The 72,089-nt window shown below is 35.6% G+C and overlaps 2 protein-coding genes across 2 annotated transcripts; one reads left to right on the forward strand and one right to left on the reverse strand.

Annotated features, from left to right (window-relative positions):
* Positions 1 to 23,014: 23,014 nt before the first annotated feature.
* Positions 23,015 to 31,241, forward strand: LOC120338228 (gap junction delta-2 protein-like). The gene is made up of 6 exons (XM_039406177.2): positions 23,015 to 23,206; positions 23,603 to 23,720; positions 24,422 to 24,821; positions 27,902 to 28,085; positions 28,866 to 29,016; positions 30,067 to 31,241. Exons 1-6 carry the CDS (start codon positions 23,063 to 23,065, stop codon positions 30,288 to 30,290), a joined length of 1,221 nt encoding a protein of 406 aa, XP_039262111.2. The 5' UTR covers positions 23,015 to 23,062; the 3' UTR covers positions 30,291 to 31,241.
* A 1,641-nt stretch (positions 31,242 to 32,882) lies between these two features.
* LOC120338225 (uncharacterized) lies at positions 32,883 to 52,312 on the reverse strand. Its single transcript, XM_039406175.2, has 14 exons — positions 52,067 to 52,312; positions 50,594 to 50,738; positions 49,394 to 49,515; positions 48,328 to 48,469; positions 44,698 to 44,764; positions 43,534 to 43,894; positions 41,163 to 41,257; positions 40,450 to 40,562; positions 39,890 to 40,118; positions 39,403 to 39,513; positions 38,386 to 38,557; positions 36,831 to 37,012; positions 35,954 to 36,049; positions 32,883 to 33,802 (listed from the first exon to the last, which is right to left on the reverse strand). Exons 1-14 carry the CDS (start codon positions 52,095 to 52,097, stop codon positions 33,632 to 33,634), a joined length of 2,037 nt encoding a protein of 678 aa, XP_039262109.2. The 5' UTR covers positions 52,098 to 52,312; the 3' UTR covers positions 32,883 to 33,631.
* Between the last annotated feature and the right edge of the window lie 19,777 nt (positions 52,313 to 72,089).

The raw sequence follows: 72,089 nt of genomic DNA on the forward strand, positions 1-72,089 counted from the left end.
CAATTTGCAATACGTTTTGGATTTGTGTCTATATATTTGAGCATCGCTCTCTTGTTAAATCCAACGAATATAGATACTGTATAGTTATGCATATATAGATCAGCGCCAATCACGCAATCTTGGAACTCATTTTCGTATACTCTATAACTGACATGGACAAACGGAATTTGTCGAGATTACGATTAAATTTAGTTTTGACGCGAGGCTTATTGTTTTCTAATTTTGCTTTTGTAACACTGTAAATATTGTTTATAAAATGTAACTTTTTACGTCACACTTACATGGCCCTCTAGTCTACGTATGGAAAATTTTAGCCTTAGTCCAAAAACTTGCCTACCCCCTGCTCTATAAGTATGTCCGAATGATAAATTGACCAATTTAGAAAATGAATTGACCACTTGTTGCGCACAAAGATCTATTTCTCGTACAAAATGAATATTTCGAATGCTCTCGTGATACAAAAGCCCAAGTTGAAAAGTCGGTACTCCCGTAGTGTAGTATGTGTACCAGGTTGGGGTTAGGCTATCATTTTATTCTGATTTTTCCTATTTTAGTTCTATTACGAGTTCGGGGACTGTCTGTGTTAGCCAAGTGCCTATAGGTTTCAGCCCCTTCACACAACTTGATGTAAAGTAGGCGAACAAAATTAGTTATCTGCATATTGATACACATATTCCTGGAGCGCCGAAAAGTCAACCTCTGATAGAAAAGCACATCGCACAAAATTGGGCACGTTTAATGCAAAGTGGAAAAATTTCAATGGATAGATATACCACGAAATGCTTGTAAGTTATACGATTTTTTATAGTAATGAACACAAATAGAAGTAAGTTAAGAGAAGTCTTTCAATTTTGTCGATCAAACTGAACGGTCCTGCGATGTTTTCTTTTCTCGCTAAATATCACTGTACAGGCATACTTCGCAATGCGTATAGATTGTAAGATTTTTTTATAGCAGCGAATACAAATTTAAGTGAGTTACGTACAAGTCATCTTTCACTTTTATCATCCAAACTAAACGTTCTTGCGATGTTTTCCACTTCACTCGATAGGCATACTACAAAATTCTAGTAAATTGTACGATTTTTTATAGCAATGAGCACAAATTGAAATAAGTTACGAGTCTTTGTCTTCGCTCTTAGGGTCCAAACTGAACGTTCTTGCGATGTTTTCTTTTATCGCTAATATTCACTGTATGGCCTACTACGAAATGCGTATAGATTGTAAGCTTTATCATAGCAACGGACACAGATTGAAGTGAGTTGAGAGTCGTCTTTCGCTTTTGTCGTCCAAACTAAACGTTCTCGCGATGTTTTCTTTCTCGCTTAAATTCACTAGATATGCTTACTACAAAATGCATATAAATTGTAATATTTTATTTATAGCAACAAGAAGAAGTTGAACCTAGTTGCGAGTCGTCTTTCACTTTTGTCGTCCAAACTGAACGGTCATGCGATGTTTTCTTTTCTCGCTATGAAAGGAATTCGACGTTCCGGAGCTTAAGTCGCTAAGATTTAAGTTAACCGGTTAATGACAACCTTTCCATTGAATAGTAGATTAAGATCGGTTATGGCTGAGTTGGGAGAAAGTTTAAGTTACTTTAGAGATGGGATTCTTGAAGCGTAAGCTTAGGCTTTATTGGGGGTCTGTATGAAGGATAGGAAGGTCGCTATGGACGATTATGGTCGATAGTTTCGGGACAAAGAGGCTGATGTTGGAATTAAAAAAAAAATTGTGAGCACGTTGTATAAAACGTTTAAAAAGAGCTGAAAAGTTGTATTTTTTCTCATAGTTTCATGGTCTTTCCATAAGAAGGCTCGATGCCAGCCACTGTTATCGATCGCAGTGGGCCTCCAAACTTAAGAATAGAATAGTCGCTATGGACGATTTTATACGATAGTTTCGACACAGAAGGGCGAATGTTGAAATTTCAATTTTGAAAAAATTAGGGCAAATGAAATGCGCTTCAAGATGCTATTCAATCGTAGTTTGAGGCAATATTTTTCAAGGAATTTCAGTAATAGGTTACAGTGGTTGAAAAATATATACATTTTCGTCATTTTCTCAAAACTTACTATTCAAGTTTCGCTTTTTTGAGTTAGCAGTTCGCCTCGTGATGTTGTAAATGTTTGTAAAAGTTGGAAATGTAAATTCTACTCGTTGTACGGTTTATATTATTAAATGTAGTAGATATTCATAGTGAAAATATGGGTAAGTTTATGTTCAAAATTGTAAATATCCCTAGGTGTGTGATATTTATTTTAAATAGAGGTTGGAAGCTTTTGAATATATGTCGTAAATGTGTTACAACACTGATATTTCATCTCATTCAAACCTTATTACACAGACAGCATTAACAGTATAAATGTGGATACGTTTGTATTTAAAATTGGGAATTCCTCATTGTTGTATGATATGAAAATAGAGTTCGAAAGCTTTTGAGTATGTGTCGTGAAAGTGTTTACAAAACATTTCATATGTCAAATGGAACCATTCGTATTATACCGGCTGTATTGATAGTGGGAATGTGGTTATATATTCGTATTTGAAATCGTAACTAATGTCGTAAAAGTGTTATAGCAGTTCAAATTGAACAAATCGTACTACATCGTGGTGTTGTTGGTGAAAATGCGGATATAAGTTTGTATTTGAAACTATATATCATAATATCTCTTGAGCGTATTCATTGAGTAGGGTATTTTGGAGTATGTGTCGTGATGTGTTATAATAGCTCACATCTGAAATTAAATCCTATTGCACCGGCGATATTGATAGTGGGAATGTAGTTATACGTTTGCATTTGTACTACTTCTTGTAGTATGGTATGTACTTAAATTGATTTTCAATGGTTTTGGATATGTACCGCGAAAGTGCAATAACATTTCATATTACAGGTTGAATGAATGTTATTATACGCAAGTATTCAAAATGAAAATATTGAGGGGTTGCTTGCGAAAATTGATTTATGAATTATATATGGAAACTCAAATTTCTATTGAATTTCATATTCGTCATGGACGAGAGGAAAGCCGATATGATGGCTCAATATTTACATCAGGATTTGATCGATTGATTAGTTAATCGTAGCAGAATAGGATTGAAATCAAAGTTTGGGTTTTAATTAAGTGAATTTTTGAGTCAGGCGAGGTTTAGACTCGTGTAGAAGATTTAGGATTGATTTTGTAGAGTTACTTACAGAACGTTCAAGTTTCGGGACTTGAATGAGAGAGCGATCGTATTACTGAATCGTTGAAAGCGAATTGATAAAAAAGTGGATTAAATGGCCGTCATTTAAAATGGTTAATCCGATTATTACTCAAATAATGGTTCTAAGGATATGCGCGTGTTTACTTGAATATCTTCCTTGGGTATGACTGCTGTGAAAAATCGTCAAAACCACCAAAAACCGTGAAGATATAACGCAATAATGAAATAGATTTCATATTTATCTCAGCGTAATAGAAAGCGTTAAGGTTGCTCAATTCTGGGACGAAATGCGGCGTTTTGACAAGTCCGGCCGGTTAAAAGAATGGTACCGGTCATTTGGAGATCGTTTTGTTCGGCCAGTATTGGGTTCTCTTTTTTATATAACATATATACTACAGTTTATACAACTCAGACAATGAACTATTGCACAAGAGTTTCATCGAGCCTATGGAATTTTCCACTAGGGTTCGGTCCGTTTAAAAACCACTGACGTAAGGCTATTGACTATAGATATGTACTTCTTACTCCTCAAATGGTTAAATCTTGCCTACTTTATTAGCAATTCTTTATTGCTAGGAATCTGTTGTTTGACCGGTACGGTAGTCACAGACCTACCTTGGTATTGTACCGGTGCTATGTGAGCGGATCCTGTAATCGTAGGTGAAGAAATTTGTGAAGCAGTCAGCCGGACATATGCTGATATATATACAGAAGCTTGATTCGAAATCTTTAGTTTATTTGGTAGTTTATGAATAAACTTGTTCGAAACCGGAGTCGATAATTTACGCGGAAGTTCAAATTCGTGTAGCGAGATATCGTGGGAAAGGTCACGTATTATTACGTCGCAGTTAGTTAGGAATGTTTATGTTGTCATATTCGTAGATATGCTTCATTGAGTTTTGGGTTTTGACGGTCAGTTCAGATTACGGAATGGTTTAATCAGAACAGTCTAGATCAGGCGCGAGCCGTCGTCACAGAATGTCAGAAATCAGTAGCGTTTAATATGATTTTAGGTTTCCGATTTATATGAGTAATTAGACCGTAATTGTTCAACAATGGCTGAAAATGGATATTAAAAAAAAACTTATGCGTGGATTTTAAATAGTTTATTTTGTAAACTCCATAACTGAAAATGGGGAATTCTGGAGAATGAGCAAAACCTTTAAATAAATTTTAAAACATGAACATTTTGGTTTAAAAATAGGATAGACAAGTAAGTACTTCAGAAAAATATAATTTTTGCATAAACATATTCATATGTATGAGATATATTATCGCAAAACGTTTAGGAGGGGAGATCATTGTCGAATTCCCCTTAGATTTTATAGGATGCGACTTTGTTAAACAAATATCGCTATGTTCAGTGTCTGCTCTTGAATATTTTTGATAACTTCCGTCGTCATCAAACTCAATACTTAAGTACTATGACTTATAGTAAAATAATATTTAATCGTATGGTTCCCCAAGTGTTCTCCCACCATATGATGATTATTCCAATTTAAGTATGTGATTGCTAGTAGTCGTTTTACTAATTGCAAGTTGGAAACGCATTACTCCGTGCTGCTAGGTTGCATTAGGTATTGAAGTGCGTTACCTGATTAATTAATTTTAATACAACCAAATATCTTCTCGCACCCAGTGTTTTCCGTGCATGTCGTATCGTAATGCGTCAATGGTTAAAGAGTTTTACTTCACTGTGAAGGCATTGCAGATTAAACATGTCGGGTTCTAACTCATGTCCAACAACTCGTCATGTGTGTAATGCGTAGGCGATGTCGAACCAGAAAAATTTCGGTCTTTCTAAAAATATAATCTTCTTACCCACCAGAAGCTGCCTGTTCAAAGGCTTGTTCAAAGAGGAATGCATATAAAAAGAACAAGTATTCACATAAAACACTGTAGACTGTACTTAATCGCACATTTTGTGTACCTGACTTAAAAATCGCACATATCGTCTATATGGCAGTCTTGTGCGGAGTAGACCACTCAATTGGCGATTGGAACAAGAATCCATCCTTATTCTTAGCCTGCTTTGTGTACGATAATGAACTCGCTTACGAAGAAGGCATATTTCACTGATGATTAGTACCTTATTTATTAGTACTATTATTGCTTCATTCTATGGTTAGCTTGTCCTTGAATACGCAATCGGCTCATCTATAACATAAATACTCGCTTTCGAAATATGGCCTTAGTAGGAGAGACAGTGCAACACCACTCTCTGTCAAATTTTTGGATCTTTATATGATCTAGCCTTTGGGCAAAGAGTATTTTCATACCATCAACCATAACCCTATGTTCTTCATATGAACGCGACTCTGTGGGGGGTTCTCAGTTAAGGGGGAGATCTTTATATTTTCCGTTTTTTTTTTCGTGAGGCGTTTTCAAACTGTAGCTCCGACGAAGAAGCCACAGAAGAAAATACTGTTTTTGTGTTGTCCATGAACTGAACGATTCGACTATGCCTAAATTGTTACACTCTGGTGCGGTGAACATGAGATTTGAAATCCTTGACCATTTCTAGGACTGTCCGCCCACTATCATGACTGTTTAACCAAAGGCCGTAAACGAACATTTTTAACAAATATCGATATTATCTCCAAAAACATTCAAGTACCAAAAATAACAAAAATTTGAATAGCGTGTAATTTACCAATTTCGAATAATAAGTCAAGTATTTGACAAATCTTAGATTTATTTTCATCCGCACCTGCGTTATTTTCATGAAACAGCGTGAAATTTTGTCACAAATTAACGAATTTCCATATTATTTTTGACGTGTAATATTGGCATAAAAATGGCCGCCTGCGGGTATTATGTCTCGTTATTTCAGATTATATCGCATTATTTATTCGTTGAATATTGTTCAAAAGTTATTATTGAGAAAATGTTATTTGTTTATATTTTATCAGTTTAGAAAAATATACTAAAAACGTTGAGTGTGCCCATATTTTCTATATATCAGAGAATATAATAATTGAGCACTTTTGTTGTTTAAACAGTGGTTCCCAAGGGTGGTGGCTTCCGGAGGCTTTATCACTCATGGCTCCCTTGTTTTGTTTTATCGTTACTTTTATCGAAACCGTGTGTTAGAAAATACCGATTTGCCTGAGACTTCAAGTCAGTACGATCAATATTTTGAGTTAGCAATTTGACCATGATTATTATTATTCCTTGTGGCTACTATGCAGCCCAATAGTCTAGGGCTGGGCATTTTCGAATACCTTGTTATTTCAGAATCGAATCGAATAATATTTTTCGAATCGAATCGAATCTCGAATACTTGAAAATATATAATTGTAAGCGATTTTATTATAGTAATTGGTCCTCTCAACAAATGAATTACCTAAGACATAGAATAAATCACCCAGATAGATTACTGAGCGCTCATACAGAATAACAAACACGTTTTATCGATAACTCACTACAGAAAATAGTCATATGTTAGAATTTCGTTGAAAAAATATGACTCCAATGAAAATAAAATTGGGGAATTCCTCTCGACCATTAGCGGAAAGACAAAAACAAGATGGCGGCGATTCGAAATTTAGCTCTGAACCGATTCGAATAATTTACTATTCGATTCGATTCGAATATTCGATTCGAAATGCCCAGCCCTACGCCAATACCCTATTACAAAAAGGTCATTCGACGCCGATTAGGGTAATATATCCACATATATTACTAACAGTTTGCCTTCAATGGGCGACTGGTTCTCTATATCTTTTCCTAACTTCATCCCTAAATTCTTTTATGTGCAGACGCTAACAGATAATATTATTACAGTGTGTTTATAAAGTAAAGTTTTGTGGAGCTCCAGAAGTATGTGCACCAAGATGGCGCACAACCTGAACACAGTGTGTGTACCAGGTCATGGTTCAGGTTGTGTGCCATCTTGGTGCACATACTTCTGGAGCGCCAGTTTTGTTATGAAGTCAGTTCTCAATATATTGTAAGGTTTGTTTTATTTTATTCATCGTTTTATTTCCTTATCCAATACACCTTTAAATGCTCGACATTGGTTGTACAAAGCACATCAAAGTCGTTTTACATAATTCAAATATTGGAGTCTATAAACACCCAGTATATCATCATTATCTCTTAGATCACTTTCATTTTGCAATATTTTTATCATTCTCGTTAGGAAAATGACTTCTTTCGGAGCATGAAAGTGTTGTCGCACAGCTTCATCAGTTGGCACAATTATTATATTACCATTAACTGTTAAATCACTTTTATTTTGCCATATTTTTACATTTGCCTTAGAAAAATGCTTTGATTTCACCCCATGAATGTGTTGCATTGTTTCATAACCTTATCAGTTGGCATCCGTCATGGTAGCTGCATTTTTTAATGAATGTAAGGCCTGGTGTCAATTACAGTAACCAGCCGCACTAGATCCGCAGCAATTGGGGATTAACTTGTCACTTCGAGAGTTTCAAAAATTACTTTTATTGAGGCATTTCTCATGGCCTGGTTGACAGAAATATCGATTCAATTTTAATCTGAACATTTTTGCGCGTTATCATTTTTACAATTATTTTGAAATAACTTCAGCATTATATATGCCAGATTTCACTTCGTGAGCTTTAGCCGCAAATCACTTCACTCGTGAAAGTTAAATTATGTATTGTAAGCCAGAGGTGCAACATTTTTTGTTGGGGGGTCACATAAACAACTTCAGACATCTAGCTGAGCCACAAAAATTTAGCTTTTTCGTGTTCACAACGAATAACAGTATTGAAATCACCGGGCAAAATGGCGAAAGATTTAACGCAACGACAAGAGCAAAAAACTTAGAGTATGTAATTTTACCCCTGTATAGGATGAAATTGATATGTAACTAGTATGTTTTTGAAAGGACCAGAATATTGCAGATTCGTCATTGGTTATTCAAATTTATTACACTCGGTGCGTTTATTATTGTTGTTCAATGAACTGGGGTTGCCATGGTTACACCATTCACTCGATAACTATCACTGGTTCATCGCGTCTCCCGTCATAGTGAAATGTATTTTTTTTTATCTTAATTAATTATGTTTGTACAATATGTACTTTCGGCATGTAAAAAAAAACTACTGACAGACTGACTGACCATTATTAGATGGTATTCTCGATTATTTGCACAGTTCAGCCTAAATTTATTTTTCGCATTTCAAATTCCGTGAAAAAGAATTTCAATAATATACATGCTACATGTCACACCAATTTGCTAAAGTGTTTTCGGTTCAGGAATATCAACTTACCGTGGCTTACTTTTAAAAAACACACAAATTTAACCCGACTTTTAAGTTCTAAATTAAAAATTTATATTAACGAACGTTTTATATTCTAGTTCCCACGCGCCAAGGTAAATGTTTGTCTCCGCGTATGTTTTATTCATTAGTACTTTTATACAAAGTAGCCTTCAAGTGGTTCTGACGAAAAATACTTCAGACGTTGAGACGATAGAAAATAGATTGAAACGGTCAGACGGGGTAGAGGCGTTTTTCCCGAACCTCACATTTTTGCAATAAGGGTGGCGGTTTTTCCTAACCATAACAGACAATTACTCAAAACTTCTGCAGTACTCGAAACGTGACGGATTTATTTTTTTCAAATCTCACATTTCTATAAGTACTCCGACGTGGAGAAAATAAATTCTAATGGCCAGACATGTGTAGGTGTTTTTCTCACAGTATTTAAATTGTGGCCACGGCTTTTCCTAACCCTAACTAGAACGTGGCGAGCGCAATCTGCAGAACAAACGTACCGGGGTTGTTTTTACTCAAATCTTATATTTCTGCAACAGTGACAAGACTTTCTACAAAAGACCCTTCACTTTAATTCTTGACTTCAATATAATTGTTTTACATACCAGTGCGAATGGGCAGCCAAGTACATAACACGTATAGGTTACAAATATGCCCTTATGCGATTGGGATACAAAACGATTAGATGTTATTTTCCGGGTTATCGCGGATAGACAGTTGGTTCCGCATAACCTCGACTAATAACTAGGTTTGTACGAAAGTTACGGGCCATATTGTGTCGAACCTGAAGGTCTGGCTTAATTAAACGCTACCTCATTCAAACATCATTTCATATCCTTTGTAGAGATTGTAGCATGTAGATTGTAGATTGTAGCCTTCATTGCCGTTTCAAAGCAAAGGAATAGATGTACTTGGGTCGGTTATCAAAACTAGGGGGTTATGGGTCGCTTCCCTCACTTTTGTTTTTTAAAAATTGAAAAAAGGACATTTCCGTATCATATATACAAGGCATACATTCTCGTAGCTTAAAACGCTTTTCAGATCTTCAAGACTCTTGAGAAATCACGTTTTCTGGCTTCCACCGGACCCGCTTGCTGATACGGTCTAACTTTGAAATTAGGAATTTTAGACCCTCTGAATATTCCTCGCTGCGCCCCTAATCACAGGGATCAGACTTTATACGTGATTTTAATTTTGACAAAGTTTCATTTTGCGGCCATTTCAATAATCATATACACTGCAATTCAACTAATAAATAACATTTCATTTCTAAATATTTTTAGCAGTGAAACGGGAATATTGCTTAAACCTAATTAATATTGACTGTAGATAATATAATGGTCACAAGTGGACAAGCGGAGGTAACACTTTTGAAGCAATTCAGAAAATACCTCGCCATTTTGAAGTTAGTTAGGTTTAAGTGTAAGAATCAGAATAAATAGCTATTGTGTATAGATTCAACGGTGTGTTTTATGGATGGTGTATGCTTGCTCCATACACAAAACTTATTTGAATGTATGAGTTGAAAAACTGTAAACGCTTGTTATTTTACTTCGCCTTGATAACAACATATTCACTGGGTTTGTGGTTAATAATATTGGAACAAAAACGCTGTTTTCTGTCATAATTACTAAGACTTATTACAAAATATTCGTTATGTTTTGTTTCAATTATATTTTGAAAATTAGATTGCGGGATTTCAAATGTTAATGAAGGCGTAGAAATGTGAGGAAAGGCTTCAATAAAATGAAAGGTTTAGCAAAGTCAAATATTTGAGACAGTAAAAAATCGGACCGGAAGTTCAATAAACTAGGAAAATTGATATGTAAATTTATTGTATTGCGACAAAAATTAGGCGGAACAGAAAGTTTATTACGTGACAGTTCTTCAATGTACCGGAGCAAAAAATTTTGAATATTTGAAAGAATTGAATATTTAATATAAACGAAGACAGAGTATGGGATTTTACGTGACAGCGCTTCCCGTAAAAACTTGAGCAAAAAATGTTTCTCGGTAAACTGATTCTTCGAAATGAGATTTTGTATTTGGTGACGAGCGTTTTATCTCTTCTGGGCAGAAATAGGCAATATCTGGATGAAAACCTAACCAATTAAAGCTGAATGAGATTGAAATGAGATTTTATTTTTGTTGACGAGCGTTTTATCTTTTCTGAGCAGAATTAGGCAATATCTGGATGAAAACTTGACCAATTAAAGTTTCATAAAGATCTATAAGTCAACTTTCTGTCTAAAAGGTATCGTTATAACCATTAGTAATACTCACTCACAAATATATTAACCGCTTGGCATTTCAGAGAAGATGGATGAATATTAAATTAAAGTTTCTGAATTGTAAATGATCTTAGTCACTGAAATATTTTGCCCGCGTGCCGATGGTTTGTCTTGCCATGCATTATTTAGCTGTTGTTTTATTTGGAGTCAGTGAAAATTGTGATGTATAAAACAAAATGTTTTATTCATTGTGTGGTCACAAAGAAGGGAACTTGCGGATTTTGTGAATGAATGAGGTTTGTTTGTGGATATGCCTGATTGAAAATTGTTTTTAATACAAGTTTTCGTAAAGAAACGTCCCCGCGCATCAACCCGTAATAAGGGAAATCGTACAGGGTGATAAAAAATAGAGCCCAGACCATTTGTGACATATCCCAGCGAAAGCATAACTTTTATGTAAACCGTCCTAGATTATTGAAACGTTTGGGTAATGTTTCTTCATTTCCGAAGAAGTAATTAGGAAATTTTTGGGTACTCCTGAAGTATGCGCATCAAGATGTCGCGTAACCTGAACCCTAAACTGGTACACATCCTGAGTTCAGGTTGTGCGCCATCTCGGTGCGCATACTTGAGGAGGTCCAATTTTTGGGTTTTGTTTTTGAGTCATCTTGTACTATTGGAACAGTTGCGGCCACTGGTGAATCAAAAACTATATGTTAATGTTCATCCTTGCAATATTATGACAGTATATAGAAGGTGACTTGAAGAAAATCAAGTGACACTGTGTGGGAAACAGCTAAGCTATCAAATCAGTCATCTTCAAGGAAAATCGTTTATTTTTTAAGCAAGTGAGAACATCAATACAGAGTCTATAATGTGTGAATTGGAGCTAATCATAGTGTAATAAAGGGGACAGAAAGTTTGGATCAGGGGTGTGCGACATTTTTTGTCGGTGGGCCATATAACCAACTTCAGACGTCTAGTTGGGCCACACAAAAAATTTAATTGAAGGGCAAGAAAAGAGAATGCGTCTATCGCTTGGCCTCATAGTAATAAATGCAGCGGGCAAAACGGATCTAAATTTAACGCAGCGACAAGAGCAGAAAACGTTATGTATTTTTACCCATGTAAGCGCCCTTTTGAACATAAACAGCCTGGTACGGATTTTATGCTTGGCGGAAAAATATCTGACTGTTGACAAGGGCCACACAGAATTGTTACGCGGCCGCCTGTTACACACCCATGGTTTAGTTTAGATCGAGGGTCACCAAACTACGGCCCGCGGGCCAGATCCGGCTCGTGGCGTCCTTTCATTTGGCCCGCAATAACACACGCTACAATGGTGAATTTGATATTCAATAGTTCAGAAATGTAGAATTTATATTGTTGAAGAAATGGTTTGGATTTTCCAACTTTTGGGAATTTATAGTATTGCATTGACAAAAAATATTTGTCAGGCCCGTTTCAACACAGTTTGAGTCGGCCACGGCCGGCCCGCGGTAAAATAAGTTTGGTGCCCCCTGGTTTAGATTATCAGAGCGAGAATTATCAGCGAAGTATGGAGTAGAATGAAGATCGTTTTTTCAACTTAATAATAATTTCCAAGACTGAAGACTTTCAGTTTTCATAGTAAAATCTGTTAAATATTTAATCCATCCTTGTCAATTCTATGTCTCATTGACTACTTAGTGAGTGCGCGTGGCCTTGCTTTGTGCAAATTCTTTAAAATAAAACTGTATTCAGTGTCGTACTCTAATTTCTTTTGATGATTAAAACTTTTCAAAGCAACGACATGAATGCCTACATCTATTAGTAAAAATTTCCCTACAAACATTTGCAAGCGACCATGGTCATCAGAACAACGAATAAATTTATAAACGAGTTTCTTCAAGTCGATGTTCATTTCTAAGACTAAATACTTTCAGTATTCATAACCAAAAACTTTTGAATATTTAAGCCATCCGTTGTCAATACTATATTTAGATTCAAATAAAACGTCTTTTGTCGAATCTCACACGTTATCTGTTAAGCTTGTTATGAATAAGCCGTCACATAAAATTTAATTGTATTCGGTTGGCACAAGCACAAGAATTTCGATCAAATCTGATCTATTCATGCGAAACCACGTAATTCCTGTTATACCCAGCCAGAATTTGTTCTTAGTTTGAGGTCAAAGGTTGGATTGATAGAGATTTCAAAAAATTTGTTTGAAATGGGATTACTGTTATTGTCCATGAGAGTGTTAGTAATTTAGGCGCCATATTAGTGAAATCTGTGAATAGGTCGCTCCGGAAGTATTCGTACCAAGATGACGCACAACCTGAATAACCCCAACCTTGTACACATACTATGTTCAGGTTGTACCCCATCTTGGTACGAATACTTCGGGAACACCATGAAAAGTACTATGTTAGTGTGCCAACCATACCACCCAAAGTGTAATGAATTGTAGGCCGAACCGGAACGATTACGCTCTTTCCGAGAATAGTAGCGCTTTACACATCTTCAAATATCAGAGGAAGCGCTTGTTCGAAGTGATAGGAGTAAAAACATCATTTATCTTCAAATTTGACAGCTTGCAATAAATAGATATTTTAAAAGAGCAAGATCGGAGACGTATTTCCGTAGTCAATACTAATTTCTAAGACTAAAAACTTTCAGTATTCATATTAAAACGTTAGACTTTGAGAATTCGTAATAAAAGTTTGAATATTTAAGCCTTCCGTTGTCAATACTATATTTAGATTCAAATAAAACAACTTTTGTTGAATCTCACACGTTAGTGGTTAAGTTTGTTATGAATAAGCCGTCACATAGAACTGAAAATGTATTCATGTATCGGTTCGATTGGCACAAGCACAAGAATCTCAGCCAAATCCTTTCTATTCACGCGAAACGGCGTAATTCCTTTTATACCCGATCAGAAGTTGTTCTTAGTTTGAGAATGAGTATTAGATTGAAGCGACCGGCTGGTGAAGTAAAAGAAATAGTTTAAATTAGCTTTCTGTTATTCATTAAAAAGGCACTTTCGAGAATTTAAAGCAAATTCTGTTGTTGTTTTTTGTTATATAGCAGTGAATGTAAGTAATGTCGAATTGGCTATAAATGAACGTGGCGTGGAAAGTCCGTCGTTAAAATGACAATACTTGACGAATCACCCATTCGACGCCTTGCCGGTATGTAATTTGAAAACGAACCGGGTGTGGCGACAAACAATTCATATTAATGATGGCATTGGATCAGGAAATTTCACAGTGGAAAATTTACTCAGCTAAGTAAAGGATCTCAAATATGTAAAAAGTTACGTGCAATCACTGAAAGCCCAACTACTGTGGCAATTATACAATTTACAAACATTCACCCGGTGTAAGGCAACGTGCACTCACTCAGAAATAAACGAAAAACATCTTTGTGAAAAGTTACATTTAACCATTGAAACGCCACAAGCTATTGTAACCATACATTCATACAACAATATAGTGTTGCAATTACATGTACGTGTTTATAAGAACCTGCTCAACGTAAGGCCACAAGCACTCACTGAGAAGTAAACGGAACTAACATTTAAGAAAAATTTCGGGCGATAACTGAAATGCCAATAGTTACCTAAACACACAAGATACAACAATATAGTGTAGCAATTTTGCAATATTCTTTACAAAAATTCGCTCAGGGTAAAGCCACGCACACACTCAGAAGTGAACGGTACACACATCTAAGAAAAATTAAATTACTGGCGGGCGAAAACTAAAAGAGACAAAACTAAACCCATTTTGTCCAAAATCTTTCAATTTGAGTAAAGCATAAAATTGTTTTGATGTTTAATTAGATTGGTTGATGTTTTAGTTGCCACAATGAAATGAAATGTGTCTGGACCATGACGGTGAAAATGAAATTAAATACAGTAATTACATTACTTTGGAATAGCAGATGTTCAAATCACCTTGACTAACTGAATGCCGAACTGATTATATTAACTGAAATCAACCGCTCAATCTTTTTTAACTGACGCGTATTCACGACTTACACTCCGAAAAATTCTCGGAAAAAGCATCTACTTACTGTTGCTAACGACGAGGAGCTTAAATATGAGTGTTTCCTTGTCTTTGCCCTTATTTGAGCACAAGGCGGGAAAAAGCGCCGTGGAAAAACTAGGAATAAATTGTTTGAAAAACTTTAGTGAGCAAAACTGTAAAAAAAATTGACTTTCCTGATCATACGCTCTACGTTGCTTATATCTTCCGGATCGCAATGCAATGGATTTGTCGCTCAGTGGTCAATCTGCTTCATTTCGGAATAAATGCAAGCAACTTTGCTTTGAGCTATTTCTTTTTAATAAATAAAGAATACTTGCAAGGAGTAGAAACGACAAGAACCATAAACGACCAGAATCTGAGTCGCGATATCAGACTGAAACGATTAAAACGGACTTTCTCACATCTCGGTGTCAAAGTGTTGCAAACGAAACTTGACTAAAAAAGGTACAGAATATTTGTTTGAATACCGTTTTGAAATTTCAATAAAACAAAAGACATTTCAGATTTTTTTGACTTCAAAGGAAAAATAGATGTATTTTGAATATCACTGAAACCTTGTATAGAGCCCTGTTAAGAGCAACGATGTGTGAAAAAAATCTTGAATTAGAAAAATTTGATGGGCAAAACGTAGGCAAAACTGGCGTCAAAATAACCATTTTTATAACAGTACGAAAAGTAAAACAGTGTTTAGTATTTTGTTGCACTTGTTTTAGATTAAAAAATACTTCAGAGATTCCGCATTTATAAGTAAAAATAGTTGAGTTTTTGTAGAAACATTTCATTATAGAAGGTACTACCAAAGATAACTAATACAAAGTATACGTGGCATCCTTATCCTTGTTCTTCTTTGTAACAAAAAGTATATTAATCACCAGTTGAAACCCTTTGTGTTGCGATTTACAGAGTGTAAAAAGGATTAGCTGTATATTTTAGATTAAAAATACTGATAAAAATGGATATTTTACTGGCAAATGTCGGTGATTCCGCTGAAATTTTATCCTGATCTCAAACTTGAGTCAATATTCAACAAAATTTCTTTATTGTTGTGAATTACAGGGCCAATACCCACTAAGAATTACCAATCTTTTCAACAGTATGAAAAGTATTTTTTGCACCCGTTTATAATTATAAAAATACTTCAGAGATTCCGCATGATTAATAAATAAAAATAGTCTTGTAGAAACATTTTCATTAGGAGGTAGAGAAGTAATCTTATATAAAGTCTACGTGCCACTCCTATTCTTGTACTTATTTGTGGTAAAAAGTATATATACCACCAGTTGAAATCCTTTGTGTTACGATTTACGGACAGTGAAAGAGGATTGTATATTATTTTAGATTAAATATACTTCAGGAATTCCACATTATTAAGTAAAAATAGTTTGAGTCTTTGAATCAACATTTTCATTAGAAGGTATTACCAGACGTAATCTTACACAAAATATACGTGACATTATTAATTTTGTTCTTACTTGTTGTGAAAAGTATATTAACCACCAGTTGAATCTTTTGTGTTGCGATTAACAGACTGTGAAAAGGATTAGTGGTGTATTTTAGATTAAAAAAATGGGAAATTTGGATATTTTACTTGAAAATGTCGGCAATTCGGCTGCATCCTGATCTCGAACTGCAGTCAATATTCACCGAATTTTTTTATTGTTGTGAATAACAGGGCAAGAACTTTCAAAATTACCAATCTTTTCAACAGTACGAAAACTAAAATAGTGTTTAGTATTTTTCGCACTTGTTTTAGATCAAAAAATACTTCTGAGATTCGGCATTTATAAATAAAAATAGTTTAGTTTTTGTAGCAACATTTTAATTAGGAAGGCATTACTAACAGTAATCTTATACAAAGTATACGTGACATTCTTATCTTGTTCTCATTTGTTAGAAAACATATATTTAACCACCATAACCACCAGTTAAAACCCCTCGTGTTACGATTTACGGACTGTAAAAAATATTTTTATATTATTTTGGATTCAAAAAAAAACTCCAAAGACTCCGCATTTCTAAGTAAAAATAGTTGCATTTTTGTAGCAACATTTTCCTTGGAGGTATTACCATCAGAAAACTTATACAGAGCACACGTGACATTCTTATAGTTGCTCTTATTTGTAGGAAAAAGTATATTAACTTACGGTTAAAACTCTTTACGGACTGTGAAAAAGGATGTTAAAATGTTTTAGATTAAAAAATATATCAGAGATTCCGCATTTATGAGTAAAAATAGTCGAATTTTTATTAGAAGGTATTACTTACAGTAATCTTATACAGAGTATACGTGACATTCTTATTCTTGTACTTATTTGTGGGGAGAAGCACATTAACCACCAGTTGAAACCCTTTGTATTACGATTTACGGACTGTGGAAAGAATTGGTTGTATATTTTAGATTAAAAAAGGGGAAATTCGGATATTTTACTTGAAAATGTCGGCAATTCGGCTGCATCCTGATCTCGAACTCTAGTCAATATTCACCGAATTTTTTTATTGTTGTGAATTACAGGGCAAGAACTTTCAAAATTAACAATCTTTTCAACAGTACGAAAAGTAAAATAGTGGTTAGTAAAGTAAAATAGTGTTGAATTTTTGTAGCAACATTTTCCTTAGAAGGTATTACCATCAGAAAACTTATACAGAGCATACGTGACATTCTTATAGTTGCTCTTATTTGTAGGAAAAAGTATATTAACTTACGGTTAAAACTCTTTTATGTTACGATTTACGGACTGTGAAAAAGGATGTCATAATGTTTTAGATTAAAAATACTTCAGAGATTCCGCATTTATGAGTGAAAATAGTTGAGTTTTTGTGGCAAAATTTTCATTAGAAGGCATTACCAGAAGTAAGTTTATACAAAATATACGTGACGTTCTCATTTTTGCTTTTACTTGTGGTAAAAAGCACATTAACCACCAGTTAAAACCTTTTGTGTTACAATTTACGTACTGTGAGAAAGGTGGTTATTTTATTTTAGATTAAAAATACTCCAGAGATTCCGTATTTAAAAGTAAAAATAGTTGAATTTTGTAGCAACATTTTCATTAGAGGGTATTACTAACAGTAATCTTATACAAAGTATACGAGACATTCCTATTCTTGTACTTATTTGTGGGGAGAAGCACATTAACCACCAGTTGAAACCCTTTGTATTACGATTTACGGACTGTGGAAAGAATTAGTTGTATATTTTAGATTGAAAATACCGAAAATTATGGTTAATTTACTGGCAAATGTCGGCAATTTTGCTGAAATATTACCCTGATCCCAAACTGCTGCAATATACACAAAAATTCCTTTATTGTTGTGAATTACAGGGCGATTGCTTTTACAATTACCAATATTTTAACAGTTCGAAAAGTAAAATATTGTTTAGTATTTTTCGCACTTGACTAGTTTTCAATAGATTTCTCCTCTTAAGAATATTACCAGTCTAAACTAAACTGTTTTCCAAGCGCCAATGTATTTTTATACTCACACAAAGTCAAGGATGGCCTAAGATGGTGCGCGCCAACGATGCGCGGGCCATCTTGGGGCCACCTCTGACTTAGTATTCTGAATCAAGTGTCGTTGTGTTTGTTGAGCCTACGACCGTTACGATTCGTTCCAATATTATTGTTATTATGTCGCTTGTTCACAAGCGCGAATAAAGAAAAGTTACCATAACTTGGTCAGTAAAATTCCATCCCACGAAGAAAAATTATTGGTTGTGAAAATCCCATCCCACGCAGAAAAATTACCGGTGTTAACAATTTTTTTTTTATAATAATTTGGGGCACGATTTTACATTTGAGATGTGTTCTCTGGTTAAAGTGAAATTACTAGTTTTGAATTTAAATCTTTTTCAAGAGAATTCGATCGAAGTGAGGCCACCCATAGGCCACTAAAGAAACTCATCTATGAGCTGAGGCAGGTATGCGCAGTCTTTAATGCAGGAGGGCCAGATACAAATAACTGGGTGAAACCACGGGCAGCACTGTTATTTAACGTAGGTATTCTAGTAGTTACACGTAGCCTCTTTAGCAGATATGATAATTGGACTCAGGTATAAGCTTTGCAGCGCACAGGTATTGGAATTACCACCAAATTGAACTACGGTAAATCAAAAACTCGCTTCTCGGGTCGCACACCATTCAAAATTGGCACTTTTCTTCATGGGCCACACAAGTTTCACATCCCTGAGCTGTGGCACGGGGCCACAGGAATGCCAAAAGAAATGTACATAATTAAGGTAGAACACCGCGCGTAAACAAAAGGCCGATCAACGTTTGAGACTTGAGGCAAATCATGCCAATAGCATCGGAAAAGTATGTATTAAGTAGTAAGTTCCACAAAATTGAGTAAAACCTTTGCAGTGTAATTTTTTTTTTGTCTGGTGTAGAAAGACGTAAATATTCAAAAACCATCTTTGAAAACTCATAAATATATATTTTTGAACAAAAAATATCTATTATTGATTCAAGTGAATAACTTATATTATTAAGAAATATATGACATTTGCCTAACGTAGTCATAAACCAAGATTGAAATTAACTACGATCAAAAACCCCAGTATTTACGGGTCCTCGCTTCTGTACTTTCTAATTGGTTAATATATTGCAGTTATAAACATGTTTTTGTATATAGTCTACACCGAACGAACTATATTCCCCATATTAAGTGGATGTTGAGATAACAATAGATGCAATTTCAATGTTTAGAAAACACGCATAGGCTTTCGTACTATTGAAAAAATCGTCAGTTTGAGTTTGAATTTAATGTTTTTAGTGGCGAATAATTTTCACAAAATAAACTGTATTCCCTCATTTTAAAATGAAGAGACAACAATAGATGCGAATTCAATGTTTAGAAAACACGCATAGGCTTTCGTACTATTGAAAAATCCGTCGGTTTGAATTTAAATTGCAAGGTAATTGTGTCTGGCAAACTATATCATATAACAGATTGGAATGATCTGGACCAGGACTGTGCGACCTTTAATACGGGAGGATAAAAACAACTGTGTGAAACTGCAGGATGCATCTTTATTAGCATGCGCTTTCTAGTAGTTGCAGGCACAACAATTCTAGTTGTTGATCTTATTACTTATCGATTTTATTATTTATCGATTTTAATCGGTAAGTATGTTGATAGGTATTTGTCTGTCTGTTTGTTTGTCTGTTAGATGCACGCGATATCTCACGAAAGCGAGATTGAATGTGCTCCAGATTTTGCATGTGCATTTATCATATGTCGTACCAGACGCCTATTGATTTTGGATGAATTAAGTCGTATATTTAGCGAGTCATTAATTAATTAGTGATGGGACACAAGGTGTCACTATGGAGTAAGAGCGCTGTTTTGGGGGATCCCCTAACTTTCCCCTTATATAATAAATTGGACTCAGCTATAGGCTTCGCAACGCGAAGGGATTAGAATTACGCACACGACACTCATTAAACTACCGTGACAACTCGTTTCGTTTCGGCCCGCACATCATTCAAAATTGACAATTCTCAGCGGGCTGCACAATTATCTCCTGTGGGCTGCATTTGGCCCGCGGGCCGCATGTTGCACACCCCTAATCTAGACTGGTAAACAGGCCTCTTAGGTTCCTCATAAACCCTAATTGAATTGGTACTTGCTGTATATACAACAGAATCCCAAATTACAGAACCCAGCAACGTGGAACTTACTGATATAGACAGAACTGGATTGCTCGACCTTTTGGGTATACAAACAGAAGTTCAGGTGTTCAATAAATTTACTTCCTTTTCGTAGAAGTAATTGAGGAAGTTAGGAATTCTGTATTTTGGGGTCAAGCGGTGTAATCGATGTGTTAGAATCACTCTGTTAAATATTGTTTGTTAGCAACCCTGCATGCAATTCCAAAGTTTAATTTTTCGAGCTATCAGTACCTTGTCAGTAAAATTCTACAACCCTGGACCACGGGTTGGCAACCTTTAGCATTAAAAGAGCCGTTTGGCATTTATTCCGTCGAACTCAAACCTACTCGCAGCATCTACTCTAATGTCAGCGGTTTTTAAAACTCACTAAGAAGAAGACAAATAAATTACTAATGATGAAATAATTCAGTTTACGACGAAATGAAAAAACTTAGAAAATGGAAAAAAAGTTTTGAATCACCTTAATGCGATCTAGTTTCACCGCTCTCGGCTTATACTTGCTGTGATGCGGAATTAGTGAGTAGTAAGCGACTTTATGCTCTCGACTTTCTTTGAATTTCCACTGCTTCGAACAAAAAACTGCTGTAGCCACTTTGATTCACGGGAGGCAGAGCTCCGAGAACAAAGAGCCGCATGCGGTATTTCCGTATTATGTGTACCAGGTTAGGGTTAGGGCATAATTTATTTCGATTTATTCGATTACGAGTTCGGGGACTGTCTGTGTTAGCCAAGTGAATGTACCCCTACCCATAGGTCAAGTTGTGTAAAGGGAAACTTGATGTAAAGTAGGCGAACAAAATTAGTAACCTCAATATTGGTAAACACACTTTTGCTCCGGAGCTGACCTAGACATTTTTGAAATTACACTTAAATTTGCTGTTTGACTAGCAGTATATACTCCTGAATATTTAATTCAAAACTGTCTTAACTTCGACCAAAACTGGGTAAATAAAATATTCTGATGCATAACACGTAGACGCTGTCAGGTCTTGACAGAAAGATATTCATCGGTTTAGTGAATTTTGTAAACAAGGAAAGTGGTCCCACTCGACAGTAATTGATAAGATACCATGATTAGGTGTGTTTTCGTATTTGAAGAGTTTTAATTTGAGTTCTTGAGCAGGTGCGCTCCAGAAGTGTGTGTACCAATATGGAGGTAACTAATTTTGTTCCCCTACTTTTGTAAAGGGACTGAAACCTATGGGCAGGAGGTATATTCACTTGGCTAACACGGACAGGCCTCGAATTAGTAATAAAACTAAAATAAGGAAAATTGGAACAAAATTATATCCTAACCCTAACCTGGTACACATACTACGAGAGTACCGGTTAAGGCAGTATGGCCGTTTACACGTCAAGATGGGTAGAGGGTTATTTTTGAATGCGAGAGTAAACAAAATGATATCTGTTGTAAACTTGTCTTGAATTTCATTTGCCATGGTTTACACATAAAATGTAAAATAAAAAGGATAAAAAAAACATTGAAAACTCTTAGTACGTAGTCAAGCAGGCGCTTTACAAAGATTTCAGAATTGTTAGTAGCGTTTTTGCATGGATTCTCTCACATAAGCGTATGAAAAGTTTTAATTTGAGTACGTAATCAAGCAGTAACAGTAATCCAGAGTTGTTTTGCAGATTTTTGCATTGACTTTCTCATATGAGAGTATAAAGAGTTTTAATTTGAGTTCTTGAGTAGGTTAATGCAGCAAGGTCCATGCACGGTCGTCTACGCGTTAGGATGGGCCTCATGGAAACGACCACCGTGAATCCAGCAAAGTTCGAACAGAAAATTATTCTGCAAAGGCGAGCCGAGGACTTTGATCGAGAAATCTTATCTAACAGTTTACACCGGTTCTCATCGGTCATTTTTAAGTAAGAGTGAATAAAACGATATTTGTTGTAAACTTGGCCTTGTAGTGAAATTCATTTGCGATGGTTTACATATAAAATGTAAAGTGAAAAATATAAAAAAAAACATTTAAATTTGTCAAGCGGTCCAAAGTCAAACAGGCGTGTTAAATGGATTCCAGAGTTGTAAGTTAGGCAGGTTTCAGATAGAGCTGAGGGTAATTTTTTCGGATTTTTTGTACGAATCCCCGCAACTAATACAAAAATGTGAGATTTTAGAAAAAACGTTTTAAATTAGGGAATTAGTTTTTATTTAGTTAGGGTTCGGGCTAGGAATGATTCGAAAATCTGAATTCCTGAACCTAATCTGGATAATTACTAATTTTTTGGTACTCCCGAAGTATGCGAACCAAGATGGCGGACATCGGAACGTAACATGGGTAACAGGTTAGGGTTAGCGATAATTTTTTTCCAATTTTCATTATTTTAGTCCTATTATCAGTTCGAAGACTAGCCAAGAGCCTCCCGTAGTATTTATACCTAAAATTATGGCCTAACCCTAACCTAGTACACATATTACATTCCGATGTCCGCCATCTTGGTTCGCATACTTCGGGAGCCCCGATTTTCTTAATTTTAGCGTTGGCGGGTTCTTTGTACAAAAGATCCATTTTTTCCAACTTGAGTCGAACTTTTTATCAACCGGCCCAATTCCAGAGCCTTTAAATATAACAATACAATGAATTTAATATTTCTCAATTTAGATTTCTAAAACTAATAAACACCCACGCACTGTGAACCTGCTATGATTATATCATGGCTTGGCATATTCTTCACGGACTCCTAGAGCAAGTTCGTCTGCAATCTACCTTCCCTGGAAAACTCTGGATTATAACGATGTTTATATTCAGGATTGTTGTTGTGGCAAGGATCGGTGATAATGTCTACCATGATGAGCAGGTCAGTTCAGAGATGAATTTATGCATATATACCAGACATGGTCAAAATACGGCCCGCGGGCCAAATACGACCCGTTGGGATAGGCTAGTCAGGCTGAAGCGTGGCCCGCGAAATCCACAGGGGCTTCGACATTCAATTTTAAGCTGACATTCTTTTTTCATTGTATTTTCAAATTTTATTTTAAAGCCGTGTTCCAGAATTACCCAGTTTAAAATCGTTTAAAGTGAAATTGTCTCATTTTCCAATCAGATTATTTTTGATCCATATTCACGTTTAAAAGGCTAAGGTTGAATGAATGAATTTCTCACCGGCAAAAGGCGCTTACAAGGTACCATTCGCTAGGTACGGAACACAATGTTTTAAAATCGTTTACTAAAAATACTGTTTCTTTTTCAGTCAAGTTTCGTTTGCAACACTTTGACACCGGGATGCGAGAATGTCTGTTTCAATCGTTTCAGTCCGATATCGCAACTCAGATACTGGTCGTTAATGGTTCTCGTTGTCTCCACTCCCTGTAAGTATTCGTTATTTAAAAAAATCGCTAAAGCAAGATTGCTTGCACTCATTCAGAGGCGATCCAAAAGTATGTGTACCAATATGGAGGTAACTAATTTCGTTCGCCTACTTTACATCAAGTTCTGTGTAACTGTAACCTATGGGCAGGGAGTACATTCACTTGGCTAACATAGTCAGTTCCCGAACTCGTAACATAAATAAAGTAGAGACTTGAAACAGTTCGCGTCAATCAGGAAAACAGCTTTGAACTCGTGAATTTTACATCACTTAAGTTCGTGAAAAAAAAAATTTGTGGATGAAATTGTTTCGTCTGTTGTGTACACATGAATATAAGCGGGATTTGTAGCACGACCTTACCATTGTTTCTATCACTAAATACTGTCATAGGCTCTGAGTAGAGCCTATGAGTAGAGCTTCCAGTAGAGACATGCAATAATGATGCCACAAAGTGAACGAAAAGAACAAAGCGAATTCCGCATTCGAGCGTAATATACGAGTTGTCAATATGGCTAAGCAAAAATGTTCAGGTCTCTTCAAAAATTTTGCACCTTAGTACATATTAGTGTCCAAACTCAATTCCCGCCATCCCACTGAGGTGCATCGTATAGGATAGTCTGTGACACTGTACACTGATATTCAGGTCGTAGCTCGTAGGACATGCTAAGTTCTACTTGTTATATATTCGTGTTTCTATTTCAGCAATTCTGTTCTTTCTTTACGCGATGCACAAAATCTATCACGCCGGTATAAAATATCCAGTAGGAGAGAAGACCCAGAACAATATGACGTCATCACTGACGTCACAGCAACCTCACACAAACTCAGAAAATTCATATTTGCATCCGCCAAGTTACAAACGACGACGAGAAAATGACTTAAACGTTGCAAATGGCCATGTTCACGCCCCGCTTTATGAAGTCACAAAGATACCTGATTCTGGCGGGCGATTTCAAAATTCAAAACTTGGCAAATTTCTAAGGAAACGGAGACGTCATAATGCATATACTGAAAACAATGTTGACGTCATAAGTCCGGTAAAATGCTCTGTGTCCGATAACAATGAGATTTTTATGGAACAAGATATGAATGTCAATTACAGGTAAATGTTATTCAAAGAATTTTTTTTTATTTGCAGTTTACTCAAGATTTTAATGAAATGAATAATAATATGAAATCAGGATAGAATAGGATAGAATTTACATATTACTGCCGAGGGAGAGGAAAGTCTATAAGACGGCTCAACCATATGGCGAACCACGGCGTCTCGTCCGGTTACCATTCCATGTCGGGTATGGGATTAGTCAGTTATTTGTTATTACGGAAGCATGAACTTGATGATGGTGGAGGAAGCCGTAATCGACCAGCGGTTACGTGAACCACCCTACGGCCGGGAGGAGTCCAGCAATTCTCTTGCACCTTACCATGTCCGCATGGGATTTGAACCCACACAGAGTAATCAGAGGTGCGGTAGCGAGCGTATTCCTAACGTTTAGCACGATGAGTCACACCCTCGCGCTGAGGTCTAGAATTTCGTCATTTAATCCATTATGACGTCTTAAAACCATGTAAACGCTCTAGGTCTAGGCAGAGGACCATGTATAGTGCTATCAATGCGTAAGGCTTAGAATAGGGGTGTGCAACACTCAGATTTTTCCCACCAAGCATTAATTCCAAATCCGACAGTTTATGTTTAAAAAGGCGCTCACGTGGGTGAAAACACATAAGCTTTTTTGATCATGTCGCTGCGTTTAATCTTTCGCCGGTTTGTCCGGTTGCCCTTATTACTGTGATTCGTTGTGTTCGTGGAAAAACAATTTTTTTTGTGTGGCCCAGCTAGATGTCTCAAGTTGGTTATATGGCCCGTCGACAACAAAATGTTGCATATCCCAAGCTTAGAACTTTGCTCTGAAAAAAATGGTATGAAAAATATACATAAAAGCTAGTTCTGGCTGCATAGAACTCCAGATTGAATAATTTTACTATCTAGTCAAAAAAGTTGCACACCCCTGGCTTGGAAGAACCTTGCTTTGTCAAAAAGTGAGAATGAGAAATATACATAAACGCTGCAAGGGACTCCAGGTAGTCTATTTTACTTTCTAGTCCAGTGAAAGAATAAATTTATTATAAATAAATTGATTTGCAATTGCCGAAGGAAGTATGCAAAATAGAATAAACAGCAAAGATATCGTTCCATTGAGATAAGAGATTCACTTAATATAAGCGAGAGATTCGCGTAATATATTTCTGGCCCGAAATTGTGCAATAATTCTAGGCAATTTATTCATAAACTATGCAGCAAATAAATTCCGAAAGAGATCGATTCCCTTTTTTCCCCATATACCAAGAACTGGCCTCATCAGTAGTGAACCAACCCCATTTAAAGTATACTGACATTATTGATTATCGCTCACTATTTAGAATTCTAGGAAAAAATACGTCGGAAAAGGCCCAGTTTACCATTTCTCCCCTGTATAACAAGACCTTATGTCAAACGCAGCAGTAATGAAACCCATTTAAAGTATACTGACATTATTAATTATAACTTACGATTTAGAATGCTATTGCCTATTTACACATATATATAATACAGGGTGTCCAAAAAGTCCCTTTATGATTTTAATTTCGTTTGGAAGTCAGTTCCCAGTATATCTTAACCGAATTTGTTGTTTTTTAATCAGTAATTGTTTATGTATTTTTACTTTATTTAATATATTTACAAAAACAATATACGGTATTGATAATTTCCCTTTGCAATTTTGAAAAATTTTGGGATCTTATGGACACGCTATATTTATACCATATACAAAAAATTACGTCGTGGAGGCCCGATTCACCATTTCTCGCTTATATAACATGAACTTATGTTTAACGCAACACTTATTGAACCTATTTGAAGTATACCGTCATTATTGATTTTGACTAACGATTTAAAAAGCTATTTCCCGTATGCATATATAATATAATTTATATGTTTAATATCTCGACATTACAAAAAAAAACTTTTTTTTTCAATTCTATGATAAACATCTGAAAATAGCAATGGCATATTCTTAATCCCATAAGTTTACCGTTATGATTTAAAATTCACAGAGGCATTTATCGTCTGTTATAATTTATATATTCATAATCCACCACACTCTGAAAAAAAAAATTAGGCATTCTGAAGACAGTAATGGCTGATTCCTGATCCTAGAACTCTATAAGTTTACCGTTATTATCGATTACGACTTACCATTTAGAAAGCTATTTTATGTTGCCGTGTTTGTTTTTAATCCGCGACAGAGTCGGAATCAATAAAGTTGATGCTCTACATTAGAAACCACTTAGGCCTTAACCTGGCTATTTATTATTCATCTGTCGCCAGATTTTGGGGTTGAAAAACAAAACACCAGACATCGATTGGTGCTTTTAAAATAGATTAAAGTTAAGTAGAATTTTCAGGTAAATCACATATTTATAAGACTGGGTGAACAAAGTACGACCCGCGGGACGACTCCGGTCCACTGAAATGTTCTATCCGGCCCATTGTATCTGCTGAAATTACGACTATAGTTTTTATGGATACAAATTCGCGTTTAAAATATCGATGAAAATAACGTCATAATGACTCCGATTGGTACATTGTGCTTATTATTATTATTTAAACGTTTACCTAGCTGGGTAAATGAACTGTTTTTTATCCATAGTTTTTCATATTCTTATTCATATCATTACTTTTGGGCTGAAAAACAAAACAACATATATCGATTGGTGCTTTTAAAATTGATTAAAGTTGAGTCGAATTTTTAGCTAAATCGCGTAATTATGAGCCACTGATACCCCCAATGGCATGTGAGGCGCTACTAGACTTAGATCTAGACCAATTTGTTGATATTCATTTCTTATTTATTTCCTTTTTTTAGGGCCGATTAACAAAATCAAAACATCAATTTTTGCTTTTAAAAATAGTGAAAATTGAGTGGAATCTCCATTTAAATCGCTTAAATATTTGGCGGGGTTTTATACAAAAGATTCGATTCCGGTCCTTACAAACTGCCTGTGCAGTTCGGAAGTTCTTTCTTTACTCATCAGTGGCTGCTGGGGGACAGCCTTGTTCGGAGCGAAGGAGGTATATATACGCCGTAGAAAAATCAGTATCCATCCGTGTATTTGGTAATGCTATACAATGTGTAATTTCAGGCATAACAGATATCCAATATACGTTGACGCCCATGGTCGTCGAGTTGAATTCATCAAACAGACTCGAAGACCAACACAAGAACAGGCGGCGATGGATGAACGTAAATTTAAAGCAGAAATGTTGCAACATACGGAGTTATCAAGAGCTTATTGGTGGCATGTGTTTGTCAGGACACTTTGCGAGGTAGGTGGAAATGTTGCTAAAAATCAGCTAAAACAATTGCTCAAGGAATTTGTTGAGATTCCGATTAAATTAAGTTTTTGCATGAGGCTTATCTTTTTCCACTTTTGCTTTTGTAACACTGTAAATATTGTTCATAAAATGTAACTTTTTACGTCACACTTAATGGCTCACCAGTATAGGCGGGCAAAATGTTTGGCCCCCGATCAAAAAACCGTGCCCACGTCTGGGTTAGAGTAACTCGGAAGTCCGATTTTTCAACATTCTCACATATTTAACATTTATCATCAGATCGTAAAGTGGCCTTATTTTTGACGCGCTTCATTTTACCTCGCGATAATTTTCTCAATGAGGCTCAATATATCCATGAAGTCACTTCAGCATGACCTATTTATTTATCTACGCTATGAATCACGTTGTTAGCATGCGCTGTGTCCCCATTGGCGCAATGTTTCAATTTTATGAAGCCTAACTAAGGTAGGGTACTCTTGCATGGCCTACCTATTTCACTAAAAGTATTTAAATTTACTATCTCGGAAAGATTACTGATGATGAGACAGCTCCTCAATTGGATAACAGTTTAGGACGGGTTTCAAAATTGCTAATCATTTATCTGTCCAGATTAATGAATATTTCCGACCGACAACTTTCAATGGCAATACTTTTTTCACCAGTAACTTCTATTGAATCATGTTATGGAAAACACTTTTCAAGATTAATCGAACGTTCCAGGGGTTCTCGACTCGAATTGAACAATCTCACTTGTATTTTTTTCACTCACAGGTCGGTTTCATCCTCGGTCAATACTACCTCTATGGAATATCAGTTCCAGAATTATTCGAATGTCCATTCTGGCCTTGTCCAAAGACAGTGGATTGTTTTGTATCAAGACCTCAAGAGAAAACCTGTTTGTTATGGCTGATGTATGGCTTAGGTATGTATGATCAACACATTGATTTTTTGGCGCTCCCGAAGTATGTGCACCAAGATGGCGCTCCACCTGAACATTGTATGTGTATCAAGTTAAGGTTCAGTTTGTGCGCCGTTTTGGTAAACATACTTCCTGAGCTCCGATTTTTTATGTAGCCTTTAGTTTTGCGAGCTTAACGAGTGATTTTTAAAGGAAAACTGACTGGGCGGTGTGGCTCATCGTGCTTAGCTTTAGTAACACGCTTACCTCAGCTCCTCTGATTACCCTGCGTGGGTTTGCAGGTTCGAATCATGCGGGGATGATTATGTGCGAGAGGATTGCTGAACTTCTCGTCGCTGTAGGGTGGTTCACGTAACCGCTGATCGGTTACGGCTCCCTCCGCCACCAAGTCCATGCTTCCGAAAACCAATGACTGGCCACTAATCCCGTACCCGACATTGGCTGGTAACCGGACGAAAAGCCGGGTACGCCATCTTATTGCCTTCCCTCTCTCCGGGGGTAAATACTTAAATCCTATCTATTTGGCGATGAGAGACGTACAATCAGTTAATTTGATTCCTTTTCTTGTTGAAACTAGTGGCATACATTATAAGTCGCTTGGGTGGTTGCCATATATTACGCTATATTTGGTGTGACAGCCCGATAACCAGTTTTGGTTCCCCTCGGCACTGGAAGGCCTCATCTAGGATCTGGTTTTATTATGTACCAATTTACGGTCCCGTTATCCTATATGGAAAGAGTAAATTTACCAGCTCAGCGTATCAGCCTGTAAAAGCGACGAGCCCAAAAATTTCCCTCACTTGATTATCACCTAAGGGAAGTAATCAGCATTGATATTTCAAATATATATATATATATATATTTAGCGTGTGGCACCAACCGTGGAGCACAACATAACATGGAGACCAGTATTAATCTCCAAGGTTATTTTCGCCTACAGTCAGTATTTTAGTAACATGCGGTGCCATTGACCGAATGTGCCGTCAATCGACATCATTCATACTTTATTCATATTTAATGCGTTCGTTTAAAATTGTCATCCATGTATTTCAGGTGGAATTGCATGTCTATTTAGTCTAGCAGAATTTTGGACCCTCGGGCTTGACCGGGCAAAGACAGCGTTTCTGTGCTGCTCAGATAGGGAGACGAGAGAGGAACGTAAACGTAGACTCGCTATGTTGGATATACAATCGAAACCGTCACACCCAAGGCGAAATTTAAGAGCAGTCGTCAGTATGGATAGCATCAGCAGCGACACCACTGTGGAAAGTGTTTGATGACGTCATTGGCAAATGAGATCATGGTTGGATGACGTCATTCCAAATAAAAATAATCAAAACGAAGTGACACTGATCACCAACTTAGTCGTATTCTATACGCAAGCGGGCGGCAATCCTAATATTTTTACATCCAAGTCCATGCATCTGAAACCAATACCTTGCTAACTAATTCCATACCCGGAAATCGACTAGTAACCGGACGAGAGGCCGTGTTTTGTTATATGATTGTGCCGTCTTCTAGGCTTTCCTCTCCCCGAAATAAAAATGAAATCTGATATTCGAAGTCCACACTACGGGTTTTCCGGTAATCTTCTAACCATGTGCGGTGATAGCAATTGTTTTGCAGCGACAGAGTGGTGATTGAGGCAAGCGTTGGCAAGACCAGTGGCATTTATTCAGAGGATTTGCTCAAACTGGTTCGTATCATGACAGCGAACCTTCTCTTTTTTTTAAGTTTCACTTCGGAATGATTCTCAGAAAAGAGGGGATGTGATAACTACCTGTCTGCCAAATACAAATACACCTTTTTCGCCACACGGAGTCTTCCCGTGACAAAGTTCGAGTTACATTGGGTTTACTTTGGGAGTTGTTTAAAAATACACTGATAATACATGCGGGTTGCAGCGTTAGGGCTGTACTGGTACTACGGGTTACTAGTATATGGTGAATAAATATCCGCGACTGAAATGCCTAACTCAAACTGCCTATGCCACCTAGTGGTCGAAAAGATCCGAGTAGCGAAGTTTGTAAGTGTGAACCTGATACCTCAAACATTGTTCCAACATAAAACATGAAACAGTCAGATACAGTGATTTCTATTTAAAGTGAAAATAAGTGCATTTTGTTGGATTCGAATAAAAATTGAAATATAACAGTGGTGATATTGCTTGGTAAAAACTAGCTAAAGCTGCAGAATGAAAAGCGCATGTAGGTCAAGGATTCAAGTTGTTAGTGAACTTTGACTTTTGAACCAGGAACTGACGAAAGCAAATGATATGGTGAAAAAAATCGGAATGACAGGATTTTGTCCTGATTGAGGAGTCACATTATTCGCTAAGATGAAAAAAATACAAAATCTGCGTTTGCAATCAAAATATAAAATAAACTCAAGTGTAATACAATGGATAGAATGAAAAATAGAAAATTTACTGCTGACAAAAAAAGTATGAGGATGGCTAATATTTCCCATAAGGATATAGAGCATCGGAAACCACTTATGTATTCAGAAAGGGTAACAAACTCTGAGACTTCATAAGGCAGAAATGTATTAACATCCTGTGTAGGTGCCCTTACAAATCAAACCTTCTGTCAAAGGGCAGCACAATAGCGCTCTACAAAGAGGCATCAAATTGAAAATTATTACCCTAATTCTAACCTGCTGTTTAAGGGAGACCCAATAGCCACTCATAAAGAGGAGTTTATTCAAATAACTATTAAGATTCTAAACCCATCTTTAACGATTTTCGACGGAGTTTCATTTACCGGTAAATGCAACTTAAATAGGCTGGTGTCGTGAACAGATTGAAATTCAAGAGTCTATAATATGAAAGGGGTAAATGGGGGCCACTGATTATAAAAAATATATATATAAAAAATATAAAATAAATAAACTTTTTTTCTTTTCAATAAAAACTAAAAATAAAATTATTATTTATAGTAAATATCATCACATATTACATCTAATTTGGATTCCAACTTTGGTCATCAAATTTTGGAATTGTGAAGATATTTGGATATTCTTAACGCAATAAGTAGCTTTTCAATTGCTCAAAAAAAACAATCAGAAAAATTTAGCAAGAAACATCATGTAAAAAAAATCTTATAACAGGTTTAAAATCAATTTAAAGTCATTTAATGGTTTTTGCGGAAGATTTAAGCTAATTAAAAATAATTGTTAGATGTCATCTTGCTTCCCCTATTTTGTATATTTAAATTTATTTCATTACTTACTTTCCATCCACGTATTTATACTTTTACCTTACTATCTATTATTTGTAGGTTATTGTTAGCTAATTATTTTTGAGGTGGGGCGTGGCTTAAAAAGTTTGAGAACCAGTGGTCTATTGAAGGGCTACTCAGGGTTTATGTGCAGAATGGCTGTTTTGTAGAATTGCTGTATATGCAAGAAAAGTTGTATATACCGAGTGGCTGTATCCGGATAGTGGCTGTTTTTGCAGAATGGCCTTATATATATATTGGCTGTATCTGCAGAATGGATGTATCTGTAGAGAAGCTGTATTTGCAGAATGTTCGTATAAGTAGATTGGCTATATGTGCAGATTGGCTGTATATGTATAGTGGCTAAACATGTAGGAAGCTGTATCTACATAGTGGCGGTATTTGCAGAATGGCTCCATCTGTTGAGTGGTTGCATCCGGAGAGTGGCTGTAACTGAAGAATGGCTGTTTGTGCAGAAAGGTTCTATTTGTAGAATGGCTGTATATGCAGAAACGTTGTATCTGCTGAGTGGCTGTATCCGGAGAGTAGCTGTATCTGCAGAATGGCCATATCTTTTTACGAACGATCCGCATACAAAACTTCAAAAATATTTGGGTCCGGTCTTTCTAGAAATTATAATTCGGCATCCTCAAACACGCACTTCCTTGGCCGACTAATGATTATCAGCTAATCAAGATTGTTTATTATGGCATTATAGTTTTTTTCATTATATTTAAATCTATGAAAGTGATTTTATAAACGGAAAATTCTGAAGTGGGGATAATGTCCAAAATAAATAATTAGACGCGGTCCGAATCAAACACCTGAAAGGGCCGGATTCGGAACGCGGTCCGCCAGTTGAGTAGCCCTGGTCTATAGTAAGATGTCCCTTGTCCCTTTTGCACTGCTCACATATAGAAGTAGTAATCTCAAATGGACTACTTGCTCAGGGCCTTCTTCTGAGTAGTACTGAAAACATCAAATATTTGACAAAATAGAACTGCATTAATACTGTGAACTAAATGAAAATATAATAATGTCATGTAGAGCATTTAAAACTACTGCAAAGCTAAGAAAAGTTAAAAAAAAATTATTAAATGAAAATGAAACCTTGACGTGAATAAAAGCAATAAGCAATAAATTGAAGCAGTGGGTGACTTTCTCTAGATAAATTTTAAAAACTTCAAAGTTAGATTCGAAATAGCAAATTGCTGTGAAATTTTGTAAAATTCAGGCTCAAAACAGTGAGCTATATTTAAATTGGGCAAAATTAGTCTCAAAACAGACGGTTTAACTAAAGTATTGCAAAACTTAGCCTCAGATCAGCAATTTTTTCAAAAACTTCGCCAAAATTAACTCAAACTGGTGAGCTTTCCAAAAATTTCAACCAAACTTCAGTTTCAAAACAGCAAAGTAGCTTTAATTTTTCCTGCAGATTTCTGCACAGATTTTCTAGCTTCTTGTACTAGTTCTGCAGTTCCTCGAAGTCTGGCTTTGTCCTGAGCGATTGTTGATAAAATACGACGAACTTCGTTATGAGAGAGACCGGCTGCTACAGCAGTTTCCCACGCCTGAATGAATAAAATTAATAAAAATATTTTGTACAATTTTGACTACTTGATCAGTAGAACAGGAGGTGCAAGAGAGTAAAGTGAACCGTAACTATATAAATATATAAATTTTAAAGGAAAGGTCCATGTCGGGTGTGCAGTTCGTTGGCCAGTTATTTGTTTGCGGAAGCATGGACTTGATGGTGGAGGGGGACGTAACTGACCAGCGGTTATGTGGACCACCCTACGGCAGCGAGGCGTCCAGCAATTCTTTCGCACATCTGGGTAATCAGAGGTGGGGTTGAAAGCGTATTCCCAACAACTAGAACAATGCGCCGCAGCACCGAGCCAATCGTGACAAAAATAAAAGCAGGCCAGCTTGAACTATAGGATAGACCAGGGGTCGGCAACCTCTGGCACGCGTGCCAATTGTGGCACGCGAGAGGATTTCTCATGGCACACCAAGTGATTTGATGCAGATCAGATATTTATTTTAGTAGTTCAACCAAAATTCTACATTTGAACAAAAATTTACAATTCGACAAATCCTTTGAAAAAATATGTAATGTTTAACTGCCGAAATTGTTGCCACTTTTCGTTACTTTCGGAAAAGCGATGGATCAGAGGCCTAAATCTGTACGTGAATTCAGTGTATTCAAAATACTAAAAAATAAAACCGTAAATAATTTGTTGTACGAGGCCCGTGACAGATTAAAAACGCTTCTTTAGGCATTGTAAATTGCAAAATTTCGTGTGCCTATTGCACACATAAGTTTGAGCGGCATTGAGAATCATAAGGCTATTAGAATAAAAACACGATTAAATGTTGCGCGGATTTACCTTTTTATCAATTACTTTAAATTGCCGTCGGGAATTTCCGTGTTAATATTATACATTTCATATTATAAGGTTGGAAACGTGACTTTTTCCCGATCGAGTCGTGTTGAGATATAAGATAATTAATTAAAGTATATTTAATCAATTTTTATTGTACCAAAATAAATTTTACTCCGTGAGCTTTTATAGCAGAATTAGGGATTTTTCTAACGGTTTCATCATCGAAAACAAAATCTGAGTGGCAGCATTGCGATAGAACGGAGTCATTTTTGCAAGTATAGCTCCGATTTGTCGAATTCGCAAAATTGGTAAAATACGGATCAAAACTAGATATAACCGGGAAGTTTACCACACATTTTTATGTCCGCGGATGGATGTGGTATTTTAGGGTAGTGATGCGTATGCGTTTATATTGTCGACGCAACTGCAGGTTAAATTGAATACGAGTAAACTATAATATGGCAAGACATTTAAATATGGCCGTATCTGTCATGGATTGATTACTTTGCACAACAGAAAAATCATTCTATATTATCCGTCGAAAAAGCCGCGGGGATTTCGAGGCGATAAATATGTATTTTTGATTTACTGATATATATACTTTATATGTATTCAATTGTACTCTACGAGATTTTTATTACAGATCTTGAGATTTTTCTAACGACGATAACGAATTCGCAAGATCACAAAAAAGTATCGAAACTAAATACACTCAGGCATGTTTATCTCATATTTCTATACGTCAACAGATTGAGCGGTATTTTAGACTAGTGATCTTTATATTTTGATGCAAGAAGACGCAGCCGCGAGTTACGTTGGATCCAATTATAGCAATATAGAAGGAAATTTTATAGATTCTCGTAGCTGTCATGAATTGATTATTTTACGCGACTAAAAATTCGGTATACGCTAAAAAAGTCGGCTATTTTTACGAGCGTATAATCACGGCGACTGTTTCAGATGGGAAAGAAAATTTCAGATTCCGACTATTCAAATCAGGTAGTTGATTATGCAAACCAAACACATAAAAATGTTTGGCACGCGAAGGTGCTCATTATTCATAAAATGTCACGCGAAGTTCAAAAGGTTGCCGACCCCTGGGATAGACTAACTATAGGTAGGGTTTTCCAGGAGATAGGCAAACATCAAATTTTCCTATTATGTTAGTTGTGTTTCTGGGCTGTGTAATTTGTGCATTGCCTGTCCTTTCTAATATTCCTGGACCAAAAGGATGCTTGGATATTAGTATGAGATTTCCATATAATATATGTTTTACCAAGATTATTATAAAATGAGCATTTCCAATACCAATAAGAAAACCATAACTTCACTTACTTTTTCTTCTTTAGCTGTGAGTTCCATTGTCCTCTTTCCCAAAATTGTTTCAACCTCAGCTCCATATTTAGAAATTGATGAAGATTTATGAAGAAACTAAAGAAAATGACAAATGTCAGTCCAGTAATGATATTACTAAAGTGCATCAAAAACCAATTTCTTAATAGGTCAACTCTACAGTACTCTGGACAGTACTATCTCAGTTGTCAAATATCATCTGTTCAGAATTGATTTTTTTTGTCATAAAAATGGTGATTATTATGATTCGATCTAACGCATTCTAAAAATATATACCCAAAATATTGATAAAACAACAATAATGGCGAAACGAAAAGGTGTTTGCAAGAAACAAGCAAATACCACGACCTAGTCCCATCATGCCATGAAAACAAAAGAGGCAATGTGATGGGTATATAATTATATATTGAGAAGTTTAAACAAAAGCGTATTTTATAGCACTAACACCAGCACAGCACATGTTCGGGTATCATCAAGAACAGACAGCTGAACGATCTGTTTTTGTAGTTGCAACCAGTGGAATATAGCACAGCAATAAAGTAATCGCTAGAAAAGCGAAAAATTCATTTCTTTTTCAATACGTTTTTATTTCTTACAGATTCTAGGTTGTTTTAGGTTGATACCTTTTAGGTTCTATTCAATTTCTATATAACATATGCCTTTGAAACCTTTGTGAAAGTGATTCTTTGTAAAAATAAACACCGTAGCTGTTTGACAGATTTTCATGTTTTTCTAGCGATCATCCCGTTTTAACGCAAGAGGCTGCCATATATAGTTAAGTATTCGGGCACAAAATTATTACTTTGCAGGGAATAAAGTAAGAAAATGTTTTATTTCGAAATGTTTCATCAAAACTTACATTTTCTCTGTATTCTGTTAATACATTCATAATTTTTGGTTGAACCCTGATAATATCGTCCTTATTTTCATCTGTTTCTTTCATTTCAATCCTTTCATTCAGTTTTTCCACGTCTTTCTGTTCTGTGTTGACAATCCTCAAGTCAGGGAAACCGTCAGCATCTTCAGATATTAAAGTTAAAGCTGAAAAATATTATAATCAGTCTGGGTTAGGAAGTTAAGATTTATATATGGTGTCCATAATTTTTTTTTAAATAATTAAAGAGAATGGACCAATATATTGACATAAGTATTAAATGAAGTAAAAATACTTGAACAATTACTGATTAAAACAACAAACCTGGGCAAAATATATTGGGAACCGGCTTCATACAAAATTGAAATTGTAAAGAAACGGTATGTATTGACACCCTGTTTATTTACCTGACGAGAGGAAAGGAGGAATGGCAGGACACAGCTTCTCGTCCAGTAACCTCTCCAAGTCAGGAGTAATGGACAATTTAATTGTTCCAAAAGTATGAATTTGGGGCTCAAATCCTCAAAAGAGCGAAATGAATTAGTTGTATGAGTATTCACTGAACAGTCAATGGTCAGAAGAGTAGTAGTAATTTAACAGGGGAACCTCGGATACATGATCAGATGCTTCATACCATGTTTCCCCGAGAAAAAGACCTAGCGTGAATTTTAAAAATGATTTTAATATATAAACCATCCCCTTTAAATAAGACCTAGTCTCTTTTTAAAATAAAATCGTGTTATTTATAAGTGAATGGATTTCGGTTTCATATTTTGTATATTTGAAAATCTTGAATTCTCTACTTTGTAATTTTGTTTGTGATAAATAAAATCAGAGAAATCCCCCCCAAAATAGGCCCTAGTATTATTTTTCGGAAGAAAATTGAAACAGGGCCCTGTCTTATTTTCGGGGAAATACAGTATTTACAGAGTCCAGAAGAAAGCTGATAGTAAGGCTTAATCATATGGCAACAAACGCCTTTTGTCTTGTCAAGCTTGTCACTTGGTTGTTTTTGATGAACAGATAAGATAGAATTTACATACGGTATTTATCCCAGGAGAGGGAAGCTGACAAGGCTGCTTAAGCATTTGGCAACGTGCAGCATCTCAGGTTCGAATTCTGTGCCCTCTACCTCACACAGAGTGTGATAAATTGGATAGGTAATGTCAAACCAAAAGATCCAGGTCCTTTTAAACTTAGCAGCTCCTTACATAACAGTATATGCTATTACAGAGCCTGGTTTTTAGCAAAAAGCGTGTACCCATTAGTGCCGTGAATAAAAATGAGGGCGTTCCAGAAGTGTGTGTACCAATATTGAGCTAACTAATTTTGTTCGCCTACTCTACATCAAGTTGTGTAAAGAAAAGGTTTATTCACTTGGCTAACAGAGACAGTCCCCGAACTCGGAACATAACTAAAATAAGGAAAATCGGAACAAAATTATAACCTAGTACACACACAATGGGAGTACCAGAATAAGTGGCTGATTATATGAAAAACCTCAATTTCTATTTCAAGTTTATGCCTACCATATACAAACCTTTTTGTTCTCTCTCTGCTTGTTTCTCAGGAGTCATCATCATCAATTTGATGTTTTCTCTGGGGTCAGAGTTCACAGGGTCAAAGTTTGAAGCAACAGCTTCCTTAAGTGCTGCGATACAAACTTCCAGACTCACTCTGGTACCAGATGTGAAGCCGTTCTTGAAACAAGCCTGGTTGAATTCAAATTTAAGTTGATAAATAATTTATAGGCAAATCATAGTGTGGTTTGTCTGATAAAAGTCGGGTCAATAAGTTTGAATGACTGGTGTCACTCTGAACATTTCAGAAATGTTAGGACAGGATTTACTATTTTATTTTTATACTTTTGACATTTATTTTGGGAGTGTTTTTGCGTAAAATTATTGAATAAAAATAGCTAGATGAGAGCCATAACTGACCAGCGTCTGCGAGGAGCGATCTGGCGATCTTTTCGCCCATAACTGTTCTCACAGGATCCCTAACATTCAACATGATGTGATTATGAAATATGGTCTTTTTTGCTTGGCATATTTCGATCCGGCTAAATCTTGCAAGCTAGTATGTAGGATAGGACAGATAGGATAGGATTTACATATTTATCCAGGGGGAGAGGAAAACCGGTAAGACAGCTTAATGTTCCACTTACTTCCTAATGGCCGCTTTTAGTTTAATTTATTGCAGCTTTTATGAAACTGATTTTTAATTATTACAAATAAACTAAATTTCATCAGAAGACATACGGTAATAGCAATCGAAATATTTTATTTACAACTAATTTCAAAAACACAACCGAAAACTGACAAATAACACGCAAAATCTCGAATATGAGGCAATGTTTACAACCGTGCTTGAATACCTGTCTGAGTGAACTAAGTGAGTGAACGCCCACAAAGATTACAATTGCTACATCATCATTGATGTCATGCTGATTGGTCATTGTCAGGGAAACATCGATAGTAGCCCCTCACATATTAGTAAATATCCTTGTTTAGAGAGAAAGGCATGAACGAGGGTTGTAAAAAAAAGACTGACATACCAGTTTAAATCCATGCATTGCTTCTGCGTATCCTGCAGTCAGATCTTCGGCCTCATGTAATGTAGGATTGCATCTTCGTATTACTTCATCAATTTCAATTATACCGACCTCCTAAAGAATGAAGAAGATATGATAGGCTTAGGATAGAATTCACATACTTATCCCAGAGGAGAGGAAAGCCAATGAGATGACTTAATCATATGGTGAACCACAACCTTTCTCTCGTCTAGTTACCAGCCCATGTCTGGTGAAGGATTACTTAGCAGGTTATTATTTTGTTTTTCAGATGCATGGACTTGATTCCATCAAGTAACACAAATCTTTGATAAAACGTGGCAAAATATTACAATCTCTGTACAATTCCTATTTCAATTGTGACAATGTAACAATTGGCAGTTTCTAAAACGCAAAAAAAAGCAGAAACATACTATATCACGCAAGTTCGGCGAGAACCCCCTGCTTTAGACAAACATGACAGTTACAATACCTGTAATGATTCAAAATTGCCGGATATTTTCTTTCTTAATCTGCTGGAATTTTTACTCAAATAAGATTTGACGGATTTAGCGGAAGCCACATCAAAGTTTTGCTTCTTTCGCTCTAAAATTGCTTCTTTTGCGTCTAAATTGAATAGTTTCTTCGCAACTAGTCGCCTTAGAACAGACTGCATTACTTCTTGCACTCCACCGTTGACTGTTTTAGCTGATACTGGGACTCTAGAATTGAGAAAAATGTTAAATTAAGTGGACTTGTATTTGTACGTTTTCAACCATCCTAGTGTAAGCTGGCTTTTTTGCATTGTTTTGATTTTTATCGGAGGGTAGTTTTGCACATAAGAGCTATTTTGTAATCACTAACTCTTCAAAACACTCTCAAAATCAAGGTTGGAAATTATGCAATCAATGATAAAGTATAGGGATATTTTTTCAGCGGTCAAGGGTCGGGGAAACGCGGATTATTCAAGTGGGCAACAGTTCACTTATCTGACCGTGAAACTTAAATTATATAAAAGATTAACTGTATATTAGATTTTAAATATCATCTCACCCAGCAAGGAATCCATATTTCTCTGCAACTTGTTCAATGTCTTCCACACAAGGTGGTAGTAGAGAGACAAGTGATGTAACTGCAGACTTTGCGTCATCCGCAGGAGAAGGATTCTAAAACAATCAATTTTTGACGTTCAGCTAAAAATAACTCAAGGAATTTGTTGAGATTGGGATTAAATTTAGTTTTGGGACGAGGCCTACTGTTTTCCAATTCTGCTTTTGCAACACTGTAAATATTGTTTATAGAACGTAACTTTTTACGTCACACTCACATGGCCCGCTAGTCTAGATGGGCAAAATTTTTGGCCCTTGGTTCAAAAACCTTGCTCACCCCTGGTCTAACTGCTTGAGACGAAACAAAATATTGTATTACTTAAAATCAGGCTGCAAACAGCCGCATATAAACATAAGGCAATGGCCACAAACAGATCCAAAGTATAAAGGTAAACAAGAAGAAAAGACCCGCGGTTCAATAAACACCATCTTTGTAACCCTAGTTTTTCTAAATTTATCAATTAATTGAAAATACAGTTTATTGGCAGGGGCCGGGGTATATTCACTTGGCTAACACAGACAGTCCCCGAACTCGTAATAGAATTAAATAAGGAAAATCAGAATAAAATTTTGGCTTAACCCTAACCTGGTACACACCTTACCAGAGTACCGGTACTCAAAATTTACTATTAATAATATCAGTGATCTAAAACCAACCTTTTCATTTACTTCTTGAACTTTTTCCACGCTAGTTATGACACCATTTCTCTCATCTTTAGGATGGATCTTCTTGTATGTTGTCTCTCTGTGACCTGCAATTAATGAATTGAATATATATAATCATAGTTTGGAACTCCAAAAAAAAGTTGCTAAACTAAAAAACCGGCTTATACACGCCGACATCTGATCGCACCAAAAATTTGACTCCTACATGCACAACTCTGATTACACTAAAGGGTTTGACATGGATTTGAAGGAATTTTATACAATTCTTACTATTATTAATAAAAGTAAAACATAACAATAACGCTGCTGCACAGTGGCGTAGACAGGTGGGGTGGTTTTGCGGGTCGAACCCCCCCCCCCCCCCTTATGAAATGTAAAAAAAATAAATTCATTTTTCTGTATCATTATTAGCAATTATCCGTAGCTTGAAATGCTTTTAGACCACCAAGACTACTAAAAACATGAGTATTCCAGCGTTCGATCGGACAAGCTAGAATATCAGAACCCCCCCCCCCCCCCTTTGAAAATTTCTGGCTACGCCCCTGCTGCTGCACACTTACACAAATATATTTCTGTATATTGAAATATATATTATTTATATGGTTCCATTACATTTTAACCCACGACAATTGCACCTGTATGCTATTGCACCTATGGAATTTTTTTTGTTTCACGGATAGTTAAACCCATACTAACCCTAACCCATGGGTTTTAGCACCCACATATCGATTGAACCCGTGGATATACGCATGGGTTCAAATGTACATGGGTTCAAATGTACGGTCACCTATTTATATATATATATTTCTCTATATTTGTGTAAATGTGCAGTAAGACTCTTGAATTAAATAAAATATTCATTTTCACTCTTGCTATAGCATCCTTGCGTTATACTCATACGGATCCATCTGCGAAACCCAACTATTAATAACAATAGTGATTATCATTTCCATTCTCTTCTGCAATCATTTGCTGTGATGGCTGAGTGTCGTGTTATGATTTATGAGATGTGTACATATTAATCGATTCTGTCTGGACGGCTTATATGCGAGATCGGCCGTATGCGGGGATATACGATAATTCAATGAGACCGTAAAAGATATATCCATAAAATTCTATTTATTATTATGATCACAAAACAAACAAACATCAACTGTGGTATCTACCACTGGGTCATAAAAGTCTTGGAATGAGTGAACATTGTCTAAATCAGTGTTTGCATAAATCTAATGGAATTCAAATTTAAATAAAGAATTGCAGATCATGCTGGCAAAACAAAGATTGGAAGAATACTTGACCCCTATGGGAGTTATATCGAAAATTCCCGCTAATATAGATTGTAAATGAAATTCAAAATTAGTTTTTTTTGGAAAAGAGGATCTAAATGAATACCAATATTAAGTGCAATCCTTTTTTGAAAAGATTTTTGAATATGTTCAATGTTTGTCTCAATACACAGGAATTATCTGTGGTCATTCAGGGATAATCAAAACTAAAAAGTTTTTCCAAGTTTTTATTTCTTGAAGAAATGTAAAATTAGTAATTTATAACCGAAGTAAGTTTTGTAAAGTGAAACTCCTCAAGTGTTTTTTAATTCTACTTCATTCCCATTATGACTAATAAAGCACCATTAATTATGATGTAATAAAGGAGAAAAGAGGCCATAATTGCATCTTAAAATGAATGAAACAATAGTCACCAAGTGTAACTAGTTCAAATGATCATTGTGGACTTGTGGTGGTATTTGTTTTTCAACTAAGCTATAAAATGTGATTTTACTGGAAGACAATGCTTATTTCTGGTAAGTTCGCATACTGCGTAAGAACTTATATTTTATTTTACTGGAAGACAATGCTTATTTCTGGTAATTTAGCATACTGCATAAAACTTTTATTTTTTGTGGCGATAATTCCTGCTCTGAACAAGGCTGGTATGAGAACCCACTGATATGTGAGGAGTTATTATTTTTGTAAGGACCAGAAGATTTCATTTTCAATTTGTTGCACTCTGGGTGCAAGTGCCAGGCATGGGATTTGAACTAAATTATCGAGAATAAATACTACAGTATTCCAATATGAGAATAAGGCACTGTTTTTGCCTTCTGTGACATTACCGTGTGAGCTAAAATGACCAAGTCTTTTTTATTCAATAATGGGTTCAAAAAGTAAAAAGGAGATATTCTAACATTTCTAAGATACGTATTTGATCAAAATCATTTTCAAGTAACTTTGCATGAAGCAAGGTTACGTACTTAGTTAGAAATGATAGCGGAAAATAAAAATTATAGCGGAGAATTGTAAGTAAATAACGTGAGAAGCAAGACTTCCTGCAGTCCCTGTGCCAAAAATATTGTAATCAGTACCTTCCTTCTCTTTTATTGCACCACCGTTCCCAACATGACCATTTTCCACTATTGGAGTTGTCTCTTCTTTGGGGGAGCTATCTCCTGTATCTTTAGATGGAGTGTCTGACGACTCTTTCGGAGGCTCATCAGACTTTTTATCAGTTTTTGCTGTCTCTACCGATATTTTTGGTTCTGCTGAGTCATTTTTATTTTCTACTGAGTTATTAACATTTTCTGACAACTCATCATTCGTTTTTGCTGATTCAGCACTTTTGGTATCTTCAGTTGCTGGTTTGACTTGATCTTCAGAAACTGGCTTGATCTTTAATATTCCTTGAGATTCTGAAGCTTCCAGCTCTTTCATAAACTTCGTTTTTGCCTGAAATAGAAGATTAGCATAATAAGAAAAACACACACATATTTCCGAATGCAAGCGTAAAACAAGGATATAATATGATATTTGAATTACCAAAACTGCTGTCAACACATGAATGCGAAGAAGTGCAACTAATCATCTATTTCGGCTACATCTTTTTGCATACATAAATTGTATGATATAACCCATGTTGGGCAAATTATGATCGGCGGGAAGGATACGGCCCACTTTAATTTTATTGATATAAATCAGCTCGGCGGTGTGGGGTTCGAATCTCATGCGGGTATGATCATGTGCGAGAGGATTGCTGGACTCCTTGTAGGGTGGTTCACGTAACCGCTGGTCAGTTACGGCTTCCTCCACCATCAAGTCCATGCTTCCGAAAACAAATACCTGGCTAACTAATCCCATACCCGGCTTGGAATGATAACCGGACGAGAGACCGTGGTTCGCCATATGGTTAGGCCGTCTTATCGGCTTTCCTCTCCTCCAGGATACATATGTAAATCCTATCTTATTTACACTGAAAATATCGATGAAATCCACGACATAAAAGAGTTTTGGCCCACTCAGGAAAGTAATTGCTCCCCCCTAATATAACCATTTTTGTACTTGCTAATGAAAACATTCTCTAAATAAGCACTAAAAATTTTACAATAGTGAAGTACGCGATGTAAAGATTTTTTCTGCAGTTAAATGTCAAGTAAACATACATTGCAGGATTTATATCATTTTTATTTGCACTCCAATGACTCATGCACTTTCCTCATTATGCATCCATTCAATAGAAGGGATGAACCACTCACCAAATCATATTTATTCCCGAGAAGTAAGACAGGTATTGATCCGGGCTTTGGCTTCACATATTCTTTCCTGAAAAAAAAGAGCATTTAGCATTGTTTTATTGAAGTTATGCTTCTTGTGAAAGTTTTGTCAAAGTTGAAAATGCTTGCGAATGTAGTTTAAGTGATATTAATAAGACTAAGGGTAGCAGTAGATTAAATTGAAAATATGGACACTTTCAGTGGCTGCATCTATATTGCTGGGGTATATTACAGGCAGCAAATGCTCGGACAACCAGGCAGGGGTGTGCAACAGGCAGTCCACGGGCCACAACCTGGCCCCCTAAGCCTTTTAGTGTGGCACTTTTCAACACTCAAATTTTTTCCCATTGAGCATAAAATACATTCATGTTCAAAAAGGTGCACACAAGAGTAAAAATACATGTGTGCTCTAATCTCTGCGTTAAATCTCTCGCCCTTTTTGCCCGGTGTCTTTATTACTGTGAGGCTGAGCTGAGCCGCATTTTCTTCTTTATGTAGGTCCCAGTTGGTTATATGGCCAAAAATGTTGTACACCTTTGCACTAAGGTGTGGACACCATAGGTAGCAGTTAAAGCATTAGATTCAACAGTGTTAGCATCGCAGGTTGCACATCACAATTATCACTAACACAGGTTGTAATTAATTGGAACTAGAAATATTTCCGGCCATTCCCAAAAACAGTACACGATGTTACTTGTTACATGTTGTTCGATATTGGTGGCATCCCTCAATCCCCCTCCTTGGTTTATGCCCCTGCGATCATAATTTTGAATTGTAATGCACCGGCTTTTACAGAGCGTTTGGAGCAAAAAGCACAAATAAGAGCTATGAAAACACTGGGAAAAAAATATTGACATAAGCCCGAGACTGCTTGTAACTCAGTTTAAAAACCCCAAAAAAAATGAATGGCACATTTTCAAACAGTTTAGAACAACTAAAATGTTTGTACAGTTCAAAACAAAAGGTGTAATTTCGTGTCATACAAAAAATGTTACCCAATCTTAATAAAGCACCCAACTTGTACATTTTCTCTTTTGTTATTTATACAACAAAAGATCACGATTGAAAACACTTATGTCTGGTATGAGTCATTTGAGAAATTAAACTTAAACGGCTTAAACTCAACTAAACAATTGATGTTGTTTTAGTCTGGTTTCGGTGGGTTGAATGGTTGAAGAACAATAACCTTGTGAAGATTATTTCCTGGTATGTTTTGAAAATGCTTTGTCCAAAACACTCAGAAACAGGTGATACTTTATATTCAAAACAGTGAATTTCCAAATTCCGGAATAATTTGTAATATTTTTATTCAGGAAAATACAGTGATGCGCTATTTGGAATACTTCAAATTTATTAAGTTTTGATAACCATAGAAAAACAGTCAAAGCATTCCGTCTGAATTATTCTACCGTAGATAAGATTAGATTATTAAGTGTAAATGTTATGTTATGTTCACATTGCCTTCATTCTTTAGGCCTACGTGTTTACAAATTTTAAAAAGCATAAAATACTCATTAACGATCACAAAATTCAGGTTTATTTGATGGCAGCAACTTGTTTTCGTGTAAATGTGCCTGGGATTTTTCCCTGATAATTTGATGCCGCACAATCTAAAAATTTGGTAACCGCTGCTACGCTATCAAAAGTCAAAAATTTTAACTAATAACACACTTGTTCTTGTATGTTTAAACCTTCCAACTCCAGTGACATTTAGAAGATTTATATCAGACCACTTCTTTCCGTAAAGTCATTATGAAGTGTAAATGTTAAATAACAGAAGTTCTCTTGTTACTAAGGCAAACAACTGTTAGCAAACAGAGCACACCTATCACATAACAATCTATCTTGTGACATCACAATATGTCATACAAAACCTCAATTCATGAGTCAACATTGGTTTGTTTGATGAGGATTTGAGGTAAATAGATCGAATCATTGAATGAAGAGAGACATTGCGAAAGAATCTAAATCGATTTTTGTGGGTTTCCAACTTTTTTGTGTTACATCTTTGAAATTTAGAGGCATGAATACTTTACCATAGAATACCAGAGTCAACTAAAACAAACTGAATTTTGAAAAGCATTTGAAATGTCTATATTCTGTTCTATCATTTGAGTTTCTGGGAGACTTATCCTTCTCTTATGCTTTTGTGCTGGCGGAGTGGTGATTCCAAATGTGTGTGATGCAAGAGCTATGACCTGGTTTTAAAAAATATTCCGAATAATGTATATATAAAGAACTGTCATTTAGATTTTCGATCAACAAATGCTTAAAAACATCATTGTGGGACAATGTGCATATAAGATGTCACACTAGCCCTGACACAGGCAAACTACAGCCCGCGGGCCAAATCCGGTTTGTTGGGTAATTCAATCTGGCCCGCCTGATTCTGCTCTAAAATCATCCTCTAAAATGAAAAGCTGGAGACTATACTGTACACGCTCAGAGTGAATCACTACAAAAAGACAATTTTAATATAAATATAACTTTGGTTTTAAAAAGGTCGTAAACTTTCACAATCAGCCATCCTTGAACCCACAAACGTCATTTGTGTGAAGAAATCAAATAATAACTTCTTGTGCGTAATAAAAACCACGATCATTACGGAAACCTACAAATAATGGCGCAACACAAATCCCAATGTTTATCATTTCTGATAGATTTGATGGCTTAACAAATATACTCCAAAGTAATGGGTCAAATTCTAATGGCTTTATTACCGCCAATTTTAGTTGCATTATAGGGCTTTTAAGAGATTTAGGAAGTGGTGGCAACTCTCGCAATAAAATAATTGTTCAATTCAACTAAATGTTTTCAACAGGCTGCACAGTTACACTAGTAAATTCACATGGTCCAATTCTTCTGAAATCTTTTTGGTATACTTGATGGTCGCATCCATACCTAAATTCAATATAGAGGCACACCCACGGCATTTGTTCCAAATATTGGTTTGTATAATGGCGCCTTTTCTATGTCTTTCAGTCCAAACTCTGTGAGTTTGCAGCTTCAAATCTCACAGAGGATGTGCTAATAGATTGCTGGACTTCCTGCCATAGCAGAGCAGTTCATATTGACTGGTAATCAGGCAAGAGACCATGGTTAGCTATATTATTAAGCCTTCTCATTACCTTCCTCACCCTCGGGATAAATATGAAAATCCTATTAAATAATTCAATTCTTTTAAAATACTTTGCCATTCTCAATAGCTGCTTCCATCCCTAAATTCTATATATAAGCCTACTATAGTTATTTCATATCTAAATATTCCTCATTTACATGGCACTGTTTTTCATACATTTTATTCTGAATAAGGACATAAAAAATCTTCGCTATAAAAACGGCCCCTCAGAATTGTTAGACAAGATTTAAATCTTAAGTATTATTAACAGAAAAAACTTGCAATTTTTGTTCTCATGCCACACAGTCCCAATTACCTCCAATTATCGAACCGTGAAAAAACACCAAAAACCTTGCAAAAACAGTGAAAACAGTGATAAACCACCAAAAATCTTGCAAAAACTGTGAAAAACCTTGCAAAAAAGACTCATTGAGCCTTACAAATCTTACAAAAAATTGTTGTTCAACATTTTTAAAATTATAGGAGACACAAACCTTGTTTTATTAGTAAATGTTTTTCCATCAGGATTCGGAACACTTTCTGTGAATGTTCTTGACACTCTTGCATGATTGGTGACATCCAGACTCCAACTTCCAGCAACATTCAAGGAATCTTCGCTCGATATGTCGACAACAACTAAAAATATAATCAAACAATAAATATAGTCAGTTTGAAGTTTATGAACCTGCGTGGGTTCGCATGCCATGAGGGGATAATTATGTTCGAGGGGATTGCTGGATTCCTCGCCGCCACAGGGTGGTTCATGTAACCACTGGTCGGTTACGGCTTCCTCCACCATTAAGTCCATGCATCTGAACACCAATAACTGGCTAACTAATTCCATACATACTAATACCCCACATGGATCGTGGTTTACAGTATAATTAAGCCGTCTGGCAGTCCTTCTATTTCCCGAAATAAATATGTAAATCTTATCATATCCTACTTTATTGCACCACTATTAGTTACTTTGTTTTACTATTATTGTGCTTAGACATAAAGTGGCCATAATATGATTGACGACTTTTTGTTGCAAAAAAACTTGTTTTGCTCCATAACTAATGAACAAACTGACTTCGAATTTTCAGCACTAGAAGATGGAACTAGTCGCCAGGAGGCTATTACTATTTTTTTTTAAATTTCCTTCAGGTTCTATGACATCCAATATTTCACCAAAATCTTCACTGTTTTATTTTATTTTATTACATGGGAATATTGTTTTTATACAGTTGAGCGTGACAGCGTGTTGTTTTCATAACGATTAAAAAAAAAACTTTATCTAGCCAAGGGCAAAATCCATGCCTAAACACTGCCTAGGATAACATACAACCATATGATATGAGCGGCCACATCAAATCATCTTATAATGATAACTGGTTACCTAATTCCACGCCCAACATGGACTGGTAACCTGATAAAACGCTGTGTTCACCATATGATTACGATTTTTCAAACCAGTTAGTCAAGCATCGAGGGACTAGGTCAATCAAATGTAAAATAAAACAAACTTTAAAAATTACAAGCTCTGATGCTTCTTTTTCAAATATTTTTCCAACTCACCGATAACAGCATCAACATCAAGATAATAAGTTTTTCTCAAATCAACATCATTTTCACCGGGTACATCCCATAGTTCAACTGTTACTATTGCATGCTCTGGTACATTGAGTTTCTTTACAACACTGGAAATAGGAGAACAGGTAAAAAAAAACTCATTTATTGAGTGGCTGGTTAGAGAAATGACTATGTCCCATGTTGAAGAGTATGGGTACAGGTACCTCATCCATTGGGTAGGCAATGTGGGAGTTACTATTCAAGTAAGGACCGTAAACTTTCCAGTTCGACATTGCATACCCAATTAGAGGAATGACTATATTACATGTTGAAGAGCTCGGATTCACGTCATCTTCCGTGAACAGTAACTCCTCATGTCTCAATGACTGCTCCCCCCCCCCCCCCCCCCCCTTCCTACTTGACTAAGAGTGTAATAAACTGGGTGGGCAATGCAGAACAGAAACGATTCCATCCCTTCTAAAAATAGTAACTCCTTGCGTATTTGCTTGTGCACAGCAGTGTTTAAAAGTGTCGAAATGTCCTATAAAAAGATTCCGGGAGAGGATATTCCAGGGTGTTCCATATCCTCAATCATATGGTGTACCACAGCCGCTTGTTCAGTAAATTAACAGTCCATATTTGGTATGGAATTAGTTAGCCAGTTAATATTTGTTTCGAATGCATGGACTTGATGATGGTGGAAGCCGTAACTGACCAGTGGTTAGGTGAACCACCCTACGACATCAAGGAGAATCGAGGAATTACTTATCTCTGATAGGATTCAAAGCTGTGAACCCATGCAGAGTAATTAGGGATGCAATTGCAAATGTATTCCTAGCGCTTAACATGATGCACCAACTGCTGAGCCAAACGCCATCAGTGTCTTCGATTTTCAGGTCTAGTGAAGTAATTGCCTAAATAAAGCCTAACAAAAATGTGATGTCAAATTTTAATGTAAAAAGATTAATTACCCCCGTAACTTCGCCGTAGAATATGAGAAAAGACAGACAACTCAGCAGTCCTATCGGTAGTCGAGTTATCTGCCTTTCGTATGTCCCATTACGTGTAAGGTATTATGTCCGCCCAAGACAGTCTTTTCATTTTTTTTTTAAATGAAAATTTGGGTTTTTTTTTTAAATCAAATTTTATTTTGAGATATTTAAGCTGTTACGGTGTTTACTCCGCGTGACCCGAATTTTCGTCTACCTTGTAATATCAACATCAGTTGTTCTTAAATATTCTTCTTCAAACTTATTGTGAACAAATCTTTTAACAATGCTGGTTTTCCCACTTCCACTGTCGCCAACGACAACAACTTTGAATGCTGGGAGAGTTGGAGAAGTCACTTCAACTAGAAAAAAAAATATAAGAAATAAAACAATGGCGATAGAATAGGATTTACATATTCATCCCTGGAGAGAGAAATATCGATAACATGGTATAATCATCATATGGCGAACCACGGCCGCTCATCCGGTTATCATTTCATGTCGGGTATGGGATTAGTTAGCTAGTTATTTGTTTTGAATACATTGACTTGATGGTGACGGAGCCATAACTGACCAGCTGTTACAGGATTCACCCTATGGCGACGAGGAGTTCAGCAATCCTCTCACTCATATTCATTTCCCACAGAATTTGAACCTGTGAACGCAGGGTAACCAGAGGCGCGGTGTCAAGCAATTTCCTAACAGTTAGCAAGATACGCCCCACCGCCAAGCCAATTCTCATGTTAAATTACAAAATTTGGAAATTGCTCAAAATAAGATTCGTATCAATTTCAAATTTTTATACACGTTTGCTCAAAGAAAAGCCTCATGACTACAATAATTGTAGGTGTGACCACTAAATTGATTAAACTGCAAATAAATTCATTTTTGCAACAAAGATATGAATGGATAGAGGTTGGTAAAGCGGTTTGAATCCTGTGGTGAATAATTATGTGAAAGAGGAATGATGGCTCCATGCATTGTGGGGTGGTTCGTACAAACATAAACGCTAGTAGATTACAGCTCCCTCCCCCAGTCCCATATGCCCATCAAGTCTATTCATCTGAAAACAAATATAACTGGCTGACTATCCCTATACCCTGATACTCCCATGAGCTTGTAATCGAACGAGAGGTTGTGATTCGCAATGCTGCCATATGATTGAGCCTTGGCTTGTCAGTTTTCCTTTAACCGGGATAAATATGTAGTCTAAATTCCATCCCGTTATTTGCTAATGTTCAGAATGTTCTCCTCGTTAAACGATTAATATGGTGTGGCAAAATTTTTATTTATTTATATGTTTGTATATATTTTTTTTTACTAAGTAATTGGTTTTATGTCTCGCTTTTTTCTGTTCTGATCTTATCATGTCTGCGTGATTGTGTGTGCGTGCTTTAATTAGTTTTCATCCTTTTGGTTGAGCGAACACATACCTACACTACTTCTTTTAACAATACCTTTCCATCTAAAATCTGTACGCTTTAAACCCTACTTGAGGTTTTGTTCGTCCTCCCGATTCTATAATAGGTTTCATTTATTTTGTTTTTATCAATTATTTTATCATCTACTATGCTGATTATGGAGTCGAAATAAACTTATACTCATTTCACTGTTTCAAGGACAGAAAGATCCATTTCTTTCTACAAGACACCAAGAAAAATATGAATAACTTGACCTACTAAAAACAAACCTGCTTTTGAACGCATGCATCCGTTGCCCATGATGTTGTGTATTGAAAAAAGAAATCAGATGACACGAAGTTACATCAGATTGTACCGATCTGACAAAAGAAACCAGGAAACAACAGAGCAAATGCTGATTACTGGATTATCCCAAATTCAGGAAACGTCGTTAAGTATATTCCATTTTTTCTGCTAAGGTATAATTTTTCAATATTCAGATATTAACTATTTAACCAAAAATCTAACAAAATGATATTAAACACGGTAAAACTAGGGATGTTAAAGGACAAAATCCTGAAACTCAGACAGATAGAACGCAGGTAGCACAGGCAGCCAAACGAAACGCGATGCCATGGGTAAACAAATATTAATGTTGCATATTTCAAGCGGTTTGGGATTTTCTAAAAATGGTCTGCTTTCTTTGTATTAGTTTTTGTTTTGTGTACGTTTAAAATCATTTAAAGTAAATATATACAGTTATAAATTAACTACAATTACATATTACAATACATATTGAGTTAATATTTATAATTACATATAAGTTAATACAGCTTCGCGCTAATAGACCTTTCCCCGACCTACGACCCCCGAAAAATCTTTTTCTTACTTTACCATTGCAAAATTTCCGGGGCTTTTTTTAAGAGTGGTTCCGAGAGTTGGCGCAAGTAAAATGGGGTATGTGTTTCAAACCATCATACAACAATCTGATTTTTTAAAGTACCGGTAACGAATTTCAGCCCAGTCTATCGCAGCCATTTCTACACTAATATTTTATTACTGCAATTAAATTAAAAGACAGAGTGATCATTGAATTATCTGATTTATATTTGAATTTCCGAAACACAACTGAAAACTAACGAATTGAGTTCAAAAACGCAAAAACGAGGTAATGTTTACGACCGCGCCTGGATATCTGTCTGAGTGAGAAAAGTGTCTGAGCGGATGCGAAAATGGATCATTATTACGTCACTTTTCGCACCTTGCGGATTGGCCAATGTCATGGAGTGAAAAAGGAAGTCGATGCTCGGGGACAGGTCCATAACTAAATAAAAAGTATTTCTTTCGCCACGCGTTGCGCCAAAGAATCATATTTGGTAAACATAACTGGAATATGACTGAATACGTATTGTATTTATTATAAATGTTTTATTGTTATTCATTTTAAATAATGTGTATACCGGTATGAATCAATAAATTCATTTTGCCTTTCTATGTCGTTTACTTTTTGTTACGTGATATCTGCTTATATTGTTACGTAACACTAGAGTTGAACACTACATGCTGCAATTTTGCAAGCTGGGTCTATATATCTGCTGAAACGATAGAAATGAACATGAGTGACTTTTTTAGAATTTCAAAGTCAACGGAAAATCAGGCAGAAATGTGGAAGTGCGACGTGATTTTTTCCCCCGATTATTTGGCGCCGCACGAACAAATTGTTTGGAAACCGATGAATTACGGTAGTTGACGAGAGGCTTGGCCATAGGCCTACAACACTAAAGTTACCCCAGCCCACAATCGCTCAGCCTGACGTCAACGGGTTAACCAACTATTTTACTGACTTTATAAACGTTATTACATAAAAACTTGGTAGCTCTGACAATATGGAGACCATATCTGATATACACAACGCAAATGCAATATCAAGCACGTTCCAGTTACCCCTAGTATGGCCTGACAAAAACGAGTGTGGGCTAGCGTCACACGAGTGTGGGTTAGCGTTCTGACAATGTAAGTTAAGGCATCCTGCACGTTCACAGGTTACCAAATTACATATATCCATGTTTAACTCAGCACCAGAACCTCTCAAAGTCCGGCAATTGATGGCACATAATAGCCGGCAATTGTGGCTATGTGGAAAACGAATCAAAAAAATCAACTGAACAATAATATTTCTATACAGAGTTGCCAGATATGATGGTAAACAAGCATGAAATTCACCGTCGCGAAAACAAGAAAATTGAAATCTAAGCTGAATATCACAACTGTTCTTTTTGTGAATAAAAAGTAGTTGTAAATAAACCATACCTGATTTGCATAAAAACAGCATGTGAAATGAAAAATAAACATGATAAAAATATTTGATGTGGAAATTCAGGGATATAACTAGAAAAACTAGACCTGATAGAGAAAAAGTAACATCATTTCTGGAATCCAGCCAGCCTCGATGATTTTTTATTTTCTTTTCACATTTCTTCCTACTTTTTCCGTTGAGGCCTCGCTGAAATTATCACCTATATTTCTTTTACTATAGGGCTGGGTTTATTTTTCATTTTTAACTTCTTGCAACTTGTGTTTGCAACTTGCAACAACTGTTTCTATTTTCGGTGATTTCTGCTTTCAGTCGTCTAGATAATTTATTTCATCTCTATTTTATATACCCTTCCTTAACTTTTTTAACTTTTTCATTTTCTATTCTCATTAAATCTAATTCTTTTCTTGCTTCTGGCCTCTATTTTTTCATTTTACTTTTTTTTATTATTCCTTTTTTTCTCTAGGCCTCGGCGTACTTAGTTCCTTGTAGCATTTCGAACTTAGTTTTTTGATTTATTGCTTGCTTTGTTTGATTGCGTGTTTTAATTTATTGCGGAATTTGCACTCTCGTCTTGCTTTTTTTGATTTATTGCTTGCTTTTCGGGCTTTATTTCATTTGGAATCTATTTTCGTTTTCGCTCACTCCTATGCTGAGGTTCTCTTCTTAACTTTCACTTTGGCCTTCCCGCTATTTTCGCTCACTCCTTTAATGCTGGGTCACCTTCCCATCTTCTGCTTTCTTTACTGTTAACGGGTTACTGTTACGGGTAAACCCGGCCTTGATCACGCCTTGATCACGCCTTCCCGCTGGTCTATTATTTTCGCTCACTCCCTATGCTGGGGTCCTATCATCCCATCTCTGCTCTGTCTTTCTTTACTGTTAACTTACTTTCTTACCCCGCCTTGATCACTTGGCGTCCCGCTCTTACTTTCTTAACCCCCGCCTTTGATCACCTCCCCGCTGGGAAAGCTCTCCTTATTATGCCTCCCGCCCGGATCTTCTATTAGTTTTGGAGTTCCTTCTTTTTATATATTTTTAGGGTTTTTTTCATTCGGAATTTTCACTCTCGTCTTGACCGCCGATTTATTTTCGCTCACTCGAACATGCTGGCTTTCTTTCTTTTCCCGTTTTGACCACGTGACTTACTCGCTGGTCTCATTTTCGCTCACTCTATGCTGGGTAGAACTCATTATTACTTTCCCATTTCTGCTCTCCTTGGCTGCTGCTTTCACCAGCCCCTTTCCCCCTCGACCGTCTTGCCTAGGTTGCTGGTCAACACCTACGACTCAATCTACTATGCGGGGTTCGAACCACGGTTCTAATGTTTAACCATGTCTCTACGCTTCTCCTGAGCTACAGCTACTGGTGAGGATCGGGGTGATTAGAATCTTACTTAATTAACGACGTCACGCTTGGCAGCCTATGACGAGGTAATTACTCCCGAAAAATTAGATTGAACATGCTTCGTTGATTCGAAACAGGTGTATTCATACTTCAATTGAAAGCGTTTATCTGGGACTATGGTATGCGCTGCTTTAACTATTGAATGTGTTAATATCCCATTTTAACATTGTGGTTCATTTTAGTTTCGTTTTTAGGGAAAATGCGAAGATAATTCAAGTTAGTGGATGTGCAAACTGGCCGTCGAATCTATGGTTTACTTTTCTGAATTTATAGAACATCTCAGATCAAGATTGGCGCGACGTTATGCCCTGTTATAGATTGAAATGATATTATACACGCTAAAAAAATTAAAAAAAACGTAAATTTTGTCTGAAGAGCCCCGCGACAGGTAAAACATTCTACCCCAGGCACTAAAGATGAAATGTAGTAAACTGCGCGTGCTATGTATCTTTTCTTTCATTCGAATCCGATGAAATATCAACTAATCAATGTGAAGGTTTTGGTCAATTAGTCTTCCATTCTATTATTAATGCATTCATTGCGGTTCGTATATGGAAATTTTTGTAGTGCCCCATTATCCTTGGTTCTCTAGGCACGTGCTTATTTTGCCTAATGGACAATCCAGCATATCACAAGTCATATTTCGTCAAATTCAACGGCGCTCCAGTGTGTGTACCAATATGCAGACGAGAATATCGGTCGGAGACGGAAGGCTTATCGATCGACCGTAAAAAATAAACGAAAAAAAATTAATTAATTAATAACTCGCTAACTATAAAAAAATTATTAATAAATTAATTAATAACTCAATATTTATACAACATAATTAATCCAAAATCAATAGGAATCTGGTCCGAGATAAGATAAATGCACATGCAAAATTTGGAGCAGATTCAACCTATCTTTTGTGAGATATTGCGTAACATACGAAAGTGTCTAACAGACAGACAAACACCTATCAACATACTTACCGATCAAGATCGATAATTAATAACTAATTTTGTTTGCCTACTTTACAACAAGTTGTGTAAAGGAACAAAAGCCAATGGGCAGAGGGTGTATTCGCTTAGCTAACACAGACAGTCCCGAACTCGTAATTGAACTGAAATAAGGAAAATCGGAATAAAATTATGTCCTAACTCTAACCTTGTACACAAACTACGGGGTTACCAGTTTTACATAGATGGCAAAACATAAAATTTAACAATTTTCAAACTACAACAACATGTCTTTCCAATCAAGAGGGAATAATGTGGTACATCATACAATTAGGGTTGTTCGTAACACAAAATTGCATTATTATGCAATCCGTTACTGGAAAATCCCAACTTGGTCAAAATGGACATAGGCAAAAGAACGTGGAATTATGCAATTCTTAAACCACAACAGCTTGTCTATTCGATTTGGAGGGACGAGTTTTTATTCATTAAAATCATTAAAATTATTTTAGTTTTTACAATTTACATCCCACAATTTGATTTGATAAGTGAAAATGTTTGCATTTATGTGTAATCCGTTACCGAAAATTTCCATTTGGTTAAAATCAAAATATGCGAAAAACATGGAATTTCAATGATTTCACATTTTCTTTGCATGGATCTGATCAACCTATGCTACTTGGTTGATGCCAAATCCGGGTCTCAGAATAGACAACTTGTAAATTCGAACATTTTAAAATTTCCTCCAAATCAAGAATCTAACAATTTCAAAGTTATATGATAAAAACTCATTCGATTCATCAATTTGATTCATTCTATCTCTTGTGCAAGCTGACCGTGTTATCTCTGGTTCACAGTTTTTAAATTTATAAAACACCACCAAAAAGTTTTGAAATTGATGTGGCAATGCTCGTTTAAAAATATTCCCGCAGGCACTGAATATTACACGCTGTAAATTGCGCGTATGATGCATCTCTCTACGCCAATACTGAGCAAATCAATGTCAATTGGGTCGTCTACAGAAATTTCTGTGGTTACCCCCTTTCTTTGATACACCGAGCGCGTCGTATTTTTCTTAATGCTTAACCCAGCACTCTTCAATATAGCTGACTAATACGGACAGTTCAACTTGAGAAGGAAGAGGTAATTTAACGATAACCCGAATTGTCTCGATATAGATAGACACTGTCAAATCCGAAAATAGAATACAAATTTTTTATAAAAAAATGTTTATTGCTTTTCACACAAAAAAAATATTATAAAATAATTACAGAGTAGACAACATTGCATATTTCAACAATCAACATTAATTTGTATAAAAAATAGTTTTCCCATAAAATTTGTCTGAATATTCTACCGAGCTTCCAAGTGGACCCAGGAGGTGTCGGTTGACCCACTCGTTAGGACTTGTTGATGGGGTCCTATCGCGATCCAGAAAACTCTGAAACGCCCTATGCCCATTCTTTAGTGCCAAATGAATACAACTATTTTAGGGAATTCGGCAAGCAGGAATCTGGCAGTAAGAGCAGTCAGGATAATCGAAAATTTGATTGCCACCAAAAAGAGGCTGGTCAAACACGCTATACAAATTTTGTTATATTTAAATTTGTACACGAAAAGACTTTTCTCGTGAATAAAGCAATTTGGATAGGAGATCGCAACAACATTTGATAATCAGTATTAAAATTAAAACTTTGAAAATACATTTTGATAAAATATTTTAGAAAATTAGATATCAAATAAAAATCAAGACGAATTTTGGTCATGTGAGTATAAAGTGCAATGTGAGGCAAAATTTCTATAATGACATTACTAGTCACCGTCCAAGGTGATTTTTCATTTATCATGAATATGAAGAATGAGATAGCCCAATGGGGACAGCATATTATTGAAAATGGTTTCATTTTGAAAGTCAAACGAATGTTTCTATATTAGGCAATTTGGAATTTAGGACCGCAGCACTAGTGCTGCCAACATGGAGAATCAAAAAGTTTAACAACCAACAAATAGTGGTTTGTCAAACACACCCTAAAAATTTAGGTATATTGGAATTTGCATACGAAAAGAGACTACTCTGTGAGATATAACACATCGGAAATGGTGATTTGACATCAATTCACAATCAGAAATATAAACTTTATGCATATTCTTGGAGAGGATTCACCAGAATAATGGTAATTGAATTAAAATCAAGACGAATTTTGGTCATGTAAGTACAAAACGCAACATGGAGCAAAATTTCTATAATGACATAAGCCCACTAGTCACCGTCCAAGGTGATTTATCATTCATCAAGAATATGACGAATGAGATAGCCAGATGGAGACAGCATATTATAAAAAATGGTTTCACTTTGAAAGCCAAACGAATGTTTCTATATTTGGAATTTAGGACCGCAGCACTAGTGCTACCAACATGGAGAATCAAAAAGTTTAACAACCAACAAATAGTGGTTGGTCAAACACACCCTAAAAATTTAGGTATATTGAAATTTGCATACGAAAAGAGACTACTCTGGGAGGTATAACACATCGGAAATGATGATTTGACATCAATTCACAATCAGAAATATAAACTTTATGCATATACTTGGAGAGGATTCACCAGAATTAATGGTAATTGAATTAAAATCAAGACGAATTTTGGTCATGTAAGTACAAAACGCAACGTGGAGCAAAATTTCTATAATGACATTGCCTACTAGTCACCGTCTAAGGTGATTTATCATTCATCAAGAATATGACGAATGAGATAGCCAGATGGAGACAGCATATTATAAAAAATGGTTTCACTTTGAAAGCCAAACGAATATTTCTATATTAGGAAATTTGGAATTTAGGACCGCAGCACTAGTGCTACCAACCTGGAGGGTCAAAAAGTTTAACAACCAACAAATAGTGGTTTGTCAAACACATCCTAAAAATTTAGGTATATTGGAATTTACATACGAAAAAAGACTACTCTGGGAGGTATAACACATCGAAAATGATGATTTGACATCAATTCACAATCAGAAATATAAACTTCATGCATATACTTGGAGAGGATTCACCAGAATATTGGTAACTGAATTGAATTCAAGACGAATTTTGGTCATGTAAGTACAAAACGCAAAGTGAAGCAAAATTTCTATAATGACATTACTAGTCACCGTCCAAGGTGATTTATCATTCATCAAGAGTACGACGAATGATATAGCCAAATGTAGACAGTATGTTATAGAAAATTGTATTGTTTTGAAAGCCAAACGAATGTTTCTATATTAGGCAATTTGGAATTTAGGACCGCAGCACTAGTGCTGCCAACATGGAAAATCAAAAAGTTTAACAACCAACAAATAGTGGTTTGTCAAACACACCCTACAAATTTAGGTATATTGGAATTTGCATACGAAAAGAGACTACTCTGGGAGGTACAACACATCGGAAAAGGTGATTTAACATCAATTTACAATCAGAAATATAAACTCTATACATATACTTGAAGAGGATTCACCAGAATAATGGTAATTGAATTGAATTCAAGACGAATTTTGGTCATGTAAGTACAAAACGCAAAGTGAAGCAAAATTTCTATAATGACATTACTAGTCACCGTCCAAGGTGATTTATCATTCATCAAGAGTACGACGAATGATATAGCCAAATGTAGACAGTATGTTATAGAAAATTGTATTGTTTTGAAAGCCAAACGAATGTTTCTATATTAGGCAATTTGGAATTTAGGACCGCAGCACTAGTGCTGCCAACATGGAGAATCAGAACGTTTAACAACCAACAAATAGTGGTTTGTCAAACACACCCTAAAAATTTAGATATATTGGAATTTGCATACGAAAAGAGACTACTCTGGGAGGTATAACATATCGGAAATGATGATTTGACATCAATTCACAATCAGAAATATATACTTTATGCATATACTTGGAGAGGATTCACCAGAATAATGGTAATTGAATTAAAATCGAGACGAATTTTGGTCATGTAAGTACAAAACGCAACGTGGAGCAGAATTTCTATTATGACATTACCTACTAGTCACCGTCTAAGGTGATTTATCATTCATCAAGAATATGACGAATGAGATAGCCAGATGGAGACAGCATATTATAAAAAATGGTTTCATTTTGAAAGCCAAACGAATGTTTCTATATTAGGCAATTTGCAATTTAGGACCGCAGCACTAGTGTGCCAACATGGAAAATCAAAAAGTTTAACAACCAACAAATAGTGGTTTGTCAAACACACCCTACAAATTTAGGTATATTGGAATTTACATACGAAAAGAGACTACTCTGGGAGGTACAACACATCGGAAAAGGTGATTTAACATCAATTTACAATCAGAAATATAAACTCTATGCATATACTTGAAGAGGATTCACCAGAATAATGGTAATTGAATTGAATTCAAGACGAATTTTGGTCATGTAAGTACAAAACGCAAAGTGAAGCAAAATTTCTATAATGACATTACTAGTCACCGTCCAAGGTGATTTATCATTCATCAAGAGTACGACGAATGATATAGCCAAATGTAGACAGTATGTTATAGAAAATTGTATTGTTTTGAAAGCCAAACGAATGTTTCTATATTAGGCAATTTGGAATTTAGGACCGCAGCACTAGTGCTGCCAATATGGAGAATCAAAAAGTTCAACAACCAACAAATGGTGGTTTGTCAAACACACCCTAAAAATTTAGGTATATTGGAATTTGCATACGAAAAGAGACTACTCTGGGAGGTATAACACATCGGAAATGATAATGAATTAAAATTGGTCATGTAAGTACAAAGAGCAACCTGAGGCAAAATTTCTATAATAACATCACTAGTCACTATCCAAGGTGATTTTTAATTTATCATGAATATGAAGAATGAGATAGCCCAATGGAGACAGCATATTATTGAAAATGGTTTCATTTTGGAAGTCAAACGAATGTTTCTATATTAGGCAATATGCAATTTAGGACCGCAGCACTAGTGCTGCCAACATGGAGAATCAATAAGTTTAACAACCAACAAATAGTGGTTTGTCAAACACACCCTAGAAATTTAGGTATATTGGAATTTGCATACAAAAAGAGACTACTCTGGGAGGTATAACACATCGGAAATGATGATTTGACATCAATTCACAATCAGAAATATAAACTTTATGCATATACTTGGAGAGGATTCACCAGAATAATGGTAATTGAATTAAAATCAAGACGAATTTTGGTCATGTAAGTACAAAGTTCAACGTGAGGCAAAATTTCTATAATAACATTCATTACTAGTCACCGTCCAAGGTGATTTTTCATTCATCAAGAATATGAAGAATGAGATAGCCCAATGGGGACAGCATATTATTGAAAATGTTTTCATTTTGAAAGCCAAACGAATGTTTCTATATTAGGCAATTTGGAATTTAGGATCGCAGCACTAGTGCTGCCAACATAGAGAATCAAAACGTTTAACAACCAACAAATAGTGGTTTGTCAAACACACCCTAAAAATTTTGGTATATTGGAATTTACATACGAAAAGATACTACTCTGGGAGGTACAACACATCGGAAATGGTGATTTGACATCAATTCATAATCAGAAATATAAATTTTATGCATATACTTGGAAAGGATTCACCAGAATAATGGTAATTGAATTAAAATTAGTCATGTAAGTACAAAGTGCAACTTGAGGCAAAATTTCAATAATAACATTACTAGTCACTATCCAAGGTGATTTTTAATTTATCATGAATATGAAGAATGAGATAGCCCAATGGGGACAGCATATTATTGAAAATGGTTTCATTTTGGAAGTCAAACGAATGTTTCTATATTAGGCAATATGCAATTTAGGACCGCAGCACTAGTGCTGCCAACATAGAGAATCAAAAAGTTTAACAACCAACAAATAGTGGTTTGTCAAACACACCCTAAAAATTTTGGTATATTGGAATTTACATACGAAAAGAGACTACTCTGGGAGGTACAACACATCGGAAAAGGTGATTTAACATCAATTCACAATCAGAAATATAAACTTTATGCATATACTTGGAGAGAATTCACCAGAATAATGATAATTGAATTAAAAACAAGACGAATTTTGGTCATGTAAGTACAAAACGCAACGTGGAGCAAAATTTCTATAATGACATAAGCCTACTAGTCACCGTCCAAGGTGATTTATCATTCATCAAGAATATGACGAATGATATAGCCAGACGGAGACAGCATATTATAAAAAATGGTTTCACTTTGAAAGCCAAACGAATGTTTCTATATTAGGCATTTTGGAATTTAGGACCGCAGCACTAGTGCTACCAACATGGAGAGTCAAAAAGTTTAACAACCAATAAATAGTGGTTTGTCAAACACACCCTAAAAATTTAGGTATATTGGAATTTACATACAAAAAGAGACTACTCTGGGAGATATAACACATCGGAAATAATGATTTGACATCAATTCACAATCAGAAATATAAACTTTATGCATATACTTGGAGAGGATTCACCAGAATAATGGTAATTGAATTGAATTTAAGATGAATTTTGGTCATGTAAGTACAAAACGCAAAGTGGAGCAAAATTTTTATAACGACATTACCAGTCACCGTCCAAGGTGATTTATCATTCATCAAGAGTACGACGAATGATATAGCCAAACGTAGACAGACAGTATGTTATAAAAAATTGTATTGTTTTGAAAGCTAAACGAATGTTTCTATATTAGGCAATTTGGAATTTAGGACCGCAGCACTAGTGCTGCCAACATGGAAAATCAAAAAGTTTAACAACCAACAAATAGTGGTTTGTCAAACACACCCTAAAAATTTAGGTATATTAGAATTTACATACGAAAAGAGACTACTCTGGAAGGTACAACACATCGGAAATGGTGATTTAACATTAATTCACAATCAGAAATATAAACTCTATGCATATACTTGGAGAGGATTCACCAGAATAATGGTATTTGAATTAAAATCAAGACGAATTTTGGTCATGTAAGTACAAAACGCAATGTGGAGCAAAATTTCTATAATGACATTACTAGTCACCGTCCAAGGTGATTTATCATTCATCAAGAATATGATGAATGGGATAGCCAAATGTAGAAAGCATATTATAGGAAAATCGTATCGTTTTGAGTGCCAAACGAATGTTCCTATTTTAGGCAATTTGAAATTTAGGACCGCAGCATTAGGGCAACCAACATGGAGAGTCAAAAAGATCAACAACCAACAAATAGTGGTTTGTCAAACACCCTTCAAATTTAGGTATATTGGAATTTACATACGAAAAGACTACTCTGGGAGGTATAACACATCGGAAAGGGTGATTTGACATCAATTCATAATCAGAAATATAAACTTTATGCATATACTTGGAGAGGATTCACCAGAATAATGGTAATTGAATGAAATTCAAGACAAATTTTGGTCATGTAATTACGAAGTGCAACGTGAGGCAATATTTCTATAATAACATTCATTACTAGTCATCGTCCAAGGTGATTTTTCACTTATCATGAATATGAAGAATGAGATAGCCCAATGGGGACAGCATATTATTGAAAATGGTTTCATTTTGAAAGTCAAACGGATGTTTCTATATTAGGCAATTTGGAGTTTAGGACCGCAGCACTAGTGCTACCAACATGGAGAATCAAAAAGTTTAACAACCAACAAATAGTGGTTTGTCAAACACATCCTACAATTTTGGTATATTTGAATTTGTACACAAAAAGACTATTCTGGGAGATATAACACATTGGTAAGAGAGATTTGACATAACTTCACAATCAGTATTAAAATATAAACTCTGTGCATATATTTGGATTGGATTCTTCTGAAGAATGGTAATTAAACTAGAATCAAGACGAATTTTGGCCATGTAAGTAGTACAAAGCGTGACGTGAAGCAAAATTTCTATAATGACATTACTAGTCACCGTCCAAGGTGATTTATCATTCATCATGAATATGACGAATGAGACAGCCAAATGTAGAAAGCATATTATAGAAAATTTTATCGTATTGAGTGCCAAACGAATGTTCCTATTTTGGGGAATTTGGAATTTAGGACCGCAGCATTAGGGCAACCAACATGGAGAGTCAAAAAGATCAACAACCAACAAATAGTGGTTTGTCAAACACACCTTTCAAATTTAGGTATATTGGAATTTTCATACGAAAAAAAAAAAACTAATTTGAAGGTATAACACATCGGTAAGGGTGATTTAGCATCATTTCACAATCAGGAATATAAATTCTGTGCATATATTTGGAGAGGATTCGATAGGAAAATGGTAATTGAAATATAAGGCAGACAAATTTTGGTCATGTGAGTACAAAACGCAATGTGAGGCAAAATTTCTATAATGACATTACTAGTCACCGTCCAATATGAATTATGATTCATCTTGAATAAGACGAATAAGATAGCCAAATGAAGACAGCATATTATAGAAAATGGTTTCATTTTGAAATCCAAACGAATGTTTCTATATTAGGAAATTTGGAATTTAGGACCGCAGCACTAGTGCTGCCAACATAGTGGTTTGTCAAACACACCCTACAAATTTGGTATATATGAATATGTACACAAAAAGACTATTCTGGGAGATATAACACATTGGTAAGAGAGATTTGACATAACTTCACAATCAGTATTAAAATATAAACTCTGTGCATATATTTGGATTGGATTCTTCTGAAGAATGGTAATTAAACTAGAATCAAGACGAATTTTGGCCATGTAAGTAGTACAAAGCGTAACGTGAAGCAAAATTTCTATAATGACATTACTAGTCACCGTCCAAGGTGATTTATCATTCATCAAGAGTACGACGAATGATATAGCCAAATGTAGACAGTATGTTATAGAAAATTGTATTGTTTTGAAAACCAAACGAATGTTTCTACATTAGGCAATTTGGAATTTAGGACCTCAGCACTAGTGCTGCCAAAATGGAGAATCAAAAATTTCAACAACCAACAAATAGTGGTTTGTCAAACACACCCTAAAAATTTAGGTATATTGGAATTTGCATACGAAAAGAGACTACTCTGTGAGATATAACACATCGGAAATGATGATGAATTAAAATTGGTCATGTAAGTACAAATTCAACGTGAGGCAAAATTGCTATAATAACATTACTAGTCACTATCCAAGGTGATTTTTCATTTATCATGAATATGAAGAATGAGATAGCCCAATGGGGACAGCATATTATTGAAAATGGTTTCATTTTGAAAGTCAAACGAATGTTTCTATATTAGGAAATATGCAATTTAGGACCGCAGCACTAGTGCTGCCAACATGGAGAATCAAAAAGTTTAACAACCAACAAATAGTGGTTTGTCAAACACACCCTAAAAATTTAGGTATATTGGAATTTGCATACGAAAAGAGACTACTCTGGGAGGTATAACACATCGGAAATGGTGATCTAACATCGATTCACAATCAGAAATAAAAACTTTATGCATATACTTGGAGAGGATTCACCAGAATAATGGTAATTGAATTAAAATCAAGACGAATTTTGGTCATGTAAGTACAAAACGCAACGTGGAGCAAAATTTCTATAATGACATAAGCCTACTAGTCACCGTCCAAGGTGATTTATCATTCATCAAGAATATGACGAATGAGATAGCCAGATGGAGACAGCATATTATAAAAAAATGGTTTCACTTTTGAAAGCCAAACGAATGTTTCTATATTAGGAAATTTGGAATTTAGGACCGCAGCACTAGTGCTACCAACATGGAGAATCAGAACGTTTAACAACCAACAAATAGTGGTTTGTCAAACACACCCTAAAAATTTAGGTATATTGGAATTTGCATACGAAAAGAGACTACTCTGGGAGGTATAACACATCGGAAATGATGAATTAAAATTGGTTATGTAAGTACAAAGAGCAACGTGGGGCAAAATTTCTATAATAACATTACTAGTCACTATTCAAGGTGATTTTTCATTTATCATGAATATGAAGAATGAGATAGCCCAATGGGGACAGCATATTATTGAAAATGGTTTCATTATGAAAGTCAAACGAATGTTTCTATATTAGGCAATTTGGAATTTAGGACCGCAGCACTAGTGCTGCCAATATGGAGAATCAAAAAGTTTAACAACCAACAAATAGTGGTTTGTCAAACACACCCTACAAATTTGGTATATTTGAATTTGAACACAAAAAAACTATTCTGGGAGATATAACACATTGGTAAGAGAGATTAGAATAACTTCACAATCAGTATTAAAATATAAACTCTGTGCATATATTTGGATTGGATTCTTCTGAAGAATGGTAATTAAACTAGAATCAAGACGAATTTTGGCCATGTAAGTAGTACAAAGCGTAACGTGAAGCAAAATTTCTATAATGACATTCATTACTAGTCACCGTCCAAGGTGATTTATCATTCATCAAGAATATGACGAATGAGATAGCCCAATGGGGACAGCATATTATTGAAAATGGTTTCATTTTGAAAGCAAAACGGATGTTTCTATAATAGGCAATTTGGAATTTAGGACCGCAGCACTAGTGCTGCCAACATGAAGAATCAAAAAGTTTAACAACCAACAAATAGTGGTTTGTCAAACACACCCTAAAAATTTAGGTATATTGGAATTTGCATACGAAAAGAGACTACTCTGGGAGGTACAACACATCGGAAATGATGATTTGAAATCAATTCACAATCAGAAATATAAACTTTATGCATATACTTGGAGAGGATTCACCAGAATAATGGTAATTGAATTAAAATCGAGACGAATTTTGGTCATGTAAGTACAAAACGCAACGTGGAGCAGAATTTCTATTATGACATTACCTACTAGTCAACGTCTAAGGTGATTTATCATTCATCAAGAATATGACGAATGAGATAGCCAGATGGAGACAGCATATTATAAAAAATGATTTCACTTTGAAAGCCAAACGAATGTTTCTATATTAGGAAATTTGGAATTTAGGACCGCAGCACTAGTGCTACCAACATGGAGAGTCAAAAAGTTTAACAACCAACAAATAGTGGTTTGTCAAACACACCCTACAAATTTGGTATATTTGAATTTGTACACAAAAAGACTATTCTGGGAGATATAACACAATGGTAAGAGAGATTTGACATAACTTCACAATCAGTATTAAGATATAAACTCTGTGCATATATTTGGATTGGATTCTTCTGAAGAATGGTAATTAAACTAGAATCAAGACGAATTTTGGCCATGTAAGTAGTGCAAAGCGTAACGTGAAGCAAAATTTCTATAATGACATTACTAGTCACCGTCCAAGGTGATTTATCATTCATCAAGAGTACGACGAATGATACAGCCAAATGTAGACAGTATGTTATAGAAAATTGTATTGTTTTGAAAGCCAAACGAATGTTTCTATATTAGGAAATTTGGAATTTAGGACCGCAGCACTAGTGCTGCCAAAATGGAGAGTCAAAAAGTTCAACAACCAACAAATAGTGGTTTGTCAAACACACCCTAAAAATTTAGGTATATTAGAATTTGCATACGAAAAGAGACTACTCTGTGAGATATAACACATCGGAAATGATGATGAATTAAAATTGGTCATGTAAGTACAAAGAGCAACGTGAGGCAAAATTTCTATAATAACATTACTAGTCACTATCCAAGGTGATTTTTCATTTATCATGAATATGAAGAATGCGATAGCCCAATGGGGACAGCATATTATTGAAAATGGTTTCATTTTGAAAGTCAAACGAATGTTTCTATATTAAGCAATATGCAATTTAGGACCGCAGCAAAAAAGTTCAACAACCAACAAATAGTGGTTTGTCAAACACACCCTAAAAATTTAGGTATATTGGAATTTGCATACGAAAAAAGACTACTCTGGGAGGTATAACACATTGGAAATGGTGATTTAACATCGATTCACAATCAGAAATATAAACTTTATGCATATACTTAGAGAGGATTCACCAGAATAATGGTAATTGAATTAAAATCAAGACGAATTTTGGTCATGTAAGTACAAAACGCAACGTGGAGCAAAATTTCTATAATGACATAAGCCTACTAGTCCCCGTCCAAGGTGATTTATCATTCATCAAGAATATGACGAATGAGATAGCCAGATGGAGACAGCATCTTATAAAAAATGGTTTCACTTTGAAAGCCAAACGAATGTTTCTATATTAGGAAATTTGGAATTTAGGACCGCAGCACTAGTACTACCAACCTGGAGGTTAAAAAAGTTTAACAACCAACAAATAGTGGTTTGTCAAACACACCCTAAAAATTTAGGTATATTGGAATTTACATACGAAAAGAGACTACTCTGGGAGGTATAACACATCGGAAATGATGATTTGACATCAATTCACAATCAGAAATATAAACTTTATGCATATACTTGGAGAGGATTCACCAGAATAATGGTAATTGAATTAAAATCAAGACGAATTTTGGTCATGTAAGTACAAAGTGCAACTTGAGGCAAAATTTCTATATAAACATTGGTAGTCACTATCCATGGTGATTTTTCATTTATCATGAATATGAAGAATGAGATAGCCCAATGGGGCAGCATATTATTGAAAATGGTTTCATTTTGAAAGTCAAACGAATGTTTCTATATTAGGCAATTTGGAAATTAGGACCGCAGCACTAGTGCTGCCGACATGGAAAATCAAAAAGTTTAACAACCAACAAATAGCGGTTGGTCAAACACACCCTAAAAATTTAGGTATATTAGAATTTGCATAAGAAAAAAAACTACTCTTGGAGGTATAACACATCGGAAATGGTGATTTGACATCAATTCATAATCAGAAATATAAACTTTATGCATATACTTGGAGACAGTTCACCAGAATAATGGTAATTGAATTAAAATCGAGACGAATTTTGGTCATGTAAGTACAAAGTGCAACGTGTGGCAAAATTTCCATAATTACATTACTAGTCACCGTCCAAGGTGATTTATCATTCATCAAGAATATGACGAATGTGATAGCCAAATGTAGAAAGCATATTATAGAAAAATTGTATCGTTTTGAGTGCCAAACGAATGTTCCTATTTTAAGGAATTTGGAATTTAGGACCGCAGCATTAGGGCAACCAACATGGAGAGTCAAAAAGATCAACAACCAACAAATAGTGGTTTGTCAAACACACCCTAAAAATTTAGGTATATTGGAATTTGCATACGAAATGAGACTACTCTGGGAGGTACAACATATCGGAAATGGGGATTTGACATCAATTCACAATCAGTAATATAAACTTTATGCATATACTTGGAGAGGATTCACCAGAATAATCGTAATTGAATTAAAATCAAGACGAATTTTTGTCACGTAAGTCCAAAGTGCAACGTGAGGCAAAAATTCTATAATAACATTACTAGTCACTATCCAAGGTGATTTTTTAATTTATCATGGATATGAAGAATGCGATAGCTCAATGGGGACAGCATATTATTGAAAATGGTTTCATTTTGAAAGTCAAACGAATGTTTCTATATTAGGCAATTTGGAATTTAGGACCGCAGCACTAGTGCTGCCGACATGGAGAATCAAAAAGTTTAACAACCAACAAATAGCGGTTTGTCAAACACACCCTAAAAATTTGGGTATATTGGAATTTGCATACAAAAAGAGACTACTCTGGGAGATATAACACATTGGTAAGAGATATTTGACATAACTTCACAATCAGTATTAAAATATAAACTCTGTGCATATATTTGGATTGGATTCTTCTGAAGAATAGTAATTAAACTAGAATCAAGACGAATTTTGGTCATGTAAGTAGTACAAAGCGTAACGTGAAGCAAAATTTCTATAATGACATTACTAGTCACCGTCCAAGGTGATTAATCATTCATCATGAATATGACGAATGAGACAGCCAAATGTAGAAAGCATATTATAGAAAATTGTATCGTATTGAGTGCCAAACGAATGTTCCTATTTTAGGGAATTTGGAATTTAGGACCGCAGCACTAGTGCTGCCAACATGGAGAGTCAAAAAGATCAACAACCAACAAATAGTGGTTTGTCAAACACACCCTTCAAATTTAGGTATATTGGAATTTGCATAAGAAAAAAAAACTAATTTGAAGGTATAACACATCGGTAAGGGTGATTTAACATCATTTCACAATCAGAAATATAAATTCTGTGCATATATTTGGAGAGGATTCGAGAGGAAAATGGTAATTGAAATATAATGCAGACAAATTTTGGTCATGTGAGTACAAAACGCAATGTGAGGCAAAATTTCTATAATGACATTACTAGTCACCGTCCAAGGTGATTTATCATTCATCAAGAATATGACAAATAAGATAGCCAAATGTAGAAAGCATATTATAGGAAAATTGTATCGTTTTGAGTGCCAAACGAATGTTCCTATTTTAGGCAATTTGAAATTTAGGACCGCAGCATTAGGGCAACCAACATGGAATGTCAAAAAGATCAACAACCAACAAATAGTGGTTTGTCAAACACACCCTTCAAATTTAGGTATATTGGAATTTGCACAAGAAAAGAGACTACTCTGGGAGGTATAACACATCGGTAAGGGTGATTTGACATCAATTCATAATCAGAAATATAAACTTTATGCATATACTTGGAGAGTATTCACCAGAATAATGGTAATTGAATGAAATTCAAGACAAATTTTGGTCATGTAATTACAAAGTGCAACGTGAGGCAAAATTTCTATAATGACATTACTAGTCATCGTCCAAGGTGATTTTTCATTTATCATGAATATGAAGAATGCGATAGCCCAATGGGGACAGCATATTATTGAAAATGGTTTTATTTTGAAAGTCAAACGAATGTTTCTACATCAGGCAATTTGGAATTCAGGACCGCAGCACTGGTGCTGCCAATATGGAGAATAGACGAATAGAACGAAAAGAGACTACTCTGGGAGGTACAACACATCGGAAATGGTGATTTGACATCAATTCATAATCAGAAATATAAACTTTATGCATATACTTGGAGAGGATTCACCAGAATAATGGTAATTGAATTAAAATCAAGACGAATTTTGGTCATGTAAGTACAAAACGCAACGAGGAGCAAAATTTCTATAATGACATTACTAGTCACCGTCCAAAGTGAATTATCATTCATCACGAATATGACGAATGAGATAGCCAGATGGAGACAGCATATTATAGAAAATGGTTTCATTTTGAAAGCCAAACGAATGTTTCTATGTTAGGGAATTTGAAATTTAGGACAACAGCACAAGTGCTACCAACATGGAAAGTCAAAAAGTTTAACAACCAACAAATAGTGGTTTGTCAAACACACCCAAACAATTTAGGTATATTGGAATTTGCATACGAAAAGAGACTACTCTGTAAGGTATAACACATCGAAAAGGTGATTTACCATCAATTCACAATCAGAAATATAAACTTTATGCATATACTTGGAGAGGATTCGCCAGAATAATGGTATTTGAATTAAATGAAAGACGAATTTTGGTCATGTAAGTACAAAACGCAACGTGGATCAAAATTTCTATAATGACATTACTAGTCACCGTCTAAGGTGATTTATCATTCATCATAAATATGAAGAATGAGATCGCACAATGGTAACAGCATAAAAGA

Source organism: Styela clava, chromosome 10, assembly GCF_964204865.1.
Source record: "Styela clava chromosome 10, kaStyClav1.hap1.2, whole genome shotgun sequence".
Lineage (NCBI taxonomy): Eukaryota > Metazoa > Chordata > Ascidiacea > Stolidobranchia > Styelidae > Styela > Styela clava.

Coding starts and splice junctions, on each gene's coding strand:
- LOC120338225 (XM_039406175.2), bottom strand. CDS start 52,097: ATGGGCAACGGATGCATGCGTTCAAAAGCAG. Junction 41,258..43,533: donor TGCAATAAAAGAGAAGGAAG/GTACTGATTACA, acceptor CATTAATTGCAG/GTCACAGAGAGACAACATAC. Junction 36,050..36,830: donor TAACAGAATACAGAGAAAAT/GTAAGTTTTGAT, acceptor CATTTTCTTTAG/TTTCTTCATAAATCTTCATC.
- LOC120338228 (XM_039406177.2), top strand. CDS start 23,063: ATGGCTTGGCATATTCTTCACGGACTCCTAGAGCAAGTTCGTCTGCAA. Junction 24,822..27,901: donor GATATGAATGTCAATTACAG/GTAAATGTTATT, acceptor GTGTAATTTCAG/GCATAACAGATATCCAATAT. Junction 29,017..30,066: donor ATGGCTGATGTATGGCTTAG/GTATGTATGATC, acceptor CATGTATTTCAG/GTGGAATTGCATGTCTATTT.